Below are 71,767 nucleotides of genomic sequence, written 5' to 3'. Positions count from 1 at the left end.
ATAAAAATATTTTATGAAAGAGTTTCCATTAAATCAATGTACAGTTTACAAATCTAGAGAAGATAAACATGTACATTTTGCTTAGAGCTTTTGAAATACTGTTTTTTTTTATTTTCAAGAAAACAGGCTATTTTTGTCTTCTTATTCTTTAACTCTTGGTCATTTTGCCACTTTTCCTAAGTTTGACTTGAATTTTTTCCAGGTGACCTAAAGAATTAATGACCATTCAAAAAAATGAAACAAAAAGCAGACACGACCTTAACCAACACCAAAGAAACATCCAAGCAATAAAAGTGGAAGACTAATAACCAAGATGTGGACATTGGAATGTTTACGATTATTCTTTATGAAACAAGTACAAAACGAGAATGTCAGCCAATGTTTCCAGCAATTTTTCTGGAATGCCTGCACAGAAGACAAGAGAGCAACCTCCCCAGTTTCGGCAACCACTAGGTTTATATTTTTTTCCTGGTTTTTACTGTTTTGGTAATATGAATTGAAAGAAGAAATATTAATACCACATGGGGAGAACCCCAACCAAAGAAATCTGAAATATATAGTAAATGCTTTTTTGTTCCCTTTTCTAGTTCATTTTGGATGCTGGTGCTAAACTTCCAAGTGTCGTGATTTAAAAAGAAATTTTATGCTCTTCTTATTTATTTCTAGATGAGGGGAGGATAACATTTTTGCTTTCTTATGCGACTCTCTGAAAATGTGCAGCATGAAGTTCCTCAAAAATAAAATTTTTACCCTTGAAAGGAGAAGGTGTATAACTAGAGTATGTTTTCCTGTCTCAGCGTATGTTTTGTCTTTTCCCCCTCACTTAATTCATTTGACTTAATAGTAAGCTCAAAACCAAACGTAAAGGTGCACTCGTGCTATTTAATAAATGTAGGCATATACGTTTGAGATGGTGGTAGATGTGTTTGGAATGTGCGTCTGGGAATGAACAGGTTGGTGTCTGAGTTCAGCACTTAGGCATCCTTTTGTTTTTCTGGTCCTCTGTATCTTTTGAGTAATCTTCACTGAGGTGAGTGGATGGCATGCAGGTTAAACTGCTTCCTTTAGATTGATGGAAGAGTTAGTTCTGACATCCTTCAGCTTCTAACCTGAGGTTGTATTGTATGTTTATATGTGTATCTTTCAGAAAGAGGAACGGAGGCTCTTTGCCACCACATTAGAAGTTTCTTCCCCCGGAGAGTAGATGGTACCTCCAAGTTGAGAAACCAAGGCATATATCAGTGCTGTGTAGATAATGTCTCAGACCCACTGCACCTTCAAATTAATGGTACTTGACTCAGTACATATTGAGCCTAGGGTTGTGCCAGGCACCATTTAGTGGCTAGGAGGGGAAAAAATGAACAAAAGATTCTAGTTGCAATGAACTTACTATATTTTAGTGAGTGATATAGAGAAAAAGCAAATATGTAAACCAATGTGTAATGTCAAATGACAAATGTTATAAGGGAAAAATCAGAAGTAAAGGGATAGAAATTGGCATAAATTCAGGAAGTATGTTTAACTAGAGAGAGAGGGGTCTTTTCTAAACAATAATAGAATATATACACGGAAGATCAATAACCACTTGAATATCTTGAGAGAAGAGCATTCCAGGTGGGGAGGGGGAGCTTGGGGGGCGTAACTGAGGGACCATATGGGCCTGTTGAAAAAACAGCCAGCAGGAGAAAGTGGATTGCTCAAGAGTATTGCCTTGCAAGCTTAAAAAGAAATCAAAATTGGTAATATGTACAAGGCAAAAATATTCAGAGGTATAAAAAATACTTCATAGAAAAGTCTTCAATTTCAGTCCTGATTCCCTCAAGGCAACCAATTAGCATGTGTGTGTGTGTGTTTAAATACTTTTATTTCAGATACTATGTTTGTGAGTGTGGCAAAAGATTGGTAAACATCCAAAAACTGACCCAAATTCAGGGAGAGGGAAGAGGTTTTAACTGAGGTTACCCTAACCATTTAATAATCATTAGAAATAACTTTTTAAAATTCTGTGGATCTCTGCACTCCAACTGGTCCTTGTTTAAATGTCTTAACAATGTGCCATATACCGTACTTTTGGCACTGAGTTTTGTTTTCACCCAATTTTTTTACTGCTTTTAGTGTGTGTAGCATCCATTCATCATTGTACTGGCTGTATAACATTTAATTACAGCTTTCTATAATTTTGTTCTCTTACTATTTGATATTGAGGGCTTTTTAAATTGCAGTTATAAACACTTTATCTCATGTAGTTCCAAGACCTTTGCTTCTAAATACCATCTGCTTCAGGGTTACAGCTATTTCTACAGGAAAAAATTAATGCACAGTTTGGAATAATAGTCTTGGCTTAGGTCGTTGACATGAGTACAAACTGAAACACATTGAAAATACACAAGAAATCACATGATCTCACTTATTTGTAGAATCTAATGAACAAAATGAATTGCCCAACAAAATAAGACCTGAAGCAGGGAAGCATGGAACAGACTGACATACCTCAATGTGGGGTTGGGGTGGGTGGACGAGAAGAGATAAACCAAAGAACTTATACTTACATGCATAGCCCATGGACCTGGGTAATTAGGCAGTGAAGTCCTGGAGGAATGGGTAGGGGCTGTGAGCAGGGTGGGTAAAGGGGGGAAATGGGAGATATCAGTAATACTATCAACAATAAAAATACACAAGAAAGAAGACAATTGGATATGATTTGAGGATGGGTCTGAAATAAGTTATTTCACAGCAGGGGATCAGGGACTTGAACTGTTTATCAAGAGACACAGGCTACCTGGGTGATAGCATAGCCAGAGATGAACTAGAAGGCTGGCATACCATGGTCACACATTAGCTGTGATTGATATTTGAAGCTCATGAATTTTGCATATTTGATGGAACAGCGCCTATTCAGAAAGTAGCCATGTACCACTGAAATATTTGAGTGCCTACTATTTGCCATGAATGATCTGGGAGCTTTCATATCATAAATACCTCAGCCAGATCAGTATCATAGGGGCTCCAGTGTTGAATGCAAAGAGGCAATTTTTGAAAGTACTGTTGCTCCATGTGGAATGTGAAAATGTATTTATAAAGGCTAATACTGTGAGATTTTTAAAAAAATATATTTTATTGATTTTTTACAGAGAGGAAGGGAGAGAGAGAGAGAGTCAGAAACATCGATGAGAGAAATATCGATCAGCTGCCTCCTGCACATCTCCCACTGGGGATGTGCCCACAACCCAGGTACATGCCCTTGACCGGAATCGAACCTGGGACCCCTCAGTCCGCAGGCCGACACTCTATCCACTGAGCCAAACCGGTTTCGGCAATACTTTGAGATTTGAAGTAATTAAGTTCTTTAAGGCTTAGAGTTGACACAGATTAAAGCTTCTGGGAGCTAATAGTACTTGGTTTCAACTGAAAAGAGGAAAAATCTAGACTCCAGAGGGATGATTTTTGCATATCTCTCTATATAAAAGCCTAACATGCAAATAGATTGAACAGCGGAACAACCAGTTCTATGACGTGCGCTGACCACCAGGGGGCGCATGTGAAAAATGGCGGGCGTCAGCAACAGGCGGCAGAGTGAAGAACATGGTGGGCATTGTCCGCTCTGGGATGGTGGAGCGGGTGAGCAGGGGGCACCAGACCAAGGCAGGGCGCCAGTCGCTGTCATCAGGGTGAGCCTCTGGTGGTTACTGAAAATTCTTTGCTCCCATGCGCCACGGTCCTGCTGAGTATTTGCACCTGCTGCCGGCGCCAGCCCCGCTTGCACCTGGTGTCAGAGCCACTGCTCGCACCTGCTGCCAGTGCCTGGTGCCAGTCCCGATCACTCGGTGCCATCAGTGGGTGCGAGCGGCAGCTGCCCCAATTGCCCCTGAGGGCTTCTCCACCTCCCCCTGCTCCTGAGGGGAGATTGGGGCAGCTGCTGCTGCTCGAACCCGCTGATGGCACTGGCCCTGCTTGCTCCGTGCCATCAGCACTTAGAAGTGGGCCTGCTGGCAGACAGGGACTGGGGGCTGTGGTGGGCAGGGCAGGGTGGGGGCATGGAGGATGGGCCAAGATCTGCCCCTGTGCCCACCGCAGCCTCACAGCCCACAGTTCCTTTCAAGGTATACAAATTCGTGCACTGGGCCCCTAGTTATGGTATAAGTGTCTTGTTCAATAGGAAAAATCAGGAAAGGAAATAGGTGCTGATATAAATCTCTGAAAATAAGTTGATCTTGTCAGTGTCAAGGGTAAGACTTCATCAACTTTGCCTTTCCTGGGGTTTTATCTGGTAAACTAGTTCAATTTCATTCTGCAATTTCAAAATTTAAATCTTTACCTGGTAAGATTTGCTTATTGGAGAGATCACTGTAGCAGCAATATGAAAGATATGACAGGAATGGAGGCCAGTTCAAAGCCTATTCTCCAAAGAGGACATACAGATGGCCAATAGACATGTGAAAAGATGCTTACCATTATAATCACAGAGAAATGCACATTAAAGCCACAATGAGATCACCTCACACCTGCCAGGATGGCTATCACCAATAAATCAACAAGTGCTGGCAACGATGTGGAGAAAAGGAAAGGAACCCTTATGCACTGTTGGTGGGAATGCAGATTCTTGCAGCCACTGTGGAAAGTAGCTTGGAGTTATCTCAAAAAATTAAAAATGGGACCGCCTTATGACCCAGTAATTCCACTTCTGGGAATATATCCTAAGAAACCCAAAACACTATTTTGAAAGAATACATGCATGCCTAAGTTCATTGCAGTGTTATTTATAACAGCCAAGATGTGGAAGCAGCCCAGGTGCCCCTCAGTAGGTGAGTTGATAAAAACCCTGTGGTACATTTATACAGTGGATTACTACTTGGCTACAAAAAAGAAGGAAGTCTTACCTTTTGCAACAGCATGGGTGGACCTGAAGAGTATTATGCTAAGTGAAATAAGCCAGTCAGAGAGAGGCAGAGACCATATGATTTCCATTATATGTGGAATCTAATGAACAAAATTAACAAAATAGAAACAGACAGAGAACAGACTGACAGCTATCAGAGGGGAGAAGCGCACGGTGAAAAAGGTGAGGGATTAATAATGATGATAATAATTATAATAAATCAGAGGGAAAGGGGAATAGGGGAAGATAAGCAGGCAGGGATAAATGGTGATAGAAGGAAACTTGACTTTGGGTGGTGAACATACAATACAATATACAGATGATGTATTATAGATGTATCCCTGAAAATTATATAATTTTATTAACCAGTGTCACCCTAATAAATTCAATAAAAAATAGAATAATAACTACACACACACAAAAAGTCCATTACCATAATTCAGCCAAGAAAAGAGGGAGTGAACTCAAGACAATGGGAAAATAGAAAAGAGGGATGATAGAGATTTAAAAGATAGAAGGACTGCCCTAGCCAGTTTGGCTTATTGGATAGGGCATCAGCCCGAGGACTGAAGGATCCCAGGTTCGAGTCTAGTCAAGGGCTCATGCCTCAGTTGCAGGCTTGATACCCTGCCCTGATCTGGACTCATGCTGGAGGCAACTAGTCGATCTGTCTCACATTGATGTTTCTCTCTCCGTGTCTCTCCCTTTCCCTTCCACTAAAAATCAATGGAGAAATATCCTTGGGTGAAGATGAACAAAAATTAAAAATAAAGGGTAGAAGGACTGTACTTAATGCCATTTGATGGGATGGAATGGGGTGAAAAAAGTAGTAAGTATTGATGCAACCTTTTGGAATTGTCTAATTTGCAGTTAAGTGGATGTGGTACTCAGCTTGAAGCTTATAGCCCCTTAGGGAGATAAGTAACTTTTCTGAAAATCATACTCAGAGAGTGTTTATTAATTAATTAGTATCAATCTTTAGAAAATAATTTAATGGCATAGATTAAAACCCTCTTTTTTTTTAACCATTATCAACGAAATAGGTAGACTTTTAAAAAATTAACTTGTAATTGACCATACCTCAATAATTTAGCCAGAAAGGTCAGAGATTTCATTCAGGATTATTATGGTTTATTTATTTAGTTTTTAAAATCCTCCTGAGGATATTTTTTCCATTGATTTTTGGAGAGAGTGGAAAGGAGGGGGCCAGTGAGAGAGAGAGAGATAGAGAGAGGGAAACATCAATGTGAGAGAGAAACATCGATCGGTTGCTTCCCTTACGCACCCAACCAAGAATTGAGCCTGAAACCTGGGTATGTGCTCTAACTGGGAATAGAATTCGGGACCAATTGGTGCATGGGACGATGCTCAACCAAATGAGCCACAATGGCCAGGGCTCATCTCTTTTATGAATTAACTGGGGTTAGAGCTGTTAAGTCACATTTTCTACTTAGTATGAGGAAAAGTTTTGACAATGCAATGAGCTATCTGGTAGCAGGTCTTCAGCACTGATGAAGTTGAAACAGAGCTGGACTACCTGCCGGATATGTTCTGCTGTGGTAAATGGCTCTGGGAGACAAGAATCTGGACCAGATGAGTTTTTGTGTGTGTTCAAGGATTGGAGAATCCTGGGATGTGAAACTTGACAAGGATTTGGGGCTAATTTACTCCAACCTCTTCATTTTACAAGTGAGAAAACTTGAGGCCCAGAAAGGTCTACCCATCCATGTTGATATAAGCTATGGAAACTGGCTGTAGGCCAATAATCTCTAAATTACACAGGAGGATTCTGAGAATCTTGGGGAAGTGGGGGGAAATGGAAGAAGAAATGAGTGGAGCATATGGTTGGCATAATGTCCCGAAACGTGACATTTTTTTATAATAATTTGTATTGTTTAGGTCACCAAGTTTGTAGTAATTTGTTTCATCAGCAACAGAAAACCAATACACAATGTAAAAAAGGAACAAGTATACATGGAAAGTTGTATACCCATAATCAACAATCCCTAGGACACACCAAGCTGGGGTAAACACAAGGGCTTACTGAGAGTGATAGTCCATGTTCTCTTGTTTCTGCCTTTAGTTGGTTGCAGACCTCTGGTTTATCTTTAAAACCCTTTTCTCAACTGTCCCTGGGGGTCCTCAAGGTCATGGAATACCTCATAAATTTCACCCACTCAAATCCCACCTACATAGAGCCCATTTTCCCGCTCTGACTTAGATCCCCTCTGCTGCTGTCTACTGTTCTCTCGGTGCCTTAGAAGTCCCATGCAGGTGCCGGGCACTGCTGCTGACTCTACTTACAGCTTCCATCATGGTCGCTCTGTTTCCTTGTGCAGGAAGCCTTGCAGGTAGGCCCAGCACCTTGTGGAGCCCCTGCTGCCCACCTAATTCGTATGGTGAAGCTGAGCCATGTTTTCAGGTAAAGTTGGAAGCCTCCCTTGTGTGTCAAATTCCTTTGGAACAGTTCCAAAGCAATGCTACCCAAGGTCTAATGTAATTTGTTTCGTTGGTTTATTGTTCGTGTGTGTGTGTGTGTGTGTGTGTGTGTGTGTGTGTGTGTGTGAAATAACTCTACCAGTTATACTTACAAGTTTCCTTTCCCTAGGACTCAATTGTAAATCATGAGGTCTTGGCCAAAGGAATTTAAGAGACAGACATAATGCTTGAACACCAAGCTGTTCTTGTTATTGAGCAAAGCCTTCCTGATCTATTTTTCTTTATAATGAACTAGAGGCCTGGTGCACGAATTCATGCACCAGTGGGGTCCCTTAGCCTGGACTGCAGAATTGGGCCGAAACCAGCTCTCTGACATCCCCGAGGGGTCCCAGATTGCAAGAGGGAGCAGGCCAGGCTGAGGGAGCCCACCAGTGCACGATTGGGGCCTGGGAGGAACACGGGAGGTTGGCCAGCCAGGGAGGGACCATGGGAGGGCTCCATGGCATGTCTGGTCAATCAGCCAGACCACAGCAGCAAGCTAACCTACTGGTCAGAGTGTCTGCCCCCTGGTGGTCAGTGCACCTCATAGTGAGTGGTTGAGCAGCCTTAGCATATCATTAACATATTACACTTTGATTGGTTGAACGGACTACTAGATGACCAGGCACTTAGCATATTAGGCTTTTATTATATAGAATGATTTCCAAGGGATTTCTACATGCCCCATATAAATAGGTTTCAGGACTATCCACCTTATCAAGCTGGGATCCCTCACAATTGCAGAATTGTACAAGAGGAAATATACTAAATAACATGTGACTAGATGGCTGTTAGGAGATTAGAGGAAAACAGGATCTAGTAAAGGTTCATGTGGAGGAAACTAGAATGAAGAGGTTCCCCCATGTAATTCTCAGTGTGACTTCCTACTGTTCAGTACTTAACATGAGCAGAGCACTTTTAAATGCTTATTGAATTAATACTAAGGCAGAAATAACCATCTGACAGGGATGGTGGAACTGAAACATTGCTGAAAATGAGTTAGAGGTAATAATTGAAATTATAAGGTAATGAACACTTGGAGAGAAAAGAGACACAACAGATTTCTAACCACCTTATTCATTAGTATAATGTGTGGGACCTCCTGTTTATGTCTTCTGTTGAACTAGCACTGCATTTAGTACGTACTTAGTTGTTTCTGTGTCTTGCTATTTCCAGGGTTTTCTCTATTTCAGAAATTTAAAAATTCATCATTTGTTTAAGTTGCCTAATAAAATTTAGGGAGTAAGAAAAATTTTGCCTTTCCCTCTTTGTTAAATATGTATATTTTTAAAAGTCCTTATGTCTTTGAGGTTATAACTTCTATCATTATAATGGCTCCTTGACAATATCAAGATTTTTGAATATTTTGTGTATCAGAATGGCTATCTAGCAATATGCTAGGGCACTGTGGGAATTACAAAAATGAGTAAGCCACAATCTCTGCCCTCAAGATTAGGGTCCTTGGGGAAGTAGAGTGGGAGGTTACATAATATAGAGCTTCTACCAGTTCATCTGGCTTTTATTAATCAATTATGACATAAACGATGGGGAGAACAATTGACTGATGAGACTTCATCATTTAAAAAAATTGAGGCAAAATTTATATAACAGAAAATTAACCAATAACCATGTTATTTGTACAATTCAATGACATTTAGAACAGTTCATCCCGTTTTAAAAGAGCTCTAACGGAAATAAATATTTTGGTAGGGGAGACTAGAGGACTGAAGTACCTGAGTCTCTACATACTCCCCATTACGGTGTACCCTAACTCTTTCTCTTCTAGTGGATGCTCCTTTCTGCTTGGTATGCTATCAATGCTGAATCAAGTTACCAATGACCTGTATTTCTTAAATTGAACTTGTTTTAGGGGTTAATATCTAACTTGGAATTCCTTCTTTTTTTTTCTTTAGTGTTTCCTGTGCTGGTAAATTCTATGTGGGCAGGTAACGTAACTACCTTGCTTACCTCTGCATCCCCGGGTACGGAGCGTATTTCAAAAGCATGTTAATGACGAGTTACCTAATTGTGGGATTTTTATTTCCACTTATTCCTCATCGATTCCCTCATGCCATAGCAGTGGTCAGACTATTTGGTACACCCAGCAAAAACTCGGTTGCGATAGTCCCCGATGGGCCTAATCAAGCTGAACCTCAAATCCTGACCATTTTCAGCACCTACGAAGGCAGCTGCGTTGGGGGCGGACTTGAGGTGGCACTGTTGCGCTTTATCAGGATTTAGCAGTTTCACGTGGACGGAGGTTTGCTTTTATACCTATCAGTCAATCACTCAAGAAGGAAATGCGTATGGAGGTCAGCAGCAAGGCCAGCTTTCACAGTTTCAGCAGAGGTTTCCCGCAGGCTGGTGTGTGGTGAGCCCCAGAAACCGCAGTGCCCACAGACTTCCCTTGTGGGAAGCCCGCCCAAACTCCATCCTTCGCCGGCAGCCACGCCCCACGGGGAAGGAGGGACTGAAAAGCATTTCCTTGAGGCTGGCACACCTTGCCCTACCCAAACCGGTCATTTTTTTTTTCTTTCTTTCTTCCTGGCTGGGCCAGTTCATCTGAAACCAGAGTGACCGGAGGAGGGACACGGTAGAGAATAGGGGTTTGGGGGTACAAGGGTGGGGGGTGGAGGAAGCAGTGATGCAGGTAGGGGTGGACTTTGGCATTCGGAAAGAAAAAGAGGGAGGAGGCCAGAGTGGGATGGCTGTGAGCGGCTGCATTGCATGTGAGCAAACAATAATCACCAGGTGAATGAATCTGTATTTCTTTGGAACAAGCATCTTGCGGGTTTTGCTTTCAATGTTTTTATGACAAGAGACTAAACTTGCCTTAGCGATTTTGGCAAAGAGCAGCAGCAGCTAGAAAGCCCAGTGGTGAGGGGCCTCGGTGTATTCCTGGAGAGGGGGAGTCGGAGAGGGGAGGTAGAAAGAAGCAGGGCACGGGAATTACTTGTCACAGGACTATATAGCCACCCATGTGTGGCCTTGGGCAAACCGCTCTCAGCTTCAGCTTTCTTATCTGTAAAGTAGGGTCATTGTGATGATTACTGTGAGATAATACCTGTGCAGTGTGATAGGCTGTTCCCTGTTGACTGAACTTCTGTTTTCTCTTCATCTGTCTTCTCTTTCTCTGTCTCTTTCCTTTTTCATCATCAGTCCTTCAACCTCAGCCCCATTTTGTCTCCTTTCTTCCCCTTTAATTTCTGTGATTGTGGCCTCTTTCTGCCGTGAGTCCTTTCCCCATCAGAGTTTCTCCTATATTTCAGCCCACGCTTCCTTCCTACTACTTAGTGAGCCATCAGGGGTTGCGGAAATAAAGGCTACAGTAACGTCTAGCACACCTACCCTGAACGGCAACTGGAAACAGGGCTCTGTGCTGCCCCCCTCACTCACCCTCCTCAGTACAGCAGGCTCTCCGCTCACTGCCAGTGAGGGGCCATCCCGGTCTTTCAAAGAGATCTGACAAAGTATTTGCTTCAGTGAGCATCATATACTCTGTTGAGCGGCTTAAATAATGGAAATTTATCTCACAGTTATGGAGGCGAGAAGCCCTTGATCAAGGTTTTGTCAGGGTTGTGAGGGAAGGATCTGCCTCAGGCCTCTTTCTTTAGTTTGTTGATGACTATTTTTATGTCCAGCTGGGATGCGTCTATCTTCGTATTTCCCCCCTTTTTCTAATATGACACCAGTCATATTAGATGAAGGCCCACCCTGATGAAGTAGTTATGGTGACCTCCATTATCTCCCAATTAACAACAAGGTCCCATTCGGAGGTACTGGAAGCTAGGACTTCCAACATATGAATTTTGGGTCAGCACGTTTCAACCCATAACAATGCCTGGTTCTCTAATTATGCACATGCTGAAAGTTGGTTGAGCATCACATCTATCTGAGTTTTCTTCTGCAGAAACTTGGTTTTCCCACCTTTTGCAACTCTTCCCAACCAGCTCCTGCCAGTATGTGCTCCAAACTCCTACCGGGAGTTACATGATTCTGCAGCTCTGTTTTATTCTAACCCGAGTGAGCTATTTTCCTGTTCTTGCGTTAACAAATTACCACAAATGTGATGGCTTCCAACAACACAGATTTTGTCTTACATTTCCGGAGGTCAGAAGTCTGAGAGGGGTAGGCAGGTCTGTGTTCCTTCTGGAGGCTGGAGGGGAGAATCTGAAGCTGCCTGCATTCCTTGGTTCATGATTCCCTTCCTTTATATTCAAGCCACATCAAGTCTTTCTCACATCCCTATGCTGACACCAACACTTCTGCCTTCTTCCACATTTCAGGATCCTTGTGGTGACATAGGACTCAATGGGGAATCCAGGATAACCTTCCTATTTTAAGGTCAGTTCATGAATCCATCTGCAATTTTAATTTCCCGGTGCTAGTTTAACACTATTAAAAACGAACGGATTCACAGTTCTGAAGATTTGGACATCTTTGGGGGCCATTATCTGCCTGCCACACGGAGCTGTCAATGACTAGGTTTTCTTCGTTGGGTTTATTGTTCTGTTTTCACTCTGAAGAGTCACTATTTTGCTTGCTATGTGTAGTAAAAAACTTTATATTCCTTTTATAGAGAAAAATAGCATCCTGCCTAATGGTAGAACTAAAAATGTTTCCCCATTGAGCAGAAACCTGGGTACCATGATCTTCCCATGTAACACTTCAAAATTACTCCCCAACCCCACTTGTACTTTTAGAATACCTAATGAATTTGTATACGTTATTTTATAATAAAATTTATTTATTTATTTGAGACAACTAAGCAGTTTATTTAAGCTGAAATATTGAGGAAGGAGGAAAATCTAAAGATTAGAACAGTAAAATTCTTTTTTTTTCTAACTTCTTTTTTTCTTTATTGATTAAGGTATTACATATGTGTCCTTACCCCCCCTATTGTCCCCCCCCACCTTCCCAAGCATGCCCTCACCCTCACCCCCTGTTGCCTGCGTCCATTGGTTATGCTTATACGCATGCATACAAGTCCTTTGGTTGATCTCTCCCCCTTACTCCCACCCTCCCCTACCTTCCTTCTGAGGTTTGAGCTTCTGATCGATGCTTCTCTGTCTCTGGATCTGTTTTTGTTCATCAGTTTATGTTGTTCATTATAATCCACAAATGGTGAGATCATGTGATATTTATCTTTCTCTGACTGACTTATTTCTCTGACTGACTTATTTCGCTCTCCAGCTCCACCCATGGTGTTGCAAATGGTTATTTCAGATCCAATGCTATTTTTTTAAAAATATATTTTATTGATTTTTTACAGAGAGGAAGGGAGAGGGATAGAGAGTTAGAAACATCAATGAGACAGAAACATTGATCAGCTGCCTCCTGCATACCCCCTACTGGGGATTTGCCCACAACCAAGGTATATGCCCTTGACCGGAATCGAACCTGGGACCCTTCAGTCCGCAGGCCGACGCTCCATCCACTGAGCCAAACCGGTCAGGGTCCAATGCTATTTTTATAGGTGAATTTAGTGATTTATTTATTGAACAAGCATATGAATATTTTTAAAAAATATGTTTTTATTGATTTCAGAGAGGTAGGGAGAGGGAGAGAGAGGTAGAAACATTAATGATGAAAGAGAATCTTTGATTGGCTGTCTCCTGCACGCCCCCTACTGGGGATCGAGCCCTGACCAGGAATCCAACCAGGACCTCCTGGTTCATAGGTCGATGCTCAACCACTGAGGCACACAGGCCAGGTAAGCGTATGAATCTTGATATGTGCCTGACACTAGTCACCCTAGGTGCTAGGGGATATAGCAATGAGTAAAGAATACAGTGATGAAGAAAATAGCCTAAGTCCCTAAATTCTTTTTTTTTTTTAAGTTCCTAAATTCTTGTTGTCATGAAGGTTTCATGCTTTTTCTTCTAACTCTGTCACTTCATTTTGTTTACCCTACCAACCTAGATTGAGTGGTTTAGTTTCCCAAAATGCCATGACTTTAGATGTGGCAATTGCTCTGTGCCTACTTCTTGGCTCTGCTCATAAAGAACCTAAAGAAGCTGACTGGGCCCTTAAGGAAATTACTGTCTGGTTGGGAAGAAACAGATAATAAAAGACAAACTAATTAAGTGCAGATTAAATAGGCTGGGTATTCAATGATTACACTAGCATATCATTTCTTGGGCAAAGTTCCTAACTGGGGAAAAATGAAAGTTGAAGGGAATGAATGTACACAAAGAAAAAACAGCTAATTGCACAGACATCGGTGTAGAGTGGAAAGAGTCCTGTCTTGAGTCCAAGGGCCCGCATTCTGTTTTAAGCTCTGACTCTTTTTGTGAGCAAAGAACAAGGCACTTACCTCAGTGTTCTGAGTTTTGTTTTTTTAAAAATGTGTTTTTATTGATTTTAGAGAAGAAGAGAGGGAGGGAGGGAGGAAGGGAGGGAGGGAGAGAGAGAGAAACATCAATGAGAGAGTAGCGTTGATTATGCCCCTATTGGGAATGAGCCCACTACCTGGGCATGTTCCCTGACCAGGAATTTAACCAGTGACCTCTTGGTGCATGGCAATCCACTTGATGCTCAATCCACTAGTCACACCAGCTGGGCCTGAGTTATTTTATTCTTATTATTTTCTTCTCTCAGAAAATGAAGGGTTGAGGTAGATTGGGAAATCTCAGGGGATTCTTTCAGGCTTAAGAAAGACACAAAAAAATTCTTTTAATTTTTAACTTCTCATAATGTCTCTGAATTTCCTAAGCAGAATAGTCATGAGGACATAGGTTAGAGTTTAATCACTTCTGGATATGGGAAGGGAAAATGGGGTGGTTTGAAGGAGTTCCTGTCCATCCCTTGACTTGAGCTTTTCCTGAATTTACTCTTACCCTCTTAGCTCACTATCCATCTCCACTACTTTCCCTTCCTATAACTCCAGCTGAATTGGGCAGTGCAGATTCCAGCTTTATTATGCTGTGAATACCACTCCCTAAGGCAGTGGTTCTCAACCTTCCTAATGCCACGACCCCTTTAATACAGTTCCTCATGTTGTGGTGATCCCCAACCATAAAATTATTTTCGTTGCTACTTAATAACTGTAATTTTGCTACTGTTATGAATCATAATGTAAATATCTGATATGCAGGATGTATCTTCATTGTTACAAATTGAACATAATTAAAGCATAGTGATTAATCACAAAAACAATATGTAATTATATATGTGTTTTCTGATGGTCTTAGGCGACCCCTGTGGAAGGGTCATTCGACCCCCCAAAGGGGTCACGACCCACAGGTTGGCGACCCACAGGTTGAGAACCGCTGCCCTAAGGGTTAGTCTTCAGGCAACAGAATGATTTCCTGATGTTTCCACTTTCTGTAGCCCTCAGCTACATCTCAGCTTCTAAGCATTGTCTGCCTTTCAACTCAACCTGTTTTCTCATGTATAATAATAAGCCTTCTAGCCACTGCAGTAGCAAGGTATATGGACAGCCAATTGCTAACAATGCCATGGTCAAAGCAACTTGAAAATAATGACTGCTTTTTTTTTTTTTAATCCTCATCCAAGGATATTTTTCCATTCATTTTTAGAATCAATTGGTTGCCTTCTGCACGAGCCCTGACCAGGACCTGGGCCAGAGAGAAGCTTGCAAATGAGGTACGTGCCCTCAGCAGGTCGACGCTCTATCCACTGAGCTAAACCAGCTATGGTGTGATTGCATTTTTCAGTCTTTCTCTTTCATGCTTTTGTGGACTAAATTACTGGCAAGAATTATAAATGAAAAGGAAACCCATTTTAATGTTTCATTCTACAGCAGTTAACATGTTATAGCCTCAGCTACAGTAAACAGGCCCATCTTTATATATTTAACAGTGATTCTTGAAGTTGTCTGGTAACAAAATACATAGAAATATGGTGCTATTTTTAGAACACTGATCTAAATGAAAATTATCATATGTATACACTAGTAACTTGAGGCTGTGTGAGAATTCTAAGAACAAATTGTAGCAGATGCTAAAGGTTAAGGGGAAACATATGTGTTTCAAAAGGTACATTGTGGCCACAAGAAAATCTCAATAATACACATATAATACTCAGAATTTAAGCCAGGTAGCTTTCTGGAGAAAGCTTCAAAATTATTAGTTTTTGTCTTATAATCAGTTGTTGAATGATTTAACCAGATATACTATATTATTAGGTAAATGCAGGGTATTATGTTGAGTGACTCCAGGAGATATAATTTATGTTATATTCATATGCTAGCAACTGAATGACGAAAAATACTTGCCCAAGATGATAATTTGGAGTTCAGAGAAGATGATCCTACGCACCTTTTTTTCTGATAATAATCAGCTATGAGAACCAAATGTATGTTGAAGCCATGCCTAGAAGTGTGTGTCATTAGAATCAACTTCTTCAGAGTCCCTTTTAAGGCAGCTGGGCCTGGCGGGGCCCAGACAGGAAAGCTCCTGTTGATCCTTGTCTCAGTGCTCACTGATGCCCCTTCCACTGGGCTCCAAATTAGTGCTGCCTCTGGCCAGTTAGGGGGAAGGACTTGCTTATCTGAATCGTGGAAGTCACAGGCTTGGCTTGTTTCAAGGAAGGAGGGGGATGGCGGGAATGCTGACAGTCTATCTGGCCTGTCTGGTTTTCCTTCAGATTTATAAGCAGATGCAGCAAATCTAGTCAGTCTGATCTGAACCTGCCCTGCCTCTTACATCTGTGATTTTTCCGTCTATCTCACTGACAGACCCCTTTAGTGTTCTTTGGGGATGATATCTGACTATGAGTCAAAATGAGTTCTGATGGAGGAAGAAGAATGAAGCAGAGTAGTCACTCGAATATTCTTAAAGCCCTGCAATGCCACCAGTGAATATACAACTGGAATGTATACTAGTAGTCTCTAGTCTTCAGCCTTGGAGGTATGTGGGGAAGATTTCCAGAGGCTAGTCCAGATGCATTTACAGCCCAAAGGCCTGGCAGGCAGAAGAAGCTATGAAAGTCTACGCACATGAGAAATTTCAAGAGCTAGGGTCTTCCTCCTTATCCTCACGCCCACAAAACGTAACTGAATAAAAAGAAATCAAATATCCAGTCAAATATCCTGAGTGATGGAAAATGATAGTGAAAGAGCATAAGATGGACATTCAAGACACACAATACTAGTCTCAGCTTAGGTGCTAATTAGCTGTTGGAAGACACCTAAATTCTGTGGCAGTTTCCTCATCAGTAAGTTATGGAGGTTAGGTATTTTGGTTGCTTTCAAAGGGCTCTCTGGTTGTGCACATTCAGAATTCTATGGCATCTGTGGAACACGCATTGCATTCCATAGTGTGCTTGCCAGGCAGAATAAGAAATGGAGCCAGGGTTGCTGTTTTTATTGTTCCTTTAGTAGGGAGATAGGACTATAGTGGCACAGAAGATATAGCTACTTCATTTAGAGTGTGGGAAAAAAATTGATTTTTTCTGGAAGGCCATTAACTTTACTGATCTAAAAAACTTTATATGGACAGTGACTGTTTTGCCAAAAGAGAAGCCAAATGTCATTAAACAGACCAGAGGTGAGAGTGGGGGTGAGGGAAGGGGCCAGAAATCCATTCAGAAAAGCTGATTATTGGCCTGAACCTGGCAGGGGAAAGAGAAGGGAGATGCATGCAAGAGTGAGAATTCCAAAAATGTTGAAATGGTGAGGGGAGAGAACTCCCCCCAAAGACCCAGAGGACATCGGTGGTGAGTAGACAGCAATCATTTCCTTTGTAGAGGACAAGGGAGTAGCCCCCACTCAGCTGCAAACTCTGAGGACTCAAGGCTGGTGTTAGGGATTGGGGGCCCCCCAGGGAGCATCACAAGAAGGCGTCACACCTCTCTCGAAGGCACCCAAAGCAGTCCTGGGACTGCTTGGCATTGGCGCCACATGTGTCCTTTAGCCATTCCCGGAAGAGTTCTTAGTCTTTCTTTAGCACCGAAACTGGCCAAGGACCACATAAGCCTTGTCAAAGCCCCTTTCCTCCAGCTTCCTGCCCAGGACTTCACCAATCCCGGCCAGGCTCCCCACTGGCTTTTCCCCCATGGGCTCTGCCACGAAGTCTCCGTGCTTTTGGGAGGTTGTCATCTTGATCAGGATTAATCGGCAGTTCCAGCTCCCGTAATGGCTCCTCCAAAGCATGGCTTTTTGACACTAAGTTGAACTTGCTGTCTTTGCATGCCTTCTTGGAGCCCAAGCAGTTTCCATAACACCAAGTGTCCTCAATTTCACTCCCTGTCTTTCATGTCCTCACCCATGTTCTACTCTTAAGATGAATGGATTCATAATCAGGAGGTCCCACATCTGATTAGATCTCTGATTTATTTTCCTGACCCAAGGCCAGTCACCTTTCCACTTAGATCTTAGTTTCACATGCAATATGAGGTTGTTAAAGCAGCCATCAATTATTCTGAAGTGGCTTTCTATTTTAAATTTGAAGATACCAGTAGCTTTGAAGACTAATTCAATTTTTGTGGGATTAAGAAAAAAGAAATGTAGATGAACCAAATGTGATTTTATTTTATTTTTTCAAATGTGATTTTATAATGATCTATAAATCACCTCCTCTTCACCATCACCGCTTTTATCTTTCTAAGTCTACTCTTCATGGGCTGATATTAAAATTGATTATTTTTGATTCACCGAGTTAACATTGATTGAGAAACAGAGACACACTGACTTAAAAATGAAAGTATGAGCTTAGGTTATCTACAAACTGATTAGCAATAAAGATTTGATAATATCAGCAAGGCCACAGGTTGTGAGTTCATAGATATTCAGATCATGTGTGAGATAAATCACTCACAAAAAGAAGTTCAGTGAACCCTGGATAGATCTGTCTGTGCCAGCTGGAAATCCCCATATCTTCATATCTGAGTTACGGGGTTCAAAAATGATATTGGGGACTGTACCTTTATGGATTTTATTTAAACCTCAATCAAACATATTTTGGGTACCCAGGGAGCAGTGATCTCTGTAGGTTAGATATGTAGAAGCATTTATGTTGATAGGAAATTAGAGATGTGATACTTTGGATATTCCCTCTAGTTCCACCATTTCATGGCAACCTGAGACATGTAGACCAACTCAAGGCTATCAAAGAAAATAAACTAGGTCTGACAGTCAGAGCTACAAAATGTAGGGCTCTGTGTACTTAATCGGATATGAGAAGATCAGTGGTGGCCTTATATTATGCCGTGGTGCTAGATAAAGATGGCATGTCTGGCCAGTAATTAGGAGGCATGTGCTGCCCAACCTGATCTAGAACTGATTTTCTTAGAGACAGGACAGTCCTTGGTATCACCAAATTGCACACAAATTCTTGTTTAATCTTTAGAGGACATGGAACTGTAAATGTTATCATCAACAACAAATGAGACTTGTACACTTGAAACTGCAAACTATCATGGAAAGAAATTAAAGAAAATCTAAATAACTGGAAAGGCAATCTGTGTTCTTATGTAGAAAGACAATATTTGTAAGATGGCAGTACTCCCAGAATTTATATATATATAACTGCCAAAATGCCAGATGGATTTTTTTTTCTGAAAAAGGTCAAGCTGATTATAACATTCACATAGGGAATGGAAGGGACTTAGACTATCTAAAACAGTCTTCAAAAAGAGAACAAAGTTGGAAGACTCATACTGAACGATTTAAAAACTTACTGCAAGCTCAGTAATTAAGGCTGTGCTCTTGGCATAAGGATACACATATGAACCAACAGAATAGAATTGAGAGTCCTGAAATAAACCCATTTGCCTATGGCTGTTTGATTTTTGACAGGGTGCCAAAAGAATTCATTAGGGGAAGAAGTGTCTTTTGACAAACTGTGCTAAAACAACTGGGTATCAACATGCAAAAGAATGATGGTGAATCCCTGCCTCACACCATATGCAGAAATTAACTCAAAATTGATCAAAGACCTACATCTATAAATTTCTTAAAAAAACATAGGTATAAATCTTCATGATTTAAGTTAAGCAAGTTTCTTAGCTATGAAACCAAAAGCACAAGCAACCCCCCCAAAATAGATAAATTGGACTTTATCAAAATTAGAAATTATTGTGCTTCAAAGGACACTATCAAAAGTAAAAAACAACAACAAAAAAACCCCAAAACACACAAATAGACAAAATGGGAGAAAATATTGCAAATCATATATCACAAAATGGTTTAGTATTCAAAATATATAAAGAACACTTACAGCTCAACAATAATAGACAAATAGCCCAATTTAAAAATGGGTAAAGGATTTGAATAGACATTTCTCCAATACATATATATATATATATATATATATATATATATATATATATAGCCAATGACTACATTAAAGGATGCTCAGTATTATTAATCATCAGGGAAATGCAAATAAAAATCACAATGAGATACCCATTTCACATCAGGGAGGCTATTATATAAAAGAAGTTTTGATTAGGACAAAAAGACAACCTGTGATGTCCATCTTTAAAATATATATCTATATGTCTATGTGTCTATGTGTCTATATGTCTATATATCTATATATCTACATATCTACATATCTATATACCTATATATCTATAGCTATATATATATATATATATATATATATATATATATATATAGAGAGAGAGAGAGAGAGAGAGAGAGAGAGAGAGAGAAAGAGAGAGAGAGAGAGAGAGAGACTTTAGAGAGGAAGGGAGAGGGGGAGAGAGAGAGATAGAAACATCAATGATGAGAGAGAATTGATGGATTGCCTCCTGCACCCCCCACACTGGGAATCAAGCCCACAACCTGTGTATATGCCCTGACTAGGAATTGAACTGTGGCCTCCTGGTTCATAGGTTGACACTCTGCCACTGAGCCACGCTGGCCAAGCGTGATGTCCATCTTTATTTCTCTCTAACATTGGAGCCCCTGTTTCTCTGACCTTCTGACTTTAGGACTTAAATAGTCACCCCTGGTTCTCAGACCTTCAACCTCGGACTGAATTATGCCACCTGTTTTCTTGGTTTGGCAGATAATGGGATGTCTTGGCCTCCAGAACCTCATGAGCCAATCCCTATGTATATCCTATTGGTTGGGTTTCTCTAGAGAACCCTTACTAACACAATAGATGAATCTTGAAAACAGGTGAATGTGAAAGAAGATATAAAAGGCCACAAATTATGTGGTTCAATTTATATGAAATGTCCAAAATAGGCAAATCCATAAAGACAGAAAATAAAGTAGTGATTGCCAGGGATTGGGCATTGGGGAGTGATTGCTATTGGTACTAGTTTTTTGGGGGGGCTGATGAAAATATTCTAAAATTAGATAGGAGTGATGGTTACAAAACTTTGTGAATATACTACAAATCACCAAATTGTACATTTTAAAAGGGTGAATTTCATGGTACGTGAATTATATCTCAATAAACAAAAACCTAAAGCAATGTTAAAGATAATTCTAATTTGAAAAAAAAAAAGTTTATGAGAACCTACCTGGGAAGCAGATTTTAAAGCCACAGGACCTGTTTGAAAATCCAAATCCCTGTTTACTAGCTCTGGGATCTGGAGCAAGTTACTTCTCTGTGACCCAGTTTCTTATATGTGAAATGCTTAGAACAGTGCCTAACACATGGTGAGTGTTATATAAGTGTTTGTCACTTTAACTATATGCCATAAAATGTACTAAGCCATAGTGGAAAACAAAATCCAGTATCAAGGAAGCAGGGCTGGGCATAAATGTCAGTTAGGGAGGAGCAGAGAACGGGTGGAGCTTAACACTCCATTTGATTTATTGCCTGAACTCTGCCCCATCTGACACATGGAAAGAGACGAGGTTAGTGGAAAAGAAGGGAGAAATAATGCGGATTGAGGACACAATACCTTCTTACCAGGACACTGGAAAAAAGGTCCAAGAATATGTTAGGGGAGACATACAGAGGAGGAAACCAGAGCAAGAGGTGGTGAACAACATTTAATATGTTTTTGTTCAGTTTAAATAAATATTAAGCAACGACTTTTGAGGGTTTTCTTCTGGCATTTAGACACTAAACTCATTATCTTTGTCCTGTCCTGTCTTTATTGGGATCTTTGTTGCCTCTTCATTTCAAAAGATAAGATCAAACAAACCTTTAAAGTTCACATTACTGTCACAGTTTTGTTCCCCAGGACAAATCAAGAACCCAGAAGAACCCAGGAAGGTGGCAGGTTTTTTGTTTTGTTTTGCGATACTCATATCCCTTTGTTTTGAGCTGCTTTCTGCGTCTTTGTAGGAGTACATCTACAATTCTTGATCTCTTTTTGTAGCTCTTGCTCTTCCTGTTGACAGCAAATACAGATTCTATTAGGAGGACTGGGTTACATACCCATGTTGAGGGATGGATATAAGGTACTAAATTCCTCACTTAAAATGATAGAGAAAAACTGTTGCCCACCCTTCCTCCTGTTTTACACTTCTGAATTCTCTTGTATGTAAATATGTTTTTGGTTTCATCATAGTTGTGCTTTCTGAGATATTCTGCACTGGATATCGATGATGCCTTGTCTTTTTACTCTTTATATGTTTCATAATCCTTTACATACGACTCTCTGACAGAGATGTTAATTAGCTCACGGTCACACACAGGAAGTTGTTGAACCAGGGCCATAACAGATCTCATGATTCCTTTGCATGCATTGGGACAGAATTATTCCCTTCACTGTACATTTCTTCTAGAACCTTCTTTTTTCTTTTTTAAAAAAATTTTATAAGAGTTTATTTGAACCAAACTGATGACATATGCCAGGAAGCAAGATCTCAAGTTGCAGTTTCTTTTATGTATTTGAAATTACGTGGAGGTGGAGGAAGACAAATCAGGGATTAGTTTATAGGATAGTTAACAAGACTATGTTCTCTCTTGAGTGTGGTTATTTCAATAGTGTATTAACTCAGATGCATAGAAATAATGGACAAAGCTTGCTTAAGGCAAAGATAAACTTTTTTACTAAAGAAGTTATGTGCCTAGGGCATGCATGACTACCTACCATTACCTGCCTAGTTAGGGATTTATGATCAGATTACCCTGTGAGGTTACTTTCCATAGGACTGCCTCACCCGTGAGGTTACTTTCCATAGGACTGCCTCACCCGTGAGGTTACTTTCCATAGAACCCCTCCCCCACCCCCAAACACCACTTTTTTTCATTCAGTTCCATTTTTTTTGGTCATAAATCAACCTAAAGGATGCATTTAAATTCAAAAACTCTGAAGTAATTTATAAAAAAAAGAACAGTGTAGTTGAAAATTTAAGATTTGAAAGAAGCAGATACTTTACAGAGGAAGATGAGAAAATTATAGTAGACGCCCAGGTAATATTTACTATAAGGATGCATTAATCTTAGATCTCAGAAAATAATTATCTTATTCCTAAGTGATATGTAGACATATGAGTATCCTAATTATGGTATTATGTCATCATATTTATGCTACATAGTATGAAGTTCTTATCCAAAAAAAAGAGAGGTCATTTGAAGATGTCACAAATAGAAGAGGGATAATAATAATTATTACAGGAATATTTTTATTCCTATACTTATAGAAATAACTACTATATACTAGCTATTGTTCTAAGTACCATTCACTTTTTACACTGACTCTTCATGAGATAATATTGTAAACCCAGTTTAACGGATGAGAAAACTGAGTTTTAGGAGAGCTTAATTTGCTCAAGAGTACACAGCTAATTAGTAGTAGAGATGGGTATACTGGATTTCAGAAATGGACTGGGCTATGCTTCTGAAACTGGTAATAAAAATGAAAGTGAACTGGATCCTAGAAATATGCCCTTTGGCCTTTATTGTGGAAGATGTACTAGTAAAAAGACCTTAAGGAAAGAAGTGTCTGAAAACAGCGTCTTATGCATACACTAGTAAATTCAGGAGCAGAGAAGTAGGGGTTAAGACAGATGGCTGAGGGCAGCTGTTCGGCTGCAGTGTGGTTAATAAAAGCATAATACGCAAATTGACCAAACAGCCGAACGGCAGAACAACTTTCCAGACGACCTTCCTGATGAAGCTGGGGTTGCGAGGACCTACCCTTGCACGAATTTTGTGCATTGGGCCTCTAGTATGAAGATCAGAAGACAAAAATAGTAGAATTGCAATTTTCTGCTTAAGAAAATACATGCTTACACACCTCACACACCCACATCCACATCCATGCACATCCACACTGGTTCTGCACTTTAAGCTCATTGAATTTGTTTTCCAACTATTCTCTCAATATTTAGCTAGTCCTTTGGCACTTTCATCGCATTACACCAATATTAAGAGGAAAGAGATTTTACCCACATTTATGCCAATGCTTTGCAGGAAAGCCACATCCCCCGGAGACCATTGTGGTGGTGCAGTCATAGTTAAAGTTAGAGAAACTCCAGTACAACGTAATATTCAGAAACACTAAGTTGGAACCCTTGGTCTGAAAAGTAATTATGGTACACAGATGAATTCTTTCTAGAATAGGAATATGTAACTGTTACCACTGAAAAACACACTTACTTTCTCATTAATTCTCAATAGAATCCTTTCAGGTAAGTGAGCATAATTATCTTAGTTGTAAAAATTAGGAAACTAAGGCTTTACAAGGTTAAGATACATCCATCCCACATCTCTGACACTGGTTCCTATGTTTTCTCTACCACAGTTTCCTGGAGGCGATACATTAACTTTGTTCCTGGAAGGTTCAACTTGGCTCTCTCCCAGGTAGGAAGGATAATGCCTTTATCAAGCAACAGGAAGAACTTAACTCCAGGTCTTCACCTTGACTTTAGGACAACAGAGCCTTCTAAGAAGCCACAAATCTTGATTTAGTGCTTCTCCCTCATCTTTAATTCTGATCACCAGGTCTTTGGGAAGATTCCCTCCCCCACCTTCTGTGTTTTCTGTCACCCTCAGCCAATTTTCTTCTTTGATGTCTCTGCTTTCAAACACTGAGTTGGAGCCCTTGGTCTGAAAAGTAATTATGGTACACAAATGAATTCTTGCTAGAACAGAAACATGTTCCTGTTCTGCCTTCCAGCCTTTCTACCTCCCCATTTCCTTATTATGAAATGATTAAGACTTAATTCAACCATTCCTGACTGGTACAGCTATATGACTGCCTCTCAGAATGGGAGACAGGTGAAGAAGGGAGGGAGGACGGGAGAGACTGGTGCATATTGATTGTAATGGGCCTGGCACTGTGTTAGGTACTTTACATGAATTATCCTATATAACTTTTGTAGATTAAAAAAGGGGGGTGTTCTATGCAAAGTAACCTTACAGGGTGATTTGATCATAAATTCCTGACTGGGCAGGTCATGATGAGTAGTTATGCCCCAGGTAAAACTTTTTAGTAAAAAGTTTATCTTTGCCTCAATCAAGCCCTCTCCATTGTTTTTGTGTATCTAGGTTAACACACTTTTGAAATAACCTCCCGCAGGAGAGCACATAATCTTAACTATTTTGTAATCCAACCCCTGCTTTGCTTTCTCCCTTTTCCTTCATTTCAAATGCATAAAAGAAACGGCAAAACTGTTATTACCTGGAGCGTTTTAGATCTTGCTCCTTGGCATGTGTCAGTTTGACCCATATAAACACATAACAATTCTCTATAGGTTTGGACTTTTTTACGTCAACACCTTTAACAGTCTTGGATGGTGAATTTTTTGTTGTTGTTGTTAATCCTCACATGAGGATCTTTTTATCATTGCCTTTCAGAGAGAGTGGAAGAGAGAGGGGGAGAGAAACAGAAATGTGAGAGACACATTGACTGGTTGCCTCCCACAGGCGCCCCAACTAAAGGCGGGGAGCAAACCCACAATGAAGGTATGTGCCTTTAACCAGGAGTCAAACCTGCGACCCTTTGGGCAACACTCTAACCACTAAGCTACACTTGCCAGGGCTTGGATGGTAGATATTCTTGTCTCCACTTTGCAGAGGCTCAGACAGTTAGAATACCTCAGACACAGTCATGATGGCTGGTAAAATTCAGCTTTCAAATAGAAGCCCAACTCCAAAGCTCCTTCTCTTACCACTACCTCTTAGGAAATTATAGGCAGGGTAGGAATAGGAACAAAAACTTGTGATATTCTGGGGCTGCCATGACGTGGATAAGAAGATGAAGAATTTGAGAGCAGCAAGGTGGAATAACTGGTTGAGGGGCCTTGTTGGTTGGCCAGCCCTGTTCCGGTGTGATTCACTTCCTGCTGCTCTCTAATGCTTCTTCACTGCCCGCAGGAGTGCCCTGGTCCTTAAACTAGGAAGGGAAGGAATGGCAAGGTCAGGCCTCCAGACATTCAACGAATTACTTACCAAACCAGAACTAGAACTCTGAACCTCCCACTCAGTTATCTTAGCACCAGGTCAGCGCCCAGAGGCACCCAGCTCTGAAGCACCCACTCCCGAGGGGGCATCAGCCGTTTGCTCCTGGCTGTGCAGAATGAGCTGGTTAAGTGTTCCCAGAAGTGTCTTTTTTATCTTGCCAGGTATTTGTTTTTGTTTACCTGGGATTACATTTCATGTTTGGAATCTTTACAGTGACACACCCTGTTTGACACCAGACTGAGTTAAACAGCAGCTGAGTGGATTTCCTCATTGTGAAATCCCCTGGCCATTTGTGCCTCTGCCTGCCTGGGTCTGGGATGCATTTATCAGAGAATGAGAAACTGTGTGCACGCACTGTGGGACACGTGCCTGTGAGTGTGTGTAAGTGTGAGTGTGTGTGTGTGTGTGTGTGTGTGTGTGTGTGTGTGTGTGTTTGCAGGCTGTCTTCCGTCCTCCTCAGCTGGGGTCTCCTCTCTGCCAGAGGGCAGTGTGTTAGAACAGGCTGGAGTAGAGGCCAGAAAACAGAATTGGTCTCTTTACTTAAGAGGGGAAACACCAAAAGATTTCGAATGTACCAGAAATCCTTCTTTTAGAAGGAAAAGCCGAGCGGGATGCGTTGCAAAGAGGGAAGCTGATCCCTGAAAATACAATGTGACCGACAACAGTAGGAACAAGGTGTCTGAAAGAAGCCAGGAGAGCGGCACACGCAGGTGTCTTCTGGAGAGTTATTCAGGTAGGAGGAAGGAGACACAGATGGGTCAGGGGCAAATCTGTGTTTAGAGGGGGGTGCTCTTTGCGTGTTTTTGACTTTTCCTTCTTCTTTTTAAAAAATATTTTTATTAATTTCAGAGAGGGAGGGAGAGGGAGAGGGAGATCAAAACATCAATGATGAAAGAGAATCATTGATCAGCTGCCTCCTGATCATGCCCCACACTGGAGGATCGAGCCCACAACCCGGGCATGTGCCCTGACTGGGAGTCAAACCATGACCTCCTGGTTCATAGGACGATACTCAACCACTGAGCCACACCTGTCGGGCTTCCCTCTTCTTTTTTTAAATTTATTTTTATTGTTGAGAGTATTACAGATGTTCCCCTTTTCTTCCCCTTTGCTCCCCTCCACCTGGCTCCCACCTCACCCCAGGCCTTCACCTCACTATTGTACATGCCCATGGGCTATGCATACATGTATATAAGTCAGTGATGGCGAACCTTTTGAGCTCGGCGTGTCAGCATTTTGAAAAACCCTGACTTAACTCTGGTGCCGAGTCACATATAGAAATTTTTTGATATTTGCAACCATAGTAAAACAAAGACTTATATTTTTGATATTTATTTTATATATTTAAATGCCATTTAACAAAGCAAAATCAACCAAAAAAATGATTGTCATAGGTTCGCCATCACTGATATAAGTTTTTGGTTAATCTCTTCCTGTTGGCTCTCCCACCTTCCCTCTGAGATCTGTCAGTTCCATGTTTCTATGTCTCTGGATCTATTTTGTTCATCAGTTTATTTTATTCTTTAGATTCCACATATAAGTGTGATCATGTGATAGTTGTCTTTCTCTGACTGGCTTATTTTGCTTAGAATAATACTCTCCAGGTCCATCCATGAGGTCTCAAAGAGATCCTTCATTTTTGCAGCTGCATAGTATTCCACAGTATAAATGTACCACAGCTTTTTTATCCACTCATCTACTGAAGAGTACTTGGGCTCTTTCCAGATCTTAGATATTGTAAATAATGCTGCTATGAACATATGGGTGCATATATTCTTTCTGATTGGTATTTGGGATTCTTAAGATATATTCACAGAAGTGGAATCACTGGCTCAAAAGGCAGTTCCATTTTTATTTTTTTTAGAAACTCCATACTGTTCCCCCCACCCCCCACTGTGGCTGCACTAGTCTGCATTCCCAACAGCAGTGCATTAGGGTTTCCTTTTCTTCATATCCTCGCCAGCCCTTGTCATTTGTTGGTTTATTGACGGTAGTCATTCTGGCAGGTGTTGAGCATTTTTTTCATATGTCTATTGTCTATCTATATGTCCTCTTTGGAGAAGTGTCCATTTTTTAAAAATTGGATTGTTTGTCTTCTTCTTGTTGAGTTGTACGAGTTCTTTATATTTTTTTAAATTAACCCTTATCAGGTGTATCATTGACAAATATGTTTTCCCACACCTGGATTCCCTTTGCATTTTAAGGATGGTTTCTTTTGCTGTGGAGAAGCTTTTTGACTTTTTCTTCTTCTGGACATCCCTTATTCTGGGCTGGGGAAATTGCTATCGATTAGTAATCCTAGGAATAGAAAATAATCAGAGGGCAAATGTCTAATTTAAGATATATTATTTCTGAGTCAGGGAAAGGCAAATCCCATCTGATTTCCTTATATGTAGAATCTAAGAAAACAAAATAAAAGAACATAATACCTGGTATATATATATATATATATATATTGTAGTTGTTCAGTATATGTTTGTTGGATCTGAAAAAAGGAAGGACAGCTGACCTTCAGAATGTTGGAGATAATTCTGGAATCCTCTAGATCTGAGCAGTTCTCTATTTTCCCCCCAATTTAATATGTTCATTCCACTAGAGTTTTTTGCTTGTTTGTTGTTTCTTTTGCTAGCTAGCTCACGGGTAAGGATGAAAAGGGGAGGAAAAGGGAAGACTGAGTGACTGAGCTAGAAGGCAGACTCTCAGTCTGGGGACTGCTATCTCCATATATTTTACCTCCCCTCACTTTAGGTCCTTGTGTCCTTTGCCCCATAGCCCATAGCTATTAATAACTACCTTAACCCAGGGTGGCATCCATCCAGAAAGGTCGGCCACTCATCTGGGTAAAAAGATATGGCTGGCAGATCTACTTGTGTAGATATGCAGGCAGTAAGGTTGAGGGTGAGGCCAGCATAACAGATTTAATCACACATTATGGGGATGGGACCCGATGTTATACAGCGGTCAGTCAAGGGATTTCTCACAACACATAGGCAGATAGTGTACAGGAGAATGGATCATTTTTTAAAGTTTTATCTGTAGGTATATTTTGGTAAGAAGAATTTCTTCTGGACACTCATGAGTAAACTGTTGATTATGTCTGGGAGACTAGATGTGCTAACTGAGGAGAAATGTCACTATGAGAGTTGTGTTATAGTTGCAGATAAAATGCTCTGTGTGTGTAAAACAAGGTAGAGATGCATCGTAGCATTGTGCTGGCATTGTGAGCAGGTGTAAGAGTTTGGAGAGTTAATATTACTATTTAGCTCAATTCTAGTTATAATTATTAACTTCTATGGTCTCCAGACTATATGTTTACAAAGATTTGGGGTGAATTTCACTTCCCATTTTACTCTTATTCTCTTCTTATTAAATTTATCTTAGTAAATTTTGAGTTAGCCAGGGTTAAGAAAAAAAGCAAGTAAATGGCAGAGCAAGGTTCCATATTTTTAAAAAATATATATTTTTTGATTTTTTTACAGAGAGGAAGGGAGAGGGATAGAGAGTTAGAAACATGGATCAGCTGCCTCCTGCACACTCCTTATTGGGTATGTGCCCGCAACCAAGGTACATGCCCTTGGCCGGAATTGAACCTGGGACCCTTGAGTCCACAGGCCGATGCTCTATCCACTGAGCCAAATTAGTTAGGGTGCAAGGTTTCATATTCCAGTCATTTAACTACAAACCCAATACTCCCTAAACTACTACACACACGTCCTTGTCACTCAGATGGACAAGATCAGTAGTGTCAGAATTTGTGCAGAATCCAAAAGAACCATGGAAACCATAATGTTGAAACCAAACTTCATCAATGAAAATGCCATAAATTGGAAAGAACAGATGAGTCAAGTCTGCCTGCAGGTCATAGCGGGGCAGATGATGCCTGCATGTCTGCCTTCAAAATATATTCTGAAGATAAGGGTGGAATCAGAAATTTTCCCCAGTACTCACTAGATTATGGAATCTCACATCATTTTCTTCACTCACTTCCCTGGTTCTGATGCCAATTCTATTTCTAACTTCTGCTTTTTGAAGGGAAAAGCCTCGTTTCTAGGACTAGCAATGTTTTGCTGTGAGCCTGAAGGGTGGGAAGGGGCCAGAACACCCGGAGGATGAAGCATTGGCCTAAGAATCAGGGTCTCCATGCTGGATCACACAGTGGCCCAGGCTCAACCTTCCCAAGGAAGCAAACTTGTGAGACGAAGAATGAATGGAAGAGCACTCGGAAGAGGTGACCTTCTTTAAATCCAGAGAATCAGACTTGTGTAGATAACTTGCTTTATGCCTGGTGATATCTCCTATTTGCATGAGGCAAAAAGGGAGGTGATTACCCAGAGTGATTGTTCTAATCTCCACCCTTCCCTACCTTCCCAGGGACCCCGGCCCTGAAATGCACTTTGAACAGGTTGGAAAACAAGCTCACCCATGGTGGTTAGAGTCCTGACGCTGTTCAAAGAGATCTTTTGACACTAAGACTGAGCGTCATCATCTTTTCTTGCTTCTTATTGTTAGCTGTCTGCAGGCATTCCTGAAGCAAAGGTGATATACAGGACAGATGAGGAAGACTAATTTGTATCTTGGTTCCTCTTGAAAAGTTGACTCTGTAAAGGAGCAGAGTGATTGCAAGACACACAGGCCCCATAACATAAAAGTGCAGTGCCCGCTAATGCTACAAGTCACCTACGATTTTAAGTATGATCACATAGATGAACACACTTTATTTCCTTTGAAGTGTTACACAAATTTAAAACATGTATTTGTTTTTAAGCATATTTTCATTGATTTCAGAGAGGAAGGGAGAAGAAGAGAGAGATAGAAACATCAATGATGAGAGAGAATCATTGTCAGGCCACCTCCTGCACACCCCACACTGAGGATTGGGCTTTTGTCATAGACCAGAAAGGAAAAACAAAAGTCCAAACTACTAGGGGAGACTAGCATAGGGTCTCTGGTAGGGTCCTTAGAATGAACAGATCCAACTGTAAACTGCAGGGACCTGGCAGGTGGGGGTGGGTGGGCTAGCTTCAGATCCTAGACCAGTGATGGCGAACCTTTTGAGCTCGGCGTGTCAGCATTTTGAAAAACCCTAACTTAACTCTGGTGCCGAGTCACATATAGAAATTTTTTGATATTTGCAACCATAGTAAAACAAAGACTTATATTTTTGATATTTATTTGATATATTTAAATGCCATTTAACAAAGAAAAATCAACCCAAAAAAATGAGTTCGCGTGTCACCTCTGACACGCATGTCATAGGTTCGCCATCACTGTCCTAGACCTATGCCCCCAGTCTCCCAAGCTCTATCTCTGGCAAAGTATGAACTACAGCTTGGTTTGACTATTACCTATTGGATGCTGCTATGTTGCTAATATCGTGTGTCTCCTTGGCTGTGATTTTGATGACTTGTTGAGGAATCTCTTTTCAGTATAATTTTTGGTTAAAGCATTTTGTCAATAAACACAGCCTTTGCATTGCTCCTTTGGTGGATGTTCTATGAGGAAGATGCTGATGTTCTGCTCTTTGTAATTGTGAAATCTGAACCTAATCTCTGGATTAGAATACCAGTTGTCAAGTATAAATACTGGAATGGTAGCTAAGTATGTGGTGACTGGGCTGCTTTTTGTATCATACAAACATCATTCTGGAAATTAAAGAAGTTTAACCACAATTTTTTTTTTAAAAAGGACTAACCTCTTTAAACTACCTATGCACAAATAAAAGTGAGGTTGAGAATGTTTTTCAGTAAATGCATATTGTATCCAAAGGTGGGTGCTCTGTAATGAGTGTGCTCCAGGTGCAGGGGTAGAAACATGAGTGTGAGACTTTGGGTGTAGGTATGTTGGGCCATGTGCCTATAGTTGAGAGTGGCCCACCATGAGCAGTTCCATGTGGAGATATGTGTGCACACTGGGCTTTAAATAACTTCCTTCAGTATGTGTTAGTGGGTGTGTAGTTTGGTTTCTGGGCAGAGTACATGAGTTTGAACTGGCTGCTGACTGACCTATCTTTCACTTGTACTCTGGTAAGACAGATTATGCTCACAAAAGCTATTCCTCAGAGAGCCAGACTCACTAAACTGGCTGCTCCCTGAATGAAAATAATTACTTTTGATAATGCACTGAAAAGGAAGTAAGAGGCAAGGGAAATAAGAATGAGAATGGCAGTGAGAAATTTTTAAATAGCTTTTGAATTCTCCTGGTTGAACATGTTCATTTTTAAGACCTTTTTCATTTCATCCTCACAAGGCTCTCTATTTTTTGCCCTATTTTTTAAAAAAATATATTTTATTGATATTTTACAGAGAGGAAGGGAGAGGAATAGAGAGCTAGAAACATCGATGGGAGAGAAACATCAATCAGCTGCCTCTTGCACACCCCCTACTGGGGATGTGCCCGCAACCAAGGTACATGCCCTCCACCGGAATCGAACCTGGGACCCTTCAGTCCGCAGGCTGACGCTCCATCCACTGAGCCAAACCAGTTTCAGCATTTTGCCCTATTTTTTATATTTTTCTTTCCATGTGGTCTTATGGAATTGTGGAAACTTTCTCAACTACCTTTCACCTTGCCTTTTTGGCTTACAAACTCAATGAGATGGACTTTGCTGTCTTATTACTCATTGACTTCACAGATCCCTTGTTATGTACAAACCCACAGATAAGAATTTACTTTTCTTCTCTGCCAATTTCTTCTGTGGGTTACTCCTCTGTTTACCTGGGCTTCTGTCAACCAACTACACACCTGTCTGTCTTATAAGTTATAAGGAAATTGTTTAACTGTCATCCCCCCATACAAGGTCAAGGGGCTGCAGGAATAGTGAAAAGGTGGTTTGGCTGGAGCTGAGAAACTTCTTTACCTAAAAGACTATGCCTCAGTAGATAGCACTGTGGTTATTAATATCAATAATAAAACACAACATGTAATTAGGCTAATGTAACATGTATAATATCATATAAGCTACAATTCTAGTTTTTTAAAATATATTTTATTGATTTTTTACAGAGAGGAGGGGAGAGGGATAGAGAGTTAGAAACATCGATGAGAGAGAAACATCAATCAGCTGCCTCCTGCACACCCCCCACTGGGAATGTGCCCACAACCAAGGTACATGCCCTTGACCGGAATCGAACCTGGGACCCTTTAGTCCGCAGGCTGACACTCTATCCACTGAGCCAAACCGGTTAAGGCTACAATTCTAGTTTTTAAAATTCTGCCTTGTTATCAAATGACTACAAAAGTAGACCACACGCTTAGGATTACCTAAACAGTGGAAAATAAGCATATTTTCTTTCAGATTAATCAGAATTAAATAAGTAGGCTTTGCCAACCATAGAGCCAGGGGAGATTCTTGTTAACAAAAATAAAGTTTGTAGATATATGGAAGGGTGGTAACTGCCAGTTCTTTTCAGAAAGAAAGTTCCAGGATACTGGAGGAGTCATTTCAAATATATACTTGTTATACAGAATTAAAAGTGATTCACATGAAGAATCTCTATTGTAACTATAATGTACTTGAAGGAGAACTGGGAACTGTACAAATGGAGAAGGATGAGTTGAGAGAAAGATTTTTATGTTATTTTATATTTTTACCTTTGAACAATAGAGATATATTTCCTTTTTGTTTAAAAGGGAGAGAGAGAAAGAGAAGTTGGCTTCATACTGACACTCTCTTGAATCTATATACTGGTAAGAATGAGTGTCTGTGTTTATCTGTATATGGTGGGCAGGGGAAGCTCTTTGGAGCTTGGAGAGTTGCAGAATTGAATAGCTTTTATTGATAAATGTTGATTGTTCATTGGTTGTGAAGGAAAGCAAATGCACAACTCTTCTCTCTTGAAATCTGCTGTTTATTCATTGCCTTCGTTAGCATTGTATAAAAATGAAGTGAAATACAGGGTGGGGCAAAGGTAGGTTTACAGTTTTGAGTACACAAAACACAGTTTATTCTTGTACTGTTATTTATTAATTATTGTATCATTTTCCACATGAACAATTATAAACTTACTTTTGCCACACCCTGTATTTTATTTTAAAATTAAATGAAAAAGAACATTAGACCTGCTTGAGGACTATAAAGGAGGTAGATCTTCCCCTCATAACTCATGTACTTGAGCACTGGAGCAGGGTCTTGGGTAGGAAGGGAGACTTCAAAAATATTTTGAGAAACAATGACATGAAAAGGTAAGAGATCAGCGTTGTACTTGGTATATAAAAGAGAAAAATGCTAGGAAAAGAATAAAATTCTTGCTCTGGCTGGATAGCTCAGTTGGTTAAAGTGTTGTCCCCATATGCCAAGGTTGAGGTCCCTGCGCACACAAGAATCAACCAATGAATGCACAAATAAGTGGAACGTCAAATCAATGTCTTCTCTCTCTCTCTCTCTCTATCTCTCCCCCCCCCCAATTTGTATAAAAATAAATAAATAAAATAAAAGAATAAAATTCTTCCTGCCTGAATATCAGGGACATTGACAGAGATGAATGTATGGCTCAGAGTTCCAGGTAGCCATGCATTTAATATCTAGTGATCTGTAGATGTGTTTTAAAGTTCTCTGTGTGCTCCATTTTATTTCTTTCAGAACGACTCAATCCTTGTGAATTATTCTCAGCCATGTTCTGTGCATTCTCTGTGGATCAAGCGTAGGAGTGGACAGCTGTGTGGCAATGGGAGAGGAGAAGGCCATGACACAAATGCTAAAGGAATGCAGTCTCAGTGACAAATTGTGTAGTAAGTACACATATTTATATTCTTCTCTTAGAATAATGAAGACTAAAGTCTGGATAGATTCTAGGAGGAGACTAATTTGATTTGTAGTAGAAATGAAGATGGTATTGATAAAGAAATGGACAATAGGGGCCATTGTTTTCAAAAAATGGCGAGAGCCAATCAGAGATGCAGATGCTGCCTTCTTCATCTCAGTAGGAAAAATAAGAGAAGAGACACAGAGCCAGAGCGCACTTGCTGGGCTAAGAAAGAGGGACATGGGTGGTTCTGATGAGAGAGTTGCTCCCAATAGGATTTCCATTGAATGAAAGTGGAGTGGAAGAAAGAGATGACCATTTATGTCTGATGAGCTGAGGACTGGTGGGTGGGGGAACTTGTGTAGACATCAGGCTTGGCTTCTTCTTTAATCTCTTTTCTTTCTGTTTGATTTCCTACCCAGTTCTCTGGCACCAGCAGTATGAAATCATCATCATCCCAGCCTTCCTGGTTGGTGCCACCCTCATCATTCTTGGGGTCATCCTGTGGCTTTTTATCAGAGAAAAAAGAGCTCAACAACAGTCTCCTGGACTCCAAGGTAAAGCTCAAACTGGGGCTGGACAGAAGCTCCGGGAAGATAGAGATTGCAGAAAAATAAAACCCAAGTCTCAGTGGGTCCAAGTCTAGACGTCTAGGTTCCTGCAATGGAAAAGGAGGCCGGGCCCCCTGCTGTGGAGTTGAGAGACAGGAGGAAGTAGAGGACTCATGAGTAGAAACTCCACATATGCTTGTTAGCTGAAAGCAGAACAGGCAAGAGAGGCCTCATGTGACCTGTTTCCGTCCTCTTGGTCTTATTGCACTATCAAATGACCACATGAATGCCTAAGGATCTGGGAGAAAAACCTAGTAGGTTTTGTTACCAGCTTTGAAGGATGACATCGTACTCTCTAATACATTCCAGCCCTACTCTGTGCCCCTGGAATATATGATGAAAGGGGTAGCTTTCATAATAGTCTTTGAAGTGCTAGGTAGGAGATGATATCATGCTGTTCTGAGTACCACTGAGCATATAATGAAAAATAATCAGCTAGTACATGAAACTAAGAGTAAAAATAAGGGGAAAATCTGACAGTAGTATGAAACTTCATAGTGGCTGATCCCTAATCCTGCTCCAAATTTTATCCCAAGTCTCTTATAATTCATTCTTGTAGAAAACCTTTTCAAAGAAATTGTTCGAGTTCACTCTTAAGAAGGCCAGTTACCCTTCAATTCCCAGTCAGGGCACATGCCCAGTTTGCGGGCTCAATCCCCAATAGGGGGCCTACAGGAGGCAGCTGCAAAATGATTCTCTCTCTCATCATTGATGTTTCTCTCTCTGTGAAATCAATAGAAAACATACAAAAAACCCTACCATATATTGCCCTGGCTGTTGCTGCTCAGTGGATAGAGTGTCAGCCCGCACACCAAAGGGTTGTGAGTTTGATTCCTAGTCAAGGACATATACCTGGGTTGCAGGTTCAATCCCTGGCCCCAGTCAGGGTGCATGTGGGAGGCAACCAATCGATGTGTGTCTCTCTTACATTGATGTTTCTCTCTCCCCCCATCTCCCTCCAAACCTCCTTTTTCTCTAAAAATCAATGGGAAAAATATCCTTGGGTGAGGATATTTTAACCAAAAATAGAACAAAAAAACCTAAACTCACTCTCATTAACACTTATTGCATTCTCTTTTGAATATACTAAAATATGACTTTCAACCACACCACTTCACCAAAACAACTTTTTCCAAGATCACCAGTGACTGCTGTGTTGAGTTCTCATCTTATTTGACCTGCTGAAAACATTTGAAACAATTTTGTACTCCTGTCTTCTTGAAACACTTTTTTTCTTTAAATCTCCAGTCACTTTCTAAATGATCTAATTTTAAGTCTATAGATTCAAATGCTTTCTCTATTTAATTATAGTACCCCTTGAATTCCAGATTCGTATATCAAATCACCCATTTTGCAGTTGGACTCTAATACACATCTCAGATGTAATATGTCCAAAGCAAAGGTTCTGAAATTCCCTCACAAAATATCCTCTGCCAATAGTCTTCCCCTATTTTAGTAAAAGGCAATCCCAGGTTTCTATGCGTTCAGTCTAAAATATTAAAGGTTTTCATCCAGTCCATTAGTAAATCCTTTAACTCTATCTTCAAAATAACTTATACCACTCTCACCTCTCATAGACCATTGTAATACATGCCTAACTGGTTTCCTTGCTTCTAATCCTATCCCTTTATGGTGTATTCTCCTCAGAGTAGCAGAATGATTCTTTTACAGTGTAAGTCAGTCCGGTCAACTCTCTGCTTGGAAACTCCCCAATAGCTTCCCATCTTAGAATGAAAAAAGACAAAATTCTTTCAATAGTCCTACATGATCTGAGCCCTCTCTGGCCTTTTCTCCTATAATTCTCCAGTTATTCCACTTGATTCCACTGCACTGACTTCATTACTCTTCCTCCAGTATGCCATCTGCTCCTTCTTCAATACCTTTGTACTTCTTGATCCCTTTGTCTATAATACCCTTCCTGATACTGGGATATAGTTTACTCTCTTATTGCTTCCAGGTTATTTCACATACATCATCACAAAGGCCTTTTCTGACCTTTAAACATGAAATAGACTCGTTGATGCTCTGTTTCCTCCATAGCACTCAAAACCTGGTATGTTATTATCTGCTTCCTCTCTCTTACCACTAGAAAATAATCTTCATAAGAATCTGGACTTTACCCCGAAGCTACAACAGTGCTTGGCATGTAGAAGGTGATATTTGTTGAATAAATGAATGAATGAATGAAGATTTAATACAAAGAATGTATTTCTCTATTCCAATAGAGAAAAGTTGACTAAGGAAGGGAGAAAGTACCAGAATACTTTTTGAATAAAACTACTAAGAAGTATGGAATAACATGACCCTGGGCACAATATGAAAGTGGAAGAATAGCCATAGCTTAGAGTTAAATAGTTATTCATACCTCCCCTTTACCTTTGGGAGCCATTTGATTGACTTTAATGATATTCCCCACTGGCAGTTACTACCACCTTTAGGTATCTGTGGTTTTAGATATGTTTTTTATTGATTTCAGAGAGAGGAAGGGAGAGGGAGAGAGAGATAAAAACATCAATTGATAATCATCAATTGGCTACCTCCTGCATGCTCACACTGGGGATGGAACTTGCAACTGGGGCATGTGCCCTGACTGGGAATCAAATGGTGACCTCCTGGTTCATGGATTGATGCTTAACCACTGAGCAACACCAGCTGGGTTAGGTATCTGTGGTTTTAATACCTATTCAGGAACTTCCTCAATTGTCTCCTATGACATTTATATTGAACTGTGATCCTGAGAAACACAGAAAAGAAATGCCATTACCACTTTCAAGAGGACATCTTGAGTTGTCTTAGAAATAATGGAATTACTATAAAAGTTCTAAAGGTTGATATTGATGCTGGTTCACAGAGAAGCATCAGAAAATATCCCACAATGGGTGGCAAAAAAATTATTAAAGGAACTTTCTTTCCAGTTTGTTCCAAGCTCTGCTTACCTGGAGTCTGGAGGGTAGGAAAAAGCTGGTTGGTATCATCTCTTTGTTCTAGGCATTGCTCCTGAGCCTCCATTTAGGGGCCAAAACGGGGAAGCAGGAGGACATGAAGGAAGTGTATTTGTGCCACTTAAGGAGACATCGGTGGAAAGCCTTCTACAAACATCCACACATGCCCTGGCTAAGCTGCAGATACCCCGGGAGCAACTCTCTGAAGTTCTGGAGTGGATCTACAATGGTAGTTGTGGGGCCATCTATCGAACCAAGATGCACCCTGGGGACCCAGCTAAGTCCAAGGACATTGTCCTCAAGGTTTTAAAAGGTAAAAGGAGAAGTGTTCAACTTCTTATTTCCCTTTTTAACTTTTTTTTTTTTTAAATATATTTTATTGATTTTTTACAGAGAGGAAGGGAGAGGGACAGAGAGTTAGAAACATCACAATTGTGTGCAGAATAAGAAGAGCTGAGTTGAGAAGAAATTCAGCTTTTAAGCTTTTATACATGCACCCTGGGGACCCAGCTAAGTCCAAGGACATTGTCCTCAAGGTTTTAAAAGGTAAAAGGAGAAGTGTTCGACTTCTTATTTCCCTTTTTAACTTTCTCCTGTGAGCACCCCTAACAGTAAATGCTAATGGGCTTTGCAGACATTAAGATGTTAATCAATAGATAGTTGTGATCACAATTGTGTGCAGAATAAGAAGAGCTGAGTTGAGAAGAAATTCAGCTTTTAAGCTTTTATACCTCAAACTCAAGAAGGGATTAGAAAGTGAAAAGTCAAGACAAATGTTTTCTTGGGGCCTTTCTTTCCCATAGCTCAACCTTGCCTATCAAGACTGTTACTTGGATGAGGATGTTGAGGTTAATTCTTCATTTTTCTCCACTATATCTCTTACCCTGACAGCACTGTATTTATTTTCTTTACTCCTTTTTTTTCCTGATGCTCATAATATGGACACGTAATGGTGGATGCATAGAACAAGGATAGAATAAACAAAATTATTAATCCAAAGGCCTAGACTGTGATAACATTTTAATGTGAACACACTTGCCCATTTAGGCAGATGAAAGCCTACCTAGTTGTAATACCTGTAATTCTGTTACCTTTGACAAAAGATCAGTGAGAATCATCGTCTAATTGGTCCCTTTCTGTTTACTTTTTGTCTATAGTCACTCCCCTTTAGAGCCTTGAGAAGTATCATCTCAGGTTGCTTCCTGCCGCAAACTTCCCATTTTCTCTGAAGTGTTCTGACCACTGCCCATGGCTCTTCTGTTCTCCACAGAACCAGCCAGGCTCCATGAGATACAGGATTTCTTAGGGCGAATCCAATTCTATCAGTACCTGGGGAAGCACCAAAACCTGGTACAGCTGGAAGGCTGCTGCACAGAAAGAGAGCCGCTCTATATGGTGTTGGAAGATGTCGCCCAGGGGGACCTGCTCAGCTTTCTCTGGACCTGTCGCCGGGTGAGCGGTAGGGTAGACGTGTTAGAGAGGAAAGGCTTTACCTGGCTGATTAGCTGTTCACATGGCAATGAGCCTGACATGTGACAAAGTAAAGAGACATTATAATAGCATAACAGCGTGATTGAGTATCACCATCCAATGGAACGTTTTATGGTAGTGATGTTTTATATCTGCCCTGTCCAATATGGTAGCCCCTAATCACATGTGGCTATGGAACACTTGAAATGTGACTGATGTGACTGAGAAACTGAATTTTTAGTTTATTTCATTTAAAATGATACACATGTAAATAGCCACAGGTGTCCAATGGCTACCATATTGGGCAGTGCAGATTTAGAGTATGGACTTTAGGTTCTACTTCCTGCTAGCTGTGTGAATTTGGGCAAGCCACCTCTCTCAGCCTGAGTTTTCTGAATCTGTAAAATGGGAGTAATAATAAAAGAAATTATGTATGTAAAAACACAGCAGTGATTGGTATATAGCAAACACTCAAAATGGTAGCTGTTAATAGTGATAATTGCATAACAACATAACTATCTAGCACTGATTGTAATTTTGTTGTTATTGTTAAGTGTGTTTTCCGTAACATTCCATAACATCATCCTAGTATGCCAGGGCTGAGTTGAGGAGAAATTCAGCTTGTAAGTTTTTGTACCTCAAACTCATATTTTAAAAAATGAATTTCCAGACTAAAGTGCAAATCATTTTCTTTAGTTTTCCTACTTGTCTATGTATTCCTCTTTCTCAAGCACTATATGTTTCCATGGTTAGTTCTTTACTTGCCAATGAGCAAGTTCAATATGCTCCTCAATATGCTTATTTTACTACTAAATGTGTATGAAAAAGGACCCTGGTGGCATCTTCCATCCAGTGAATACAAATAGGACAATGTGCAGGTCTCTAGGTATTTAAAACCATTTAAAGAACCTATCCAAATGTAACTTATTTTATGCTCTAACCTCACTAGCTCTTTTCTGTTTTTCAAAATTGCTCTGCTTCTCTATTTTAGATCACCTCCCATGCTTTTCTCATTACACCAAACTTCTCCCTTCTTTGCATAGTCAATGGCCACTCATCCTTCAGATTTCATAAAAAAATGTCCTTGTCCCCCAACTGAATCAGCTCTCTTTCCCCCACCATCATATGCTTTCTTTTATATTTCCTTCATGGTGCTTATAGATATGTAATTACACATTTATATATGATTATTTTATTCTGATTCATATGTGTTTGCCATGCTATAAACTCCAGAAGGCAACAGACATGTTTATTTTGTTCACTCTTATATTCTGTGTTCCTAAGATGAAATCTGGCACATAGTAGGCATTCAATAAAAATGTATTGAGTTAATATGCTTAATTAATCACACACACACACACACACACACACACACACACACGAAAATTGATGCTTTATCCAGTGGATAAAGCATATACTTGTCTTTCTTACCTGCTATTCTGTTCTTCCTTCATTCTTCTATTTATCTACATTCTTTATTATTTTTTCCAGTCCAATAAATCATTGTATTTCTCTTCATATTTGAGAATCGCTAATATCATTCTATCCTTGAATCTTACAGTTCTATGTTTGTTTTCTTAGCTTTGCTATCTGCGTTTAAGAATATCTCTGCCCATGTATTTTTTTCAAATCTGTTCATGTCATTTTGATATAATGCTTTTTTCCTGTCTCTGTAGGATGTGATGACCATGGATGGCCTTCTCTATGATCTCACTGAAAAACAAGTGTATCACATTGGGAAGCAGGTTCTCTTGGCTTTGGTAAGCTGAGCAAAATGATAACAGACAGTAGGGATTTTCTTGTTAACTTGGTATTTGATGTCATATTTTTTAATATTTATATTTCTAAAGGGTATACATTATAAAGAAAATCAGATGGAAGTTAGGGGGCAGAAACTCAAGCACTGAAAAATTATTTTCAGTTCTTTTTGAAAGAATTTAGATTATATACTACAGGACTGGTAATTCTGGGCAGAAATTAGTCAATTTAGGGTTTTAAAACATAACAGTAAGGGTTTTAAAGGGTTTCTTAGAATTCAAAAGCCAGGGCTAAGAGCTTTATGTCCACTTGCTTAATACTTTTACTTCCCCGTATATACTAATATTAATAGATGTAAAAGGGGCAAATAGGGAAGCAAATTGGGAGAAGAAATGAGAAGATTAAACTGAATGGGTAAAAGGCTACAGAACCAGAAAGAAGTATACCATTTTATACCTGAAAAACAAGAAATACTAGTTCAGAACATGTTTTGTTGGAGACTTGCTTTGATACTGAATGTGATAGGAAATACATATACTTTAAAAAGAAGGAACAAGTGGAAGAGGAGGAATAAGAAGGGGCAATAGTGAGACCATTCCTTTATTTTAAACCAACTCAAAGAGGTGAGACAATAAATATTTTAAAAATTAATACATAATAATAAAGAATTAAAAAAAGAGGTAAGAGAAAGAACTCAGGGTTTAAGAGAAAAAAATTATCTTTACCATAATTACTCAGGGAAATTTAGATGACTATGTCTATGATATTATTTATTTAGATAATTTTATTTAAAATAGCATTTGTTATAGAAAACCAGGCTCTGTGAAGCTTCCACTTTCAGGTTTTTTTTTAATGTATCTTGCCATCCGGATGTGTGAAATATACCAGGTATCTAAATGGAATAAGGGAAAGCTTAGAAAAAAAGTAGTGAGATGAAAAAAGAGCAGCGTTAAAATTGAAGTTCCTATGGGGCAGGGGAGAGAGAACATCACATTAATGAATATTATCTCTGGTTTTGGAGGGCCTAGTTGGTATAGTTCCTTGATAAAATTAGGTTGTCAGGATACAGCCTACCTTGTATTCTAAGCCATAATTGCAGAGGTGCTGTCTTAGGTTGGAAAGACTGTCCCTGAAGAAAACCATTATGTAAATGCAGTTATCTCTGGTCAATTATTTGTACCTGCTAGCTTTAAAATAAAGTCCCTTTGGTCATAGTCATCAAAGGCTTGCTGGTTGTTTTCAACTGTAAAAAACTGTCTGGAAAAAGACAGTAGGAAAGAGCAGGGTCATGATAATGCTGTGAGGCTGGGCCGTGCAACCACCTGAGAGCACACAGCAGTTTGCTTTAAAAAAATCCCACAATCAGGGTCCTGTATAATTTCAAATCAAATTCCTCCTTGTCCTTGAACTACCCAAAATATCACTGCACCAGATCCTCATTTTTAAAGTGAGGTATATGTCCTCAGAGTCATGCACCATCTCGGAGTGGGGGGGGGGGGGGGGCAAAAAACCCTAGGTCGTGATTTATTAGCAACATTAATTGCTTTTTACCACACTGAAATGAAGGTATAGTCCGTCTGTGCTGTTGTGAAATTCAAAGGTGATTCAGAAGTAGGACAGTTATTGCTCCATTAGGATAGAAGCCAAAAATGACTTTTCAGAAACCAGGGCTGTCTTCCGCAGACCCCAGCCAGACTCTGGCTGCTCTGGGGGATGCAGGCCAAGGACAGCCTGCCAGCTAGATTCACAGTGATTCTGGTTTGTCTGTTTCTGTGAGCAGCCACATGGGGGGCGGCGAGTGGCACACCTACACCTTGTCATTGAGGCCAGGGTTCATCTTGGTGACATCTCCTAGGTGATTTCAGTGGTGGCCCTGTAGTTGACCAGGAAAAGGCAGACCTTCTCCAGGCACTCCTCCTCCCTCATGTCTGGCCCTTGGCGAGCGCTTTCAGGAAGTCGGACTTATGGGGTGTTGCATACAGTGCTGCCTGGAAGATCTTCTGCAAGATCCAGCTGTGATGCTTCTTGAGGGCCATCTCCTAGGCTTTGGTGGCATTAATGGGGATGAGGTTGGGGTGGTTCTTGGCCCACTCCCCATCACAGATCTGGAGGAAGATCTGGATGAAGCAGAGGCCTCTTCAGACACATCAGCACCAGCCTAGCCCCACTTTGGGCCACTCTGCTCCATACATTTCCTTCTTTGCCCTCAGGATATTCTATATGGTCCAGAACTTGGCCAGTCAGTGTCAATCACAGCTTTAATTTTCATAATGTTGGCACTTAGGTTTGCCTTGATGGGTGTAAACACTGGACTCAAGGCAATCAAAGAAGGGTGGCAGGTGGGACAGCACCTAGAGGAAGGGCCCCATCTCAATCTGCTTGTCCTTGGGCAGTGGCTTCAGCCAGGTGCTCAGCCAGCAGCACCATTCAGGGTCAAAGCCAGTGGTGATGCCCCAGCCAGCGCCATGGGTGTCCATGCCCCCCCACCCCACCCCCCGGCTATCACTGTCAACGCTGGGGACGTCACTGCTGCCTCCACCCAGAGACTCTGGGGATGCCCTCAAGTGAAGCCAATGCTAAATAATTTTATACCTAAAAACCAAGAAATATTAGTTTAGAACATGTTTGGTTGGACTTGCAAAATGTCTGATCCATTATCATGACTTGGAAGTGACATGACAATATTAGAGAGACTTGCTTGGAATAGAAAATGTCCTTATCTTTTTGATGATCCCTAGCACTGCTTCTCCTTGGGTGTGATCCAAGCCGTGACCTCAGACAGCTGATCTACCTTTGATCTTAAATTGATAGGAATTTCTTCAGGATAAACATCTGTTCCATGGGGATGTGGCAGCCAGAAATATTCTGATCCAATGTGACCTTACCGCTAAGCTCTGTGGCCTGGGCCTGGCTTATGAAGTCCACACTCAAGGGGCTATCACCTCTACTCGCACTGTGCCCCTCAAGTGGCTTGCCCCAGAAAGGCTACTGCTGAGACCAGCTGGCATCAGAGGAGACATGTACGGTTTGTTCCTGCCCCTGGGATTTCTTCCCTTCTTGACCTGAGTGTCCTCTCGTCCCTGACCATGACAGCGTCTGTTGTCAATTATGTCTACTTAGAAGTCAGACAGACTCTCAAGCAGAAATATGTATTATGTGACAGAGCTCGTATTTGGCATCTGGCTGCAATCTTTTTTAATGCCTTTCGAATTATTCCTTCGGTATTAGATTAGCAACCTTAATTAGAAAAGCAAAAAGAAAAATGAAAAGATTGTTTATACTGATATCTAGTAGAGTCCTTTTAATTTGAAGGACGTGGGTCCACTTAATCAAAAGTTCACTTAAACCAGGAATTATTAAAGTAAAAAGAAATATACATATATGCCTCAAATAATTTATTTTAACTAAAACATATAAATGGATATATATTGATTGATCTTTTGGAGGAGGGTCAAGACCTTTTTCATGAGGATGGACCTGCTGAATGATGTTACATGTTGTTTCTTGTATGAATAGTATCCGTCATAAATTATTTTTGAGTTTCAGTTTAAATTCTGAGAAACTTGAAAAACAGTTGTGAAACAATTTGACCGCAGACATTTATTGTTATTTTTCCTAATTTTTTTACATTTGTGTCACCCACACAATTTGATACCACTTTCTTTTTAGCAATTTATTTTTATAGAATATTTTCAAAGCATTTAGCCTACTTTTCAGGGAGCTAATTTTTTTGCATTCATATTTAATTAGCTTTCATAATATTTAATTGATTACATAATTACAGCTACATGTATGATTGGTATAAATAGGACTGTAAAGAATCACAATTGAATTTTGATAACCATATAACTCAACTGCTTGGAGAAGTAGATAGGTGTAAGATGGACTATCTTATTAACCATGAATGTCATGAGCAGCAGAGAAAATGTAGAATGTCAGTTAATATGGTAAGTCAATTAAGAGACTTCCATTGCTGCTTCACTGACATTGGCTTCTCAATAGAAGTCTGGGAGCAATACACTGAACTGGGAAACATTACTCATTGAATGATGGTGTTATAGAATAGTGAAACATACATCTCTCAAATTATGTTGCATAGGGAAATATGTATTCCGACTATGTATAAAGCTCGTTAATATTTTTCCTAGATTTGGTCAATTAGATATACTGAGGAAATAGTAGATAAATGATAACCCTCACTTGGTCTTGTGCTAAAAATAAAGGCTGGAATTTCAGAAGGAAGGAATGGAAAGGATGAACAATATGCTGAGGGGAATTTCTTTATGTTTGGGTGAATGTGTTTGCATAAACACACCCATAATTTAGCCAATAATAGTAAACATCTGTTATTATGAAATATAGAAAAAAGTAGACATGACTCTAGTCCTCAAAGGGATTATACTCTAAGGCAGTGGTTCTCAACCTTCTGGCCCTTTAAATACAGTTCCTCATGTTGTGACCCAACCATAAAATTATTTTCATTGCTACTTCATAACTGTAATGTTGCTACTGTTATGAATTGTAATGTAAATATCTGATATGCAGGATGGTCTTAGGCGACCCCTGTGAAAGGGTCGTTCGACCGCCAAAGGGGTTGTGACCCACAGGTTGAGAACTGCTGCCTAAGGGAATTGGATAGAAATGCTTTCAAATGGCACTCTTACTTGGCTTATTTTATCAGACACTCTCTGTTCCTTTACTTTGCCTTCTTTATTTAATATCTGAAGGCCTCCTATGTTTAAGTTAGTTCTCTTTAGGAAAGGAAAAACAGAGATTAATTAAATGACTTTGTTTCTTTTATAGCTGGTCCTTTGGTATCCTGCTTTATGAGATGGTGACTCTAGGTATGTACCTGTATGCAAGTATGTTTGAGTGATGGGTGACATATACTATGAGAAAGGGTTTCAATTGAATCTCTGAGGTTTGAACTGGGCTGACATGAAATCCTTCTACTCCTCTTAATTTTTTTTTTTTTTGCTTTTTTTCCTCTTTTCCTCAACACTTTACCAATTCCACGGATATTTTAAAATCCAAAGGATAAAGGATAATTCCAAGAGTGATCTTGCATAAACATAAAAATGTTGTCTTCAGATTTATAGTTTGTATTCTAGAGGACCTAACATTCTCTTGCTACTCTCATGCTTTCCCTACCAACAGGGGCACCACCATATCCTGAAGTCCCTCCTATCAGCATTCTACAGCATCTGCAAAGAGGGAAGATCATGAAGAGACCCAGTAGCTGCACACAAACCATGTAAGTGGCTTTTAAGGCCTACTCTTCTCTCATTCCAAGTCTTTTTTTGCTCCCTATTAATCATGCCCTTTTCAGAGATCATCCCCAGCTGTCCTTTATGTGCTAATGTACATCCCTATATCAAACTTATGCAGGAAAACACATCTGCTCATATGTCATATATAGCATATGTACTTATGTATGTATGTGTGTATACACACACACCATGTTGAGGCAACCACTGAGAATCTGTTAGGAATCCAAGTTTGGTTTAGTTCCTCTAGAAGCTTTCAAAATAGGTATGAAGAAGACCAAATACAATGCAAGTACAGTAGTGTTTTACTTGTCTAAGTGTCAGTCTCAGTCAGAGACTGTCAGCCTTAGTTCTAATATAGCTATCATAAAATCCATTGCACCAGAATTATTCACTGGCTCTTATTTAGTGTTTAACTTTTAAAAATTATTGACTATTTGTTTTTCCAGCTCTGAGCACATTAGAAGTCAACCAGTAGAAGGAGGTAGGAGGAAATTTTAAAGACAGGAGAAAGAGGAACCAATATTGCCAGCAGAATGGGATAACTGGTGAACCATGTAGGCGCAAAAAAAAAAAAAAAGGAAAAAATAAAAATTACACTCAGAATTTTATGACTAATAAAGTACAAAAAGGGATAGTTATAGAACATACAAAAATGTTAAATTCTTTATAAGAAGGCAGGAAAGAATATAATATACTAACATACATTTCCATGACAATTTTTGCTATTTTGTAAAATATTCAGCACTAAATGGTAAATTCCAAGTAATCATTTACTGTATCAAGCAGATTATAAATGTTAACTATCATAACTATAAATATCCACAGTATTGTGATACTGGCTAGGTATACTAGAATAAAATTGCTGACAAATATTTCTTGCAGGCTTTCTATGTATAAAAGGCTCTCTTTGATACTGGGGGGGAGACACTTAACTGATAAGATCACTACTTGAAGAATTTAACATTGGATGAGGAGATATCTGAAACCAAAAGCTCAGATTCATCCCAGAGTCAAAAAGACATAAGTTCAGTGCTAATCCTGTTATTGTTTACTTATTCTGAGATAGGTATAATGATAATCCTACCTCAAAGTTATTGTGAGACTAAAATGAAATAATGCATGCTAAGTTTCACTCCAATGTCTTATATAAGTCAGCTCTTGCTAAATGTTAGCAGTATTATTAAAGTAGCATCTTTTACAAAGTCTCATGGTTCAACATTAACAAGTGTGGGAAATACAGAGGGCACTGAGGTTTATAAGGGAAAGCTTCACAGAGGAATTGAGATTTAAAACCAACCCATAGGAAATGATCACAGAGAGCATATTCAAGGAGTTGGGCACAGCATGAGCAAAAACAGAGCTGGGTGTTGATAACCACATCTATGGCATAAGAAGACACTGACTTGGCTGGAGGAGAGGGCTTCAGTTAGGCAAGGCCTATGTGGTAGAGAAGCTAGGAGCTAGGGCAGGGGTGGGCAAACTTTTTGACTCGAGGGCCACAATGGGTTCTTAAACTGGACCGGAGGGCCGGAACAAAAGCATGGATGGAGTGTTTGTGTGAACTAATATAAATTCAAAGTAAACATCATTACATAAAAGGGTACGGTCTTTTTTTTTTTTTAGTTTTATTCATTTCAAACGGGCCGGATCTGGCCCGCGGGCCATAGTTTGCCCACGGCTGGGCTAGGGTGTCTACTTCACATGGTAGGTAGTGGGAAACCACTGTAGGGTCTTCAGCGGGGATGGGACATGATGAAAGTGTTTGAAAACAGACAGCATTATACATTCTCTCAACTGGATTGAAGAAAAGATAGATGAAAGGTGGTAAATACTTTTCTAGATTAAGGCAATTTTTTGAAGAAGGTAAATTATAAAGGGGGGAAACGATCTGGATTCATGGAAGGAAAAACCCAATTACACTTTCCAAAATTAGGATGAATAATATTATTCCATAACTGCTTATATATATTTTTATAATTTTTTAATTTTTCAATTACAGTTGACATACAATATATTAGTTTCAGGTGTAGAACATAGTGATTGAACATCTATATAACTTATGAAGTGATCACCTTGACAAGTCTAGTACCCATTTGGAGCCATACATAGTTATTACAATACTAGTGGCCCAGTGTACGAAATTTGTGCACCAGGTCAGGGGGAGGTTCCCTCAGCCCAGCCTGCACCTTCTCCAATCGGGGACCCCTTGGGGGATCCTAAACTGGCAGTCGGACATCCCTCTCACAATCTAGGACCACTGGCTCCCAATCGCTCACCTGTTTGCCTGCCTGCCTGATTGCCCCTAACCCCTTTGCCTGCCTGCCTGATCACCCCTAACCTCTCTGCTTGCCTGCCTGATTGCCCCTAATGCCTCTGCCTGCCTGCCTGATTGCCCCTAACTGCCCTCCCCTGCAGGCCTGATCTTGCCCCCAATAGCCCTCCCCTGCTGGCCTGATCGCCCCTAACTGCCTCTGCCTCGGCCCCCACCACCATGGCTTTGTCCGGAAGGAAGTCAGATGTCCGGAAGATGGCCGGTCGACCCGGTTTAATTAGCATATTACCCTTTTATTAGTATAGATTATTGACTATACTCCCTATGCTGTACCATGACTTCTTATTTTCCTGGCTGTGATATACCTTTTATTAGTAGATAAGTTGTACCAATGGTTTGAAATGCTGCAAGTTAGTAATATCTAAAGATGAGAACACAACTTCTGAAAGAGCTTTTGGCAACAGAATGGGGGTGGGGCGGGGACTGTTCTGTCATACTGATTGTACCCTGAGAAATCTTCAGTCATTCCTATTATTAAAAGGGCCCTATTGAGAAGATGATATTAAGAGATTTACATTAAGAGCAGAAGAGAATGTTAATCTCTGGGAAGAATATAAGAGTCAGGACAATGAGAAGTAGATTAAAGAATGTTAGGGTTGTTTTTTTTGTTAAGATTTGTTAGGTGAGGAGATGTGTTCCTGACATTGGCCTTGCCTAGGAAGTCAGTTTCTCTGATTTCCCTTTCAGGTATAGTCTTATGAAATCCTGCTGGCGCTGGAAAGAGGACAGACGCCCTTCAGTTAGAGAATTATGCTCACGCCTAGAAACTGCCTCTCGAACTGCAGATGACAAAGCTGTGTTGCAGGTACCAGAGTTGGTGGTGCCTGAACTGTATGCAGCTGTGGCAGGCATCGGTGTAAAGAGCCTCTCCTACAGCTACAGCGTCCTTTGAAGATCCTGGGGCAAGAAACATTTATGTGTGATCATATACCCTTGGAATTCCTCTAAGAAGAGAGGATGGACTTTCTAGTGGGACATAAAGGAAGAAGTGGGACATGGAGCTGGATCTCCCCCTACATGTTTTCCTAGATATGTGAGATGATGCTGGGTGAGACTCACCACACCAGAGCAGAGAAAAACAGTTTCATTTATGTTGTCCCAATCCTAAAGAGTCAGGGTAGAAGTGGTAGATAATGTCACTGCAAAGGAGGTTTTATAAATCTGAAAAAAAATATTTTTGCAGGGGGGCATGGCACAAATAAGCTGCTACATCCTACCACTGGCTAGTTTCCTCCTGAAACATGCTTTTATCTAGACTATTATAAGGTCCAGAGAAATTAGAATCAAATGAGGAAATAGCCCCAAAAGGAATTGATGAGAAAGAAAATTAAAGGTCCTATTTGCTCAGGGATATAGATGTGAACCAAGGTCATCCTTCAAAGAGAAGGTGGAGGGAAGACATAAAGTTCCACAGTAATGACCCCTTCATGCAGAGCTAGAGGAGAACCATGAAGGAAGATTTCCGAGTTTCCCCTGGGTACAGGTAAGAGAAATATGGTCCCCTTTTATCTAATGCTGAGACAAGTAAACTCTGTTTATACTATTTTTAACCAGAGGATGGAGTGGTCATTTTATGGTTAAGAACATTCAATATATATTGTTGACCAGGCTTGCTTCCTGGTCCCTATAAGATTAAGGAGACTGAGCCTAGAGTCAGTTAGGAACATGAATAATATACTGTGTATGTTTAATAAATATGAAAGGTGGAAACCAAGTAAGAATACGTAGTAGGCCAGGTCTTTATCAAGGCCTCGCAAAGTATATCCAAGACAGAAGGATAATAGTTTCTGATTTCAATTATCCATTGATTCTGTGAAACTTATTCCATTAAATTAATATTTATTGAGTGAAAGTAGGCTCTTCAGATATACAACTGCCAGAATCTCTATAGTAGGAAGGATAGAAGTGAATGGAAGATAGAAAAATTAAATAGATAATCTACATTGTCTGAAAAAGGATGAAATGGGTATAATACTTACCTCACAGGGTTGTTGTGAGGACTGAAGGAGAATAAATATTTGTATGATATCTGGCACATAATGTATGCTCAATAAATGTTAGTTTCCTTTCTTTCCCCTTCCTATTCTAGAATCTTTCCTATCTTTTTCTTTTAAGATCTACTGTAGCCAAGAAGAAAACCTTGGTCATCAGTCATGCTGATGTAGGACATGTGGTCAATTACCATATGACTAAAATGTTGAAGTCATCATTTTTGTGTGAACTTCTGGATGATGATAGTAATCTCCTACTACTGCAAAATAATGAAAACATCACGATGATAACAATTCAGTTGAACGTGTGATCTGTGATTTTAAAGAATGCTCACTCTGGGTACTCTGGAAAGGACATCTAAGGAAAGATGACTGGCTGTCGAAAATTTTGTAGAAGTTAGAATCCTGATGGCGTCATGATGAATCATCAAACTAAATAATGATTTTTGCATATGTAGGGATACCACAATGACTAGTCAGAATTTAAATTAAGTGGCAGTAGAGAGAAGGAAGGTTGAGTGGCTTGGTACTAAATAATAAAGTCTTATGGAAACTCATCATTGCCTCTAGGTTCTTCATTTAAGTCAAATTTACACAAGATTTCTTTAATCATTCAAATATATGTAAATATTTTAAGTTGAGTGTTAAGGACAACACTGCTAAAACATGGTACTAGGTGATGAATAAAAGAAATAGCTTTCGATTACAGTCTGGAAAGTAAGATACATTATATACATATTTGTGAGAGAATTCTTAAATTACACATTGTGTTAAGTGCTATGAAGAAACAGAGACCCAGCCTATGTGGCTCAGTTAGTTGAGCATTGGCCCATGCACCGGAGGTCACCAGTTCTATTCTGGGCAGGTCACAGGCCTGGGTTACCAGCTCAGGTGAGGAGGAAGCCGATTCCCACTGATGTTTTTCTCTCTCTCTCTTCCTCTCTCTGAAATCAATAAAAACATTTTTTTAAAGAAACAAATAGGATAGAGGGGAATATAAAATGGGGAGCTCCCTGAAGATATGTTGTTTAAATTGAGACCTTATTTTCCATCATCGTATTTGATCCTCTCAATAGTTCCATGAGCTTGGCAACGTTGACTGCAGTATAATCATTTGGTTTAAGAACAAACAGGCTTAGAGACAGTGACTTAACCGAGGTTAGGTAGAGGGAAGTGTTGGGAATGAATCTCAGGTCTTCTGTCACTCATTTTACTAAATCCCTCTGAAAGTCAAAGGTCATCAATAGACAGGATTACTCTGGGTGTTGGTAAAGGATGATCAATATTGTTTGAAATATAGACTGTAAAAGCTCGTCTTGTCTTTCCCCGACCTTCAAAGCCCATCCCACACTGTCACTGCCACAGCTCCCCAGGCCGCTAAAGATGGGCCCTTCCTGAATGAAGGAAGTTTTCCTATTAAAAGGAACTGTTTTCATACTATGTCGGGATTTTTAGTTTCAATGTGCTTTCAAAATTTCAGACCCTTTGTTTGAGACCTGCCTGCCTGCCTGATCGCCCCTAACTGCTGCGATTTTGGGATTCTTTGTCTCTATTATTTATAGGCTCCAAGTTGCCCGATGACTCACGTTGTCCAAAGGGAGATCCCTGTTTTAGGTAGAAATGCAGCAGGAAAGGGGTCGTATCCAGGCCTTACAATCCGATTTCGGGCTTTAGCTTTACTCATGCCACCAGTTAACAGGGAAAGGCCACGCCCCACTCACAAAACGCCCCAGCACCCGACAAGGAAATCCGACGTGCGATCCTTTGTTCCCGGCCCATAAAAATGCTGTCATTTGCTCACCCTTCTGTGCTTTGGGCAATATAATGTGATTCACGTAATTTTGAAAATAACTTGCTTCTGTCCCCACTAACGCGAAGCTGAGCTACCCGCTCCGGTGCAGTCAGGTCCCTCCCGCCACAGGCAGCCCGACCCCGGGGGCCGGCGAGGCGCGCCCGCAGTGACGCGTTATCCTGGGCGCTGACGTCACTGCCAGGCGCCCGGCGGCACGTTGGCCGAGGCTACGGCGGGCTTTCTGCGAGGAAAATGGCTATGGCCAGCGATTTCTACCTGCGCTACTATGTAGGGCACAAGGGCAAGTTCGGACACGAGTTTCTGGAGTTCGAGTTCCGGCCGGACGGTGAGCGGACGAGCGGCCGCCCCGCGGCCCCCTGCGCGGCGCCGACTCGTGAAGCGGGCGAAGAGCCCGCGGGGAGGCGGGGCGGGGCGGGGCGGGTGTGCGAGCGAACCCGGGGGCTGGGCCCGTGTCGTAGGAGCTGGGGAATACAGGAGGCGTACATTGGTTTTGAGATAACAGAGAATTAATCGGTGTGAACTCATCCGGACAGGCTAGTCCCGGCCGAGGCGACCTGCAGTTGAACCTACGGTAATGGGCATCCCGAGTCGGCTCGCCGGGAAGGGCCTCCGGGGCATCTGGTTTGTCCACCTCATGCGTGAGCATTTGTAAGAACATCCCAACGTGCAGTGGTCCCGTGGATGCTTCAGATGCTCCGTTGGCTAGTAATCTTTGGGCGACCCATTCATTCATCTTATTCATTCCGGCGCCATGAGTGCGTGTCTAGGAAAAAAGACTGAGCCCCGCCCTGAAGGGGAGGAGCCCAGCCTGTGGAAAGATGCGCGTAATGACGTGTTTTGGGGTCTTTCACATAGGATGCATTCAGAGGGCAAAAAAGGGGAGTGGTTAGTTCCATCAGAAGGCGTAAGGAAAGCTTCCCAGAGAAGGTGACAGCTGAAATGACTCTTGAAATAGGTATTTTCTTAGCTTCTGCAGGGGAGGGGGGCCGGGCGGGAGGGAGACGGCTGTATGAGCAAAGGGCGAGGTAAAACTGCCTATGCCCATAAGGCATGCAGCACATCTTACCTTTTGACGTCTCTGATTCTTTTTAGCGAGTGTTATTGTATATTGAACCCTTCTTCTTGCAACAAGGACAGTCCAGCTGCATAGACTTCTCTTTTTTGAATGCCTATTATGTGTTGGGCAGCATGTAAATACAAAAATGAGGGAACAGTAATGAACAAGACTCTTTCATTTCCCGCGAGGAATTATGTCTTGGTGGGCGGGACAGACATGACTCAGGCCATACATCAGTATGGATGTTAAGTGCTCATGTTTTGGACAAAGTTCCGTGAGGGTATGAAAGACACATTAGGGGAGGATCACATATTAGGAAAGGGGAAGAGGGTCAGGCACTTTAGGCAGAACTCATGGTCAGGACAACCCTGCAATGATTTAGAAACTGTAATCACCGTATTCGCCCTATGTTTCTTCTACATTTAGCGAAGGAGCCAATTTATATGAATTCTCGATCCTTTTTTTATGTGATACTGTTTTCAGTGCCTTTGCCTATGAGTAGTTTTCAGCTTGTCCATATCTCTTTTAGTAACATAAATTAAGTAGTCTAATGTTATTAGGGAAATTTCATGCCAGAATAGTGGTTCTCATCTATTTATCTACCACCACAACATCCACACACTTCCATCAAAAAGAGTGAGTCACAAACCAGTGATTCCTACGGGGCTCACCTCATTAGGTTTACCTAGCATTTTATTTTAATTTTACCTATCACTGTATTTTATTTTTATTTATTTATTAAATATATTTTTATTGATTTCAGAGAGGAAGGGAGAAGAAGAGAGATAGAAACATCAATGATGAGAGAATCATCATTGATTGGCTGCCTCCTGCACTGCCCCCTACTGGGGATCAGCCGAACCTGGGCAGGTGCCCTGACAGGGTATCCAACCATGACCTCCTAGTTCAGTGGTGGGCAAACGCATTAGTCAACAGAGCCAAATATCAACAGTACAATGATTGAAGTTTCTTTTGAGAGCCAGATTTTTTAAACTTAAACTATATAGGTAGGTACATTGTTATTAACTTAATTAGGGTACTCCTAAGCTGGCCTTTGCTAAAAACGTCCTCAATCTGATTGAGGTAAGTTCGCTGAGGTCGACCCCTTCCAACTCTCCCATCCACACTCGTCTTGTAGCCAGTCTCACTCAACTCGTGCATGAATCGCGCGCGCCTCCCCTGCCCTGCGTGGCCCGCCTGTGCCATGTCTCCGGTTGCCCGACCTACCGATACCCCCCACTTCTTCTAACGCCACTTCTTCAAAATAGACTTGCCCAGGCCGAAAACCAACTTCTGCGCATGGGCCACGAAGTTTCCATCGCACTGTACATGCGTGCCCACACGTGGTATTTTGTGGAAGAGCCACACTCAAGGGGCCAAAGAGCCACATGTGGCTCGGGAGCCGCAGTTTGCCGACCACTGTCCTAGTTCATAGGTCCACGCTCAACCACAGAGCGGCACCTGCCGGGCTTTACCTTTCATTTTAAAGGATCAGGACCACATTACATGTTTACCTGGGTAACTGACTAGCCATGAGGAGAAGCATGCATCAGGGAGTACAAGTCATGATGGATTAAAATTAAATATAGATCAGCTAACAAACCGACGGACTTTTATCGAGGAGCAGCACATAGTTTGTGTGCTTCCTAATCACAATTCTAAAATATTAACGTCATTATGCATACATTAATTTGAAGGAAAATGATTAAAAGAACATTTTGGAGTAATGGGGAAAGCATGAGTATTGGAAGAAGGTAGAGCTAGATCTGAATCTTGTGTGGCCCTAAGTAAGTTACTGAATTAGGAATATGTGGGAGAATAAAACCTACCTTTTAAGGTTGTTTTACTGGTTAGATTAAATGCTCTGGGCTAATCAGCACCAATACAGACATAAAAATAAACTTTAAAAGAAATGTTTGTTTCTTTGTCTATGTCTAGATCAAGACATAGCTTAAGAAAATGGGCCCTAAAATGGCCTTCCCATTATATTGAAGGCATCAAATATTAAAAATTATATTGAATATTTAAAAAATTATATTGGGTATTTAAAAATTATATCAAAGGCATGGAATATTTAAAAAATTGACTAGCTTCAACTGCAGCGAACTTACCAGCAATTTTTGAATGTCTACATTCTAGCATTGGTCTTATGCTAGGATGGAAGAAATATTAATAAAAGTAGTAGTATAAAATGGTGTTTATCTTCAAAATTGCTTACGTTGTCATTTCTTTATTTTTTTTAGCAGTTTTTGCTGTTATAGATTGAATTTTTTTCCACTCCCCACAGGAAAGCTTAGATATGCCAACAATAGCAATTACAAAAATGATGTCATGATCAGAAAAGAGGTAAGTTCTTTTGGAATGTCTAATTGTTACAGTTAGCCATTTTCCTTATGTCTGTTGAATTTACAAAAGTATATATAAGGCTGTATTGTAAAGAAGAAGCCAATTTATGTGTTGAAAAGGAATTCTGCTTAAATTAGATATCATTGTACCATCTGTAACAATAAAAGAAGCAATCTGAATATATTAAGCTGTAGTCCCACATTTGAACATATCATTTAATTCATTTTATAATTAATTTGTCTTTTTACTCACTATTTAAAATGATAATCATGATTTAAGCACATTAAGAATTTTAAATGAAAGGCTTAAAAGTTAGGGATAAGAAAAAGTTCAGTCACTATGATGTGTACTTTGTCTCTGTTCAACTCATAGATTTTTTTGTTGTCACCATTAACCACTTGGAGAGATTTGAGTCCCATGTTACCAGGACAGAATACAGGTTTTAAAAGGGAGCTAAGTGATGTGAAGAGTGAAAAGAAAGGGCAAGAGAGTGAAGAAATATGATAAGAAGGATGAATGATTCTAGCTGATGTTATACTTTGGAATCAGAATTAAATTTTTCTTTGATATTCTCTTTTAATAGTTAGGGTTTGTAACTCCATTTTATCATTTCCTTCTGAGTCGTGGGAAGAAATAGAGAGGCATCATGAAATTTTATTACAACTTATTTTCAGGCTTATGTACACAAGAGTGTAATGGAAGAACTGAAGAGAATTATTGATGACAGCGAAATTACAAAAGAAGATGATGCTTTGTGGCCTCCCCCTGACAGGGTTGGCCGACAGGTTTGTATATAATGATTCTTTAAATGCATAAATATTAAAATTGATAATATCATTGTTATGTTTCTCCTTATTTATTTATATTAGCCACTCATTGATTCCTTAGTTTTCTATTTTAGACTACTTTTCCAACTGGTAAATTTTCTTTTTCTTTTCCTCATTTTCTGTGCTACCTCCTAGTAGTAAAGGAGTTGATATATAGCTCTAAATTTAGACATCTTTCTGAACAGTCTTCTATAGCCACCCCAGGATGTTTTCACACTGTTGTGAGTAATTTCTATTACATGTTAATTACTTTTTTTTAGGAATAAGTATAGGTATCTGTTAAATTTGGGATTTAAGTTTTTCATTGACTATGTAACATTTCCTTTATAACTTTGAAAACTCTTATTTTCATCTCTTGCCCCAGAGAGGGATTTGATTGGTTTCTTTGTTCAAGCTGACCACTGCCTTTGCCTCTTATACTCTCTTCAGAGTAATTGATGTATCTCAGAGGGCTTCTGAAGAGTTCTGAAGGCTGATTTCACTCAGTAGAAAGATAGTTTGATTCCTAAATTGGGCTTTTCAACGCTTGGAGAAAAGAGATAATGACCCTTGGAGGAAGAAACATTTAATTTCACTTTTGTTTGTAACACCTTCGACTAGAAGAAAATGTGGAGAAATCTTACAGATGTTGACCCTCTGTAGTAGTAATTTAACTCTTCTATTTAAAGAAACATTATTTAGGAAGCAAACATAATAGTTAATAGTATTTATGCATTGCAAACACTTTTAAAAAGTAAATTTAGATCTGTTTGTTTTATGCATATGTGCATATGTACAAAAAACAGAAACAATAAGTAGTAAACTGTATATCTCTTTTATACTCACGGCCAATCTAGTTTATCGACCCACTTGAGGATGTGGTTTTGTGTTTTGGTTATTGGGGAGGATTAGACATGCTTCAGAAATTGTCTGTCGGTCTTTAAGTCTTCTGATCAGCCTTCAATGGCATCTGTTATTTAACTTGAAAAATGACCACAGATATAGTCTCTTATTTGTTGGTTTTAGGTTTGCAGATAAAATATAGGGAAAAAATTATACAATAATTATGGCACACTGGGAACATCTACATTATGTTATGTTTAATTTAATAGTTTTTAATTTTGATGTTTTGTGAAGTCGAAGTGTATCAATCTTTCAGTCTTACAGTTCACGATTCAAATATCCTATATAATAAAAGCCTAATATGCAAATCGACCAAACAGTGGAATGACTAGTGGAACGACCGGTCACTATGATGCACACTGACCACCAGGGGGCAGATGCTCAATGCAGGAGCTGCCTCCAACCTGCAGGCCCCAGGCCAGCCAAGGCAGGTTACAGCAGGGGCCCCAAATCTCCCTGCCGGTCGCCCTGCAGAGGGAGGCAACTGGCAGTGGTGGCGGGGGGTGGAGCCAGCGAGCAGGTGGCACCAGGTCGGCCAAAGCAGGTGCCAGTGGGGGCCCCCCACCACCCCACTGGTTACCCCACAGATCGGCCCTGATCGCCGACCAGGCCTAGGGATCCTACCCATGCACGAATTCTGTGCATCGGGCCTCTAGTCAGTTTATAAACAAGTTTTTTCCTATGCTTTCTGAGTCTTGGATTTCATAGTTGTAAAAGTAGTCGAATAAAGCCTATTTGATAAGCGTATTTTAGGGATTACTGATAATATTAAAGTAGTACTATTATTAATATTATGCATTTTATTTTTAGAGCCTGGTAAAAAGGGTAAATGTGTTTTTATTTATTATATTATAAGTAAGCGTAAAACCGTATTATTTTTACAACATTGTGCTTCAAAGTGATGCCTTTAATGTTTACTTGATGTAAGAAATAATTGTGTGTCACTTTTAAGTATGTCATTCATTTTTTAGTATATTTATTAGATCTTTGCAGAGTAATTTTGGTAGTCAGTACTGGGGGACTCCTGTGCAGGTGTTGAAGTTCTTATTGTTTTATTTTATAGACACAGTTTATGTCTAACAGATTATGTCCCACCTGCCCTTCTCTATTATTGTTAGAAAACCTGCAGCTAAAATTGGGACCCCCTTAGTATCAAGAATATAGATATCTCTGGGATGGATTTCTATATGTAATTATATTTCTTTATTTTCTTCAGGAGCTTGAAATTGTAATTGGAGATGAGCACATTTCTTTTACTACATCAAAAATAGGTTCTCTTATTGATGTAAATCAGTCAAAGTGAGTATGTTAAAGCATTTTCACTAATGGATAAAATTTATTAGAGAGGTTCATTTTAGAACTATAGCAAGTTTGCTAAGATTATTTCATTGGCACCCTGTCTGTTTATTATACAGATGAAATTCTGATTTTTATGTCATTAAAGACTTGCTGTCAAAGAAGGTAGCAGTGTATTGATTTACAAAAAAAAAATCTTAATCTGATAACTATGAATAATAATGCCCAAGTTTTATTCCCTACTTTGTAAAAAAATCTGGACACTCACAAAATTTAAAAGAAATTGTTATTGCATATCAGCCTCCTTCGCTCCACATCACATCATTCTCCTTCTTGGATTTAATCTTCAGATGAATAAAAAAAAAATTCAGTATAGCTTAATGGCTTTAGCTAGGTATGTCTTCCCAATTTGTGTTTCCCTGTCTGTTTTTGCCTGAAAAATCCCTCTGCATTTCTTTCCACTCTTTACCTTTATTTTTATTTTATTTTTTTCACTCTTTACCTTTAAAATGTCCTCCTGGTGTCCTTTTTTTCCTATCACTCTAAATTGTATTAACTTATTTGTTTGCTTTACTGGTTTGTGTGTAAGCTCCATGAGAACCTTGTGTATTTCCAAAATTAGCACAGTGCCTGGCACATAATAGAGACTTTATGAATATTTATTAGAGGGGAGAGGAATGAATGCCTAATTACTATTGGGTATAAAAGGCTATGTTCATAAAGACTGACCAGATACTTTTAAATTATCAAATTTTTTTCCCATAGTTGGTGAGGGTATGGCATTCATACCCTACTGGGATTATAAATTGGTACATGTTTTTTAGAAAGTAATTTGATAATTTGCTACAAAAGCCATCAATATTTCATTAAATTTTCACCCATCTTCACTGTAGTAATTTCATTTCTGAGTGTCTATTCTGTGAAAATATTCTCAAACTGGAAGCATGAAATTCATGCAATCGGTGGCCTGCACCCTCTCACAGTCTGGTACCCCTCGGGGGATGTCTGCCTGCCGGCTTAGGCCCGCTCCCCATGGGGATTGGGCCTAAGCTGGTAGTCAGACATCCCTCTTGCAGTCTGGGGCTCTTGCAGTCCGGGACCCCTTGCTCCTTACTGCCCACCTGCAGTGGAGTGCACTGACCACCAGGGGGCAGCTTCTGCATTGAGTGTCTGCCCCCTGGTGGTCAGTGTGCATCATAGCGACCGGTTGTTCTGTCATTCGGTCGATTTGCATATTAGGGTTTTATATAGGACAATGAAAAAGCTTTATTATTCATAAAGATGGTCATTGAACCCTTATTTATAATTGGAAAAATGTCCAAATGTCTAATAAGGAGAGAATTGTTAACACATTGTATGCGGGAAACGTATTTATACGTTTTACGTTCACTGTAAGAAGTAGAGCCACCTGTTAGCGCGCGATAAAAACTACCTGCAAACAATGTGTTAAATTGATTAAAAATTATTTGTGAGTTCTTTTTAATGTAATGGGGAAAGTAATGTTAAAAAGGGCACAGGGAATAATTTTCCCTAGCTGGTTTAGCTCATTGGATAGAGCTTTGGCCTGTGGACTGAGGGTACAGGGTTTGATTCTGATTGAGGACACGTACCTTGGTTGCAGGCTTAATCCCTGGCCTTGGTCAGGCACGTGTGGGAGTGTCTCTCTCACATCCATGTTTCTCTCTGTCTCTCCCCATCCTTCCACTCTCTAAAAATCAATGGAAAACATATCCTCAGGTGAGGATTAACAACAATAAAAAAGGGCACAGGGATTATTTTAATTAGTAAAGAAAATAGAGAAACACCAAAATGTTTATAGTTATTCTGTGAAAAGTGACATTATATAGTATTATGAACATTATTTTTTTAATCTTTATAATTTTATCTGCTTTCTACATTTTTGTGATGCATTGCTATTATAAGAAAATAAACACTTTAAATATGAAATACTGGTAAAGAAAATTTTTTATTTTTTCTCTTACAGAAAAGATGCATTCCTTTAATTTAATTGTTTTAGATTTTTGTTTTGTTTTAGGAATTAATTTATAGAATTATGTTGTTGCATTTTAGGAGCAAAAAAGTAACTTTTATCTCTTTCAATTTTAGGGATCCTGAAGGTCTTCGAGTATTTTACTATTTGGTACAGGACCTGAAATGTTTAGTTTTTAGTCTTATTGGATTACATTTCAAGATTAAACCTATCTGAATTATGCTTTTTGTAGCTATTTTTATATTTAATTAAGGGATGAGTAAGGGAGTGTTTATTTGTCATTTATAATATTGGGATTTCTATGAATGTGAAGCAAACAGATTTTTTTTTAATGCAAACTGAAAATAAGAAAATACGTAAACAGGCTTAATGCTTATTTTTACTGGTGTCCAAGAGGGTTGGACAGCCCCCACACGCATTGAATTCTGTAAATAAAAGCCACTTTTGCTGAAATTTTGTTTCAATAAAACTTACCAAACCTGGATGGAGAGTGCTTTCTTTCAGGAGACTGTGTCTCTTGCCATTTAAAGATAATAAAAATTGTTGTAGGAGGTACATGTGTTGGCAGAAATTCTTTCAGGTAGGAATATGTATCCAGAATAAAGGTATCAGGCACATTATAGGCAAAAAATTAAAAAAAAAAAAAAGATAAAGGCAATTGTAGATCTTTCCTTATTTCTTCCATACCTGATGGGATTTAAGGTTTTGGTAAGTATAGAGGTTGTTCACAGAAGGCTCTGGGTTTTTTTCTTTGTTTTTTTACGTTTATCACAGATTCTTATTCACATGTAAATGTTTTTGGTATAAGCAGTGATTTCCTCAAGGATTACAAAGGTAAAGTCAGTATCCCAAGTTAGGCACATGCACATCTTGTATTATGCTCTTATTCCTTATTTCACAAATACATATTTGTATCTCTGTTGGAACTAAATGAGTTCTTAGCTTAAAAAAAATTTAGACTTAAATGTGTACCTATATATTTATATTTTAACTCCCAGTGAACACAGGTCCCACTCATATTTCCCAGTTCTCTTCAACCTTTGCCTATAGATTTGACCTTTCATTTCTTCTCCTGTCAGTAACCATGCCCTAGTATTCTGTTACTCTTTAAAAATGTGTAGTCCTGTTAGTATGAACCACCTGCCCCAGGGACCAGTCGGGCCTGACCTTAAGGTGAAGAATTAGTCTCAGCAGTCTTGCCTGGACTCCTGAGCAGCTAGACAAGAGCAACTCTGTCCAGTAAACTTCTTTGAGATTATAGAAATATTCTGTGACTGTATAGTGCATTAGTGGCCACTAGCTACTACATGTGGCTACTGAGTACTTGAGATTTGTCTAGTGTAACTGAGTTTATTAGAAGACATTTTTTCCAACATTGTGCTATGAAAATTTTCAGACAATTATAAAATGAACATTCATATGCCAATCTAGATTCTATAATTGAATTTTTTGAACTGTAATAAGTCTTATAATAAATCATATCCTGTTGCTGATTTTTCACTTAAGGGTAGACTACCTGTTATAATTGGTGCCAATAGACGACTTTTCTTTAGTGCTATTTAATGTTGGTTAAATTTAGATAGTCACATGTGGCTTGAAGCTACCCTTTGGACAGTAGCTCTAGAGCATGGCTTGGTAGCCTGTTTGCCATGGAGTGCTCTCTGGTCCTTTACATTGCATGAAAATGCATGGCCATCTTCACAGTTGCCATGGAAAGTCACCTGATCTCCACTGTGTAAGACCACTTTATCACCTTTAGGTTCCTTATGCGAAAATAAACATTTCTGCTCAAGATGTAGACCTCGAGACTTCGAAAGAGCCTCCCTCTGACATCTCGGCCACCAACATGCCATCCAGACTGAGGAAGACCTGGGAACTTCGGGGCTACGTGAGCCATGGCCAGAGCTGCATTGGCAAGCACACGAAGCACCCCGGGGGCCGAGTAATGCTGGTGGCTTGCATCATCACAGGATCAACTTCGACAAATACCACCCAGGCTACTGTGGGAAACTTGGTATGAAGCATTACCACTTAAAGAGGAACTAGAGTTTCTGCCCAACTGTCAACCTAGATAAACTATGGACCTTGGTCAGTGAGCAAACTCGGTAAATGCCAAAAACAAGACTGGAGCTGCTCCTATCATTGATGTAGTGCGATTGGGCTACTTCAAAGTTCTGGAGAAGGGAAAACTCCCAAAGCAGCCTGTCATTGTGAAGGCTAAATTCTTTAGCAGAAGAGCTGAGGAGAAGATTAAGGGTGTTGGTGAGGCCTGTGTCCAGGTAGCTTGAAGCTACATGGAGAGAAGTTCATTAAAATGTCCACAAGAGAAAAAAAAAAGATGTAGACCTCGATGGATATGCAGTATAAGATCATTTTATAATTCTCTTAACACTTAGCTGTCAGAAAAAGGGAGAAACAATCACTCTTTGAGCCTCATGTAGGCCCACAATTTTTGGTTGTGCCTCAAAATAGTCTTTATTCTGTGGCTCCAGTTGAATAAGTTGATCCACTAAAGACTGAGCAAGGTTGGGGAGAAATAGTTCTTAATTAAAAAAATCTTTAACATATTAACACTTTGTCCCCATTCTCTAACTTCCCTGTAGTGCTGATTTATTTATACTCTATCCCCACTGCCTCTAAATTCTTATATTCAAACCAAGATTGGTCATTAGGATAAATGTTTTATATTGTCTCTGATTTTCTTATACCTATTTGAACTGGCTCTTGATTGTAAGCTGCTGGTAGACAATGATCATTAAAAATTGAATTTTGTGCAACATTAGTTTTATGAGAAACAATTTTTATAGTACTTGGGTCAGCAGAACCTTGTCCCCACCCCAGTGTCCCATAATAAAGGAGTACTTTGCAATAAGCAAACATCTATTCCAAGTGTTGGTTCAGCAACCCCTCTCTCCTTTTGCCCCTTCATGGGATATAGTGTCACTACTCAGCATTTAGCAGTCTTTCCCACATAGTAGGTGCTTTGTAAAAGTTAATTGAACAGGTTGTCTTACTGCCTTCAGATTATTTTTCTTTATAACAATCTGAGATGGGAGATTTTAATTTCTATTGCTATGGAAACCATTTCGATTACCATGAATTTTGCATATGTGCATACTTATACTGTATATTCAAACACACTGAATAGGTTGTGTCTTGAATGTGGCCTAAATGTGATACTGATTTCTCATATATAGTGTGAGTAGAACAGTTTAACCTTGATCAACCAAAGCAACAAATACAGCACAGCAAGAGGACTGGTGAGAAACAAGATTATCTGGCAGGCTTTACGCTTCTATTTTATTTGTTTATATATTTTTATTTTGAGTTTCTAGGTTTTGTGCCTCTGCTTCTTAAAACTAAGAGTGTAGCCAGACATTTCAAGTTCATTCACATGGACATTTTAAATATGAATATAAATGATAGCTGAGATTATCTTATATAATAAAAGGCTAATATGCAAATCGACCAATGGGGAATGACCGGTTGCTATGATGCACACTGACCACCAGGGGGCAGACGCTCAATGCAGGAGCTGCCCCCTGGTGGTCAGTGCACTCCCACAGGGGGAACGCTGCTCAGCTAGAAGCCTTGAGCCGGGCTCACAGCTGGCGAGCACAGTGGCGGTGGCGGGAGCCTCTCCTACCTCCACAGCAGTGCTACGGATGTCTGACTGCTCAGGGAAGTGGGCCTAAGCCATCAGTCGGACATCCCCCGAGGGTTCCTGGACTGCGAGAGGGTGCAGGCCAGGCTGAGGCGCCCCCCACCCCCAATTGCATGAATTCGTGCACCTAGCCTCTAGTTTTATATAACCTATTAGACTACTTTATTTTGACTTGAAATGTATGAGACTGTGAACATAGGTTATGCTATAAGTTCAACCTCTGATCCGTATGATTTTTTTCAAAGACTTTTACTTAGAGCAGTTTTAGCTTCACAGCAAAATTGAGAAGAAGGTACAGAGATTTCCCATATACGCCTTCTCCTCCACACATACATAGTCTTCCCCATTATCAACATCTCCCACCAGAGTGGTACATTTGTTACAGTTGGTGAACCTTCACTGACACATAATGATCACCCCAAACCCACAGATTACACTAAAGTTCATTCTGGTGTATATTCTATGGGTTTGGACAAATGTATAATGACATGTATCTTTCATTATAGTATCATACAGTGTTTTCACTGCTCTAAAGTCTTCTGTGCAACACCTATTCATTTCTCCCTACTGTCAGCCCCTGGCAACCACTGATCTTTTTACTGTCTTCATAGTTTTATCTCTTCCATGATGGTATATAGTTGGAATCATATGGTATGTAGCATATTCAGATGGACTTTTCACTTAGTAATTTATATATATAAAAGCCTAAGCAACCAAACGACCAGTCGGCCAGTTGCTAACACACGCACTGACCACCAGGGCACAGATGCTCACTGCACAGGATTGGGCTCCTTCCTGTCTGGATTGGGCCTGCAGGGATCAGGCCAAAACCAGCTATCCGACATTCCCTGAGGGGTCCCAGATTGTGAGAGGGTGCAGGCCAGGCCGAGTGACCCCACTGGTGCATGAATCCATGCACTGGGCCTCTAGTACACATATAAGTTTCCTCATGCCCTTATGGCTTGATAGCTCATTTCTTCTCAGTGCTAAATAATATTCTGCTGTCTGGATTTATCACACTTTATCTCTCCACCTATGAAAGTTGCATGCTTTAGTTGCATGGTTGCTTCTAAATTTTGGCAATTGTGAGTAAAGCTGCATAAGCATGCAGGTTTTTGAGTAAATTTTAAGTTTATTGACTATTTTAATAATCTGTTTTCTAGCATTGCATGGTAATGAGCTGGAATAGAACATCCCCTGCAAAAAATTAATAAAAATAAACAGGAAAGGTAAATGAGTGCTTTGAGGGTGAAGTTAGTGTCTGAACTATGTGATACTTTGGCAAGAATATTGAAGAATCAAAATTCTTAATTATGGCACTGCTTCACAGAACTATTTTCTCTTTTAACCTGTGAATAGACTCTATCCCTTAGTTGCACAAAAAAGAAATAGTCATCTGAAAATCCCTTTGGCCATTGTCATTATTATTTTTTGTTAATCCCCACCCAAGGATATTTTTTCATTTTTAGAGAGAGTGGAAGGGAGGGGGAGAAAAGAGAGAGAAACATCGATATGAGAGAGATACATCGATTGGTTGTTTCCTGATACCATGACCAGGGATCGAGCCTGCAACTGAGGTACATGCTCTTAATGGGAATTGAAGCTGGGACCCTTCAGTTCTCAAGCCAATGCTCTACCCACTGAGCCAAACTAGGTAGGGCTGGACATTATTTTTTCATACTTATTTCTTGAGGTTGCACTCTCATTTAGCTACTTAGAGATTGAAGGAAAGATGGTTACTGTTTGACTGCTAAGGCTAGGTAGGACAATTTAGAGGATTTTTACTCTCCAGTAGTAAAATAGCATTTATTTATTTATTTATTATTTTTAATTTTTATTTATTGAATTAATTGGGAGTGACATTGATTAATAAAATGATATAAGTTTCAGGTGCACAATTCTGTAATACATCTTATGTATATTGTGTGTTCACCACCCAAATCAAGTCTCCATTATTTATCCCCTCTTTACCTCTACCTCCCCCAACCCTTTCCTCTGGTAATCACCATATTTATTGTTTGTATCTATGAGGGTTTTTTTTGTTTGTTTGTTTAATCCCTTCAAAGATAGGAAGGACAAAGGAAGTAGCTAATTATGGGGACAGGAAACCTCAAACAAGAGATCTTTTGAGGTTTTAGAGCCAGGAAATATAGTATTGCTCAGTGGCATAAAGGTTAGGCATTAGTATTGCTCAGCGGCATAATGATTAGATCCAGGAAATTTAATATCGCTCAGTGAGATAAAGGTCTCACCACGGAGGTGAGAACCTGGCCAGGTGAGGTTACTGCTCCCAATAGAATGATGTAGACCATCTTTCCTGAGGAGCTGGTGTTTACTGTAGACATCATTTACTTCAGCCTAGGACAGGAAGAATAGCATGATGCTGTGAAATGATAAGCCACTGAGGTTTGAAGGTGTGATCAGAAAGCTTGAAGATACCACTATAAGCTATGTGTGTTTGAAGTTAACATCATCAGGAACAAATGTGTAAAACATGTGGCTTCCCAAGTGAAGAAGAATCTTTACAGTAAAACAGCCATTAAATAAATAAATAAATGCTTTATATATTCATGTTATGTTTGCATAAGCGTGTTTTGCACAAAAGTGAATTTGGAAGACAAAGTATAAGAACATTTAAAATATTCTTGCCCAACCAGCATGGCTCAGTGGTTGAGCATTGACCTATGAACTAGGAACTCATGCTTCGATTCTGGTCAGGGCACATGCCTAGGGTTGTGGGCTCAATCCCCTGTAGGGGACATACAGGAGACAGCTGATCAGTGGGTCTCTCTCATCATTGATAGTTCTCCTCCTCTCTCTCCTTCTCCCTTTCTCTCTGAAATCAATTAAAAAATATAAAATAAAATATTATTAAAATTCTTCATCTTTCTGTTTTATTAACAAGTGATTGTGATGAAGTTTTGTGCTAACAGTGGTTGTGATGAAGTTTGGTGCTTCCAATTTTGTGCGTTTAATGAAAGGGCCATACTAGGAGTTTCAGTTCGGTCTGAAGTTACTACTATTTTCTTCTGATGCTGGTTGTCTTCTCATTTAGGAAGAAATCTGTTTTTTTTGTTTTGGGTTTTTCAGAATCAGAGTTTAGGAAAACAAACAAATGAACGAACAAACAAACAAAGAAACAAACAAATCAACCCAAAACAACAAACAACTAGAGCTTAGAGGTAGCTGCTACACAGTTTGGGTTTTTGATTATTAATCTCATTCTATATCTCTCTGAAACTATGAACAATCTAGATTGTGTAGTCAGTTTCCACCTTGCTTATCAAGTGCATGTGTAGGCCTCGTATTTCTTCTATGTGCTGCAGTGACAATATATGAAGAAGATGATGTGGTACCTGCCCTACGGAGTTTATATGGAGGGGCCAGACAACCATGTACATGTAAAAATGTGTTCCACACCAGTGGTGCTGTGGAGCCCACTGTGCCCTTCCCCACCCCCTTCCCCTGGCACGCTTTCCTTGCCTCTCTCTCCGAAGCTCCAAGGGCCCTTCTTTTACCTCTGTAACTTTTATCCTTAGTTCATGTCTTTTATGGCTCACTTCTTCTACCTCTGTGACTTCCTAAGTAAACTTTCTCTTATAGTTTTGGAGAAAAAAAGTGTTCCCCCCACCTATGTGGTCTCCATCATGAGACCTACCCATTCTCTCAGCAGCTCTAAGGATGTGAATTAAAATAGAAGAAAGGCTCATCCTGGCCAGTGTGGTTCAGTGGGTTGGGAAGGGTTACTGTAGGGGGCCTGCGGGAGGCACTCTTACATAGATGTTTCTATCTCTCTCTTCCTCTCCATTTCCCTCTGTCTAAAAATCAATTAAAAAAAACACAAAAGAAAAACAAAGGAAAGGCTCAACAACATCAATGTTTCCAAGGGCAGTATATATAAATAACCAGGTCTGAGGTCATAGAATTTTTTTTTTTGAGAGATAAGCAGTATGCTGCTACATGTTTCCCAGATCCTAAATCATATTAATGTGTCCTTCCCAAACCCCTCTCCCCAACACACAATCTTTATTTCAAGCATCTGCACCCTAAACCTGCCACATTAGGGTAGAGAACCTAGCTCAGTGTCAGGATTTCTGGATTGTAGTCCTGCCTTGGGAGAGATAGAAAAGAAGAGCATCCTAATATATAAAAAAGCCAGGGGCTGTCATGACCTAAATGACTGGACAGATGACCAAACAGCAGGCTGCGTGGGGCGACCAGGCCAGCAGGGGGGGCAGTGAGGGGGCGACCAGGCCAGCAGGGGGGTAGTTAGGATAAATTTGATTGGTCTCAGTGTGGCGGTGGGAGGGAGCTCTGGGCCCTGGCTGGGGTGTGGTGGAACTCTGGGTCTTGAGTGATCAGGGGCATGGATGGCCTTCAAACTGGACCCTGACAGGAAGGAGCCTCATTCCTCACAGAATCGGCTGTTGGTCAGCTTGCTGTCAGCAGCCTGCCAACCAGGAATCCCATTCCCCTGCACCTGGACCCTGACAGGAGGGAGAAGGGAGCCCCATTCCCTTTTAATGTGCACAAATTTTATGCACCGGGCCACTAGTTTACTTATATTAAGGTCTAAGAAATCTTATATGTAATGCTAATCTCATTGAATTTTTCCAAGTCTGTGAAGTGAGTACTACTCTTATGAAACATACTAGAGGGCCAGTGGATGAATCTGTGCATGGACGGGGTCCCTTGGGGTGGCCTGTGGAGATCGGGCCCCAACTTGTGACCCTAGCCTCGCAGCCCCAGCTCACGCCCCCAGACTCCCAACCCTGCAGCCCCGCCTGGCACCCCACCTTGGCCTGGCGCCACCCCCTCACCTGCTCCACTATCCCACCTGCAGGGTGATTGATTGGAGCTGGGCCTGGGAGCTGGGCGGTGGCCCCACCCCCACTGCCACCACTGGTCACCATCTGTGGTGTGATTGGTGGGGTGATTGGGCCCCTGCTTGCACCCACCCTGGACTGGCTCCTCCTGCTCACTGCTCCACCATCTCACCGCGGTCCTGCTCTCGTCAGGGCCCATTGGGGCCAGCAGCACCTCCACTGACACCCACTGCCAGCACTGTGTTGCCGACACCCGCCATATTCTGTGCTGACCCCTGGTGGTCAGCGCATGTCATAGCGAGCAGTCAAACTGGTTGAATTCCCTGTCGAATGACTGTCCGAGGGGGACAATTTGCACATTAGGCTTTTTTTATATAAGATGATAGTGACCCAGTTCACGGATTTGTGCACATTGAAAGGAAATTAATTGGAAGGTGGCTGGCAGGGCGGGACTGGGTGAGACAGGCTGGACACACCCTGGAGTTAACCTCTTGCAGTCCCTCCCCTGCATCTGTGGAGTGAGCAGGGTTCCCTCAGCAGGTGGGGTCCCTTGGACTGGCCTGTGGGGATCAGGCCAAAACCGGCTCTCCGACATCCCCCAAGGGGTCCCGGAGTGCGAGAGGGCACTCTACAAAGTTGCTGTCATACAGGGTGTGGAACGCAAATGCAAGTGGGCAGTAAACCAGATTCGGGGCGGACAGTGCCCCAGCAACAACATAACCCATCGCTGAAGGTGGAATCACGTGGCCCCGCAAGAAATTGGGCTCCCTCCTCTTTGGTTTTGGGGTGCGTCAACCAAGAACCTCCTCTGCCAAGTCACTGCTGCTCGGCAGCTCCTGCATTGAGCGTCTGCCCCCTGGTGGTCAGTGCACATCATAGCAACCGGTCGAATGTAGGAAGGACACCTTTTATATATATAGATGAGAAAACTGAGATTTGGAGTGACTTGTTGAAAATTTTATAGCTAGGCAGGATTTGAATATTGGGTTTCAAATACTAACATTTCACACTTAATGAGAGCCTGCTATATATTTTCCAGGTCTGCTTAGGCTCTTTACATGATCTATCTCATTTTATCCCCACACTATCCTTGGAAGGCACATATCACTGCTTCACTGGTGAATTTGAAGGTTTAGAGAAGTAAGTGACTTGTCGCAAGTCACACATAGAAGCTAGGACTGGCATTTTAAGCCAGATATTTCTGTTTCCAGAATTCATGCTTTGTGGCAAGATGTTTGTTTAAAAATCCGTAGTCTGTAAAATCCATAGCCCTGCTAAATTCATAGTCTGCATTCTAGTCAGTCAAGCCTGATGGAAACATGGGTCAAGAACTAGCAATAACCTGTTCTTTGGCAAGTCAGTTAGCCTCTTATGATTAGTTTCTTCTTTTGTAAAATGGGTGCAATAAGAAATAGCTGTCAGCCCTAGCTGGTTTGGCCCTAGCCAATTCCGGTAAAGGGTACATGCCTGGATTGCGGGCTTGATCCCCGGTGTGGGGCATGCAGGAGGCAGCTGATCAATGATTCTCTCTCATCATCGTTATTTCTATCTCTCTCCCTCTCCCTTCCTCTCTGAAATCAATTACATCTATATCTATATCTATCTATCTATCTATCTATCTATCTATCTATCTATCTATGAAGTAGCTGTCAGCTGTCAATATGCTTCTATACACAGTATGTTTGATATGCTTATATACATAGTAGGCTTCCCAATAAATGATAGTGTCTCTCTCTGCCACCTTTCCACAACCATTACTGCTTCTTCCACTCTAACTCCCTATCTCTCCTCAGCAGAACTTCCTTTCCTCCCTCCCTCCCTCCATCCCTCCCTTTTTTCCTTTTTCCTCTTATTTATTAGTATTTATGGCATTAGGATAGAGGGCCAGGGATCTTCTTTCTCTGTTTCTTATATTTATGTATACAGACATATTTATACATTTACATTTTAATTATTTATTTTTACTAGTAGTATCTTTTAAGTAGGCTAGTTTTTGTTAAAAATATTGGTATTTGTTTTTTTGAATGCTGTGTACCTTTACCTTTTTAATCCTCGAATGTTGCTTTTTAAATGCAGTCTTGCAGATAATAAGTAGTTGGTTAGTTGAGATGGAGGAACATGTAGCTCGTGACCATCTGTCCTTCGCATCAACACCAGCTTTCATCGTACAATTTCCTTTCGTCACTTTGGTCAAGAGGAGGGGCAGAACATTTTGAGTTGGAGTATTATTCAGAGATGATTCACTTCTGCCTTCTAGCTTACAGCCCCTCATGCACTCAACGATCCAGAGTTGGAAACGCTAACATCTTC

At 40.4% G+C, this 71,767-nt stretch overlaps 3 protein-coding genes and 3 pseudogenes across 13 annotated transcripts in view; 4 read left to right on the top strand and 2 right to left on the bottom strand.

Annotated features, from left to right (window-relative positions):
- The window catches only part of YBX3 (Y-box binding protein 3), a 41,454-nt gene extending 40,676 nt beyond the window's left edge, over positions 1–778 (top strand). The window contains exon 11 of the mRNA XM_023749831.1: positions 203–778. The gene's annotated coding sequence lies outside the window, so the exon portion shown is untranslated. The remainder of the gene's footprint in view (positions 1–202) is intronic.
- Positions 779–15,953: 15,175 nt separating this feature from the next.
- On the bottom strand, positions 15,954–19,430 carry LOC111824980 (annotated as a pseudogene).
- Positions 19,431–23,762: 4,332 nt separating this feature from the next.
- Positions 23,763–51,313, top strand: STYK1 (serine/threonine/tyrosine kinase 1). 7 transcript variants are annotated; one of them, XM_023750027.1, is made up of 11 exons: positions 23,763–24,039; positions 26,235–26,374; positions 34,220–34,368; positions 34,805–34,939; positions 37,982–38,248; positions 39,206–39,387; positions 41,082–41,165; positions 43,975–44,183; positions 45,967–46,007; positions 46,321–46,417; positions 49,453–51,313. In XM_023750027.1, exons 3-11 carry the CDS (start codon positions 34,305–34,307, stop codon positions 49,655–49,657), a joined length of 1,284 nt encoding a protein of 427 aa, XP_023605795.1. In that variant the 5' UTR covers positions 23,763–24,039; positions 26,235–26,374; positions 34,220–34,304; the 3' UTR covers positions 49,658–51,313. The 7 variants fall into 7 exon arrangements, with proteins under 7 accessions (XP_023605795.1, XP_023605797.1, XP_014307163.1 ...); XM_014451677.2 differs by lacking the exon at positions 23,763–24,039 and adding an exon at positions 24,052–24,301; XM_023750028.1 differs by lacking the exon at positions 23,763–24,039 and adding an exon at positions 29,674–29,869 and having other exon boundaries at positions 26,080–26,374.
- On the bottom strand, positions 42,971–43,590 carry LOC102423851 (annotated as a pseudogene).
- A 1,413-nt stretch (positions 51,314–52,726) lies between the features above and the next one.
- On the top strand, positions 52,727–61,449 carry MAGOHB (mago homolog B, exon junction complex core component). Of its 5 annotated transcripts, none has more exons than XM_006084238.3 (5): positions 52,727–52,894; positions 55,914–55,972; positions 56,647–56,757; positions 58,898–58,980; positions 61,084–61,449. In XM_006084238.3, the coding sequence occupies exons 1-5, from the start codon at positions 52,801–52,803 to the stop codon at positions 61,181–61,183; spliced, it is 447 nt and encodes a 148-aa protein (XP_006084300.1). In that variant the 5' UTR covers positions 52,727–52,800; the 3' UTR covers positions 61,184–61,449. The 5 variants fall into 5 exon arrangements, with proteins under 5 accessions (XP_006084300.1, XP_014307171.1, XP_014307173.1 ...); XM_014451685.2 differs by having other exon boundaries at positions 52,786–52,894; positions 55,870–55,972; XM_014451687.2 differs by lacking the exon at positions 52,727–52,894 and adding an exon at positions 53,016–53,140.
- Positions 61,450–61,916: 467 nt separating this feature from the next.
- LOC106696246 lies at positions 61,917–63,797 on the top strand (annotated as a pseudogene).
- The last annotated feature ends 7,970 nt before the right edge of the window (positions 63,798–71,767 follow it).

Source organism: Myotis lucifugus, unplaced genomic scaffold (genome assembly GCF_000147115.1).
Source record: "Myotis lucifugus unplaced genomic scaffold, Myoluc2.0 scaffold_10, whole genome shotgun sequence".
In the NCBI taxonomy this organism is placed as follows: Eukaryota; Metazoa; Chordata; class Mammalia; order Chiroptera; family Vespertilionidae; genus Myotis; species Myotis lucifugus.
This window is presented reverse-complemented; position numbering and strand designations above follow the sequence as displayed.

Excerpts from the sequence above, each read along its gene's own strand:
- MAGOHB (XM_006084238.3), top strand. The coding sequence starts at position 52,801 with ATGGCTATGGCCAGCGATTTCTACCTGCGCTACTATGTAGGGCACAAG. Across the intron at positions 55,973-56,646 it reads ATGTCATGATCAGAAAAGAG|GCTTATGTACACAAGAGTGT; the intron begins GTAAGTTCTTTT and ends ACTTATTTTCAG. Across the intron at positions 58,981-61,083 it reads ATTGATGTAAATCAGTCAAA|GGATCCTGAAGGTCTTCGAG; the intron begins GTGAGTATGTTA and ends TTTCAATTTTAG.
- STYK1 (XM_023750029.1), top strand. The coding sequence starts at position 34,305 with ATGGGAGAGGAGAAGGCCATGACACAAATGCTAAAGGAATGCAGTCTC. Across the intron at positions 39,388-41,081 it reads TTCTCTGGACCTGTCGCCGG|GATGTGATGACCATGGATGG; the intron begins GTGAGCGGTAGG and ends CTGTCTCTGTAG. Across the intron at positions 46,008-46,320 it reads TTATGAGATGGTGACTCTAG|GGGCACCACCATATCCTGAA; the intron begins GTATGTACCTGT and ends CCCTACCAACAG.